Here is a 71,148-nt window from a genome sequence, read left to right on the forward strand (position 1 = left end):
GCAACCTCCGCTTCCCAGGTTCAAGTAATTCTCCTGCCTCAGCCTCCCAAGTAGCTGGGATTACAGGCATGCACCACCATGCCCGGCTAATTTTTGTATTTTTGGTAGAGATGGGGTTTCACTATGTTGATCAGGCTGGATGGTCTTGAACTCCTGAGCTCGAGTGATCTACCCGCCTTGGCTTCCCTAAGTACTGGGATTACAGACGTGAGCCACCACACCCAGCCGCTCCAACAATTTTAAATGGACACTGTTTTATAATAGAGATGTTTGATCATCTCTATTATAACCCTTTCTTCAAAGAGTGAAATATGCACCTGTGAGCCAGCAAGCCTCACCACGACCTCTCAGCTCCCCTGTCTGGGGTGTTTGCTTGAAATGGCATTGAGCCTAATGGTTCTGCCCTGCTCGGTGTCAGTCAGAGGCAAGAGAGGTTCACTGGAGGTTAAGGCCAGGGCCCTTGAGCCCAGGGCTTTTTGGTAACTGTGTTGCAACTATTGAGCCTTCCTTGGAACGATCAATCTACAGTGAAGCCACAGGAGAAGAATGTGAGAGACCGAGGTTCTTCTAGCTGCCAAGTGGGTGACACCCAACGTGACATAGCTGCTTCTGGCTACATTCTGAAACGGGGACAGCTGGCTGCTGGCTTCTTGGCGACTGGGTCTGGGTCAAGTCCCAAGTATTTGACAAGACTCACCTTAGACTCCAGTCATCCTGGCAGTGGCAGGCAGGTATGGTGGGGACAGGCGTCAAACCTTCATAAGCAAGCGTGCTCAGGACAGTGTCACAGAAGACACAGGAAAACAGAGCCTGTGGATACCAAACAACCGAGAGCTAATCCGCAGAGCCAGTGTGTTCTCTAAGAATCAACTTAGGGAGTGATCAAATGCCATCTTCCAAGCCAGACACTGTCACTAGCACCTGCCATGGCTGCCACATGCATCCAGGTGCTCTATAATGAGTGCTGTGGGCTGAACCCAAACTCTCATGCAGAAACGCCCACTCACTGGCAGTGCCACCACTAGAAGGAAAATACGGGGTTTGGAAACAATATATCTGGGTTCTAGTCCCAAACTTATTGACTACGAGACTTACATGCATTATTTGATCTCTCTGGACCTTGTTTCTCCATCTACAAGTTGGGTAGAACTCTGCCTACTTCAAAGGCTCATTTTAAGAATCAAATGAGCTCAGGTATATGATCACATTGAACACTGAATTCTGCCAGAAGAAGGTACATGTCATCATCCTGAATAACAACAGTGACTGTTGATCATCTACCATATGCTTGTCTCTATGCCAGATGATGAGGGCGTTTTAAAAATATGAGATATAGTGTTTGTTCCTTAAGCAGCTTATGCTACGGTGAGGGAAAATGGGGAAATGGAAAGTTGCATACTGATTGAGTTCCTAAAATGTGCCCAGCATTGTCTGAGATACTTTTCTTAAACCAAAACAAACACAACCTTTGGTGATAGGAATGATTATCCCAATCCCACAGCTGAGGAAAGTGAGGCTCAGAGGGTAAGAAAGTCTCCTTATCACAGAGCTGGTGGTGAGGGTGGAGATTTTACACTCCCTGCCTCCCACACCAGTTTCTCCAGACCAGAAAGACTTTCATCTCGCACTGGCACGACCATGAGACCCCGGGTTCTGGTGAACTGGGGGGACAGGTGCTTGGATGTCAGGATGAAGGCTCTGCCATCATCTTTCAGCCCCCTGAGATGTCCCTTCTCAATATGGGCTGTTTCATCAGGGCCGAAGTCCCTGAATGTGGGGAATCCCACAAATGGATTAGGTAACATGTCCAACCAACAAGGATGTGAAGGAATTGGACGGGGTTCCTGCCGCCTAGTCTTTAAAGAAGATGAACGCTATCTGCCAGTGTTTCTCTGCCAGGCATTGTGTGAGTCTTTAAGTACTGTATTCATAGTTAACTCCACATCTCTTGATGTATTTTCCATGTTTTACAGATAAGAAAAGCAAGGGCTGGCAGTGAAGTAGACTAAAGATAAAAATCAGAGGCAGCCCTGGCATGCGAATCTGTATCTGCCTCAGTTCCCTCCGAATCGTGCAGAACCGAGTCAAGTAAAGGCAGAGCCACTTGTGATAAGTGGCTTCATGAAGGACAGCGGGGAGGTGCTCGGGGAGTCCTCCTACCGGGATGGGAAGGGTTCCTAGAAGAGCTGGCATTTGAAGTTGGTCACTAAAGATGTAACTTGGGTAGCAAGGGAGAGAAGAAAAGCACAAGTAATGCCAGGGGCCTGAGATTCAGGACGTGCTCAGAGAACTCTGTGACAGGGGCACAGTGACTCTACTGAGATCACCCTGCTGGTCAATAGAAGAACCTGAACTAGAACCCAGGTCTTGTAACTCTAAATCTACTATCCACCTCCCGACACCACTCAATGCACCCATGAGCTTGTTAGTACTGTACCATATGGTCTCCAATGGGAGTGGGGGTCCCAAATTAGTTCTCTACTCTGAAACTCATGACTTGGGAAGGTACCTTCAAAGATCCTCTTTCTTTGAAAAAACACTAGCTTGGAGCTTAAAAAGTTTATTGCCAAACAAATAAAAAGATGGAAAAGCCTCACTCATAACTTTAAAAAAAGCAAATCAAAACAATGAGATGCCATTTTTCAACTAATAGGCTAGCCAAGCAAACTTCGATGGTTCCCATGGTTGTCTAGGGTGTGGCATGGTAGGCAGTCTGATACTCTGTGGTAGAAGTCTAAATGAGAGCAGCCTTTTGGAAAACAATCTGGCAAGAACCAGTAAAATGGCAGCTGTAGGCCAGGCGCGGTGGCAGTGGCTCATGCCTGTAATCCCAGCACTTTGGGAGGCTGAGATGGGTGGATCACCTGAGGTCAGGAGTGCAAGACCAGCCTGGCTAACATAGCAAAACCCCGTCTCTACTAATAATACAAAAATTAGCTGGGTGTGGTGGCAGGTGCCTGTAATCCCAGCTATTCTGGAGACTGAGGCCTGAGAATCACTTGAACCCAGGGCGTGGAGGTTGCAGTAAGCCAAGATCGCACCACTGCATTCTAGCCTGGGCAACAAGAGCCAAACTCCATCTCAAAAAACAAACAAACAAAAAACCAAATGGCAGCCGTGCATTCCCTTTTCTCAGTAACTCCGATTCTAGGAATTTATCCTATGGCAATACCTGATCAAGTGTGCAAAAATGTAGTTAGAGGAATGTGTTATTGTGAATGTTTGTAATTAACAAAAGCTAGGGGAAAAAATCCTAATTGTTCACCAATACATTCTAGTTATTATATGGCCATTCAAAGAAACACTAGACAGCCATTTTTTAAAAGTGTACTGGATTTCTATGTGCTGATGTGGAAAATGTTAAACCATAGAAAGGAAAAACAAGAAAGCTGTGGAAGATTGTGCAGTCCAAATCCCATTTGTCTAAGAAAATAAAGCATGTGAGTGCTTGTACAGACAGAAGATATCTGGAAAGATAAACACAAATTGTTCATAGTGGTTATCTCGAGGACGAGGAGCTAGGGATGGGGGAGGCCAGGGACTGTATTCTGTATCTTTCTGCAGAGCTTCAATTTCTTCCTTTCTCCCTTTCTTTGTCCCTTTCCTAATCCCTTTCTATCTTTTTTCTTTTTGAGATGGGGTCTTGTTCTGTCACCTAGGCTGGAGTGCAATGGCACGATCTTGGCTCACTGCAACCTCTGCCTCCTAGGTTCAAGTGATTCTCCTGCCTCAGCCTCCCGAGTAGCTGGGAATACAGGTCCCCACCACCATGCCCAGCTAAGTTTTGTATTTTTGTTAGAGATGGGGTTTCACCATGTTGGCCAGGCTGGTCTCAAACCCCTGACCTCAGGTGATCCACCTGCATCAGCCTCCCAAAGCTCTGGGATTACAGGCATGAGCCACCACACCCGGCCTTTTTTTTTTCCTTAAAAAACTATATGCACATATTGCTTTTATAATTTAAACAAATAGTAAAGAACTTAAAAATGAAGAGGATAGGCCAGGCGTGGTGGCTCACACCTATAATCCCAGCACTTTGGGAGGCTGAGGTGGGAGGATCATTTGAGCCCAGGGCAATATGGTGAGACCCTGTCTCTACAAAACACACACAAACACACACACACACACTAGCCGGGTATGGTGTGCACGTGTAGCCCCAGCTACTCAGGAGGCTGAGGTGGGAGAATCACTTGAGCCTGGGAATTCAAGGCTGCAGCGAGCTGTGATGGTGCCACTGTACTCCAGCCTAGGCAACAGAGCGAGACCCTGTCTCAGATAAAATAAAATGAAATAAACAGGGTTAATGGCAACAGGTCATAGATAGAGACTTGCATTTCTGTTTTAGAGAGCTATTAGAGACAGACTAAACAATCCCATATTCAAATTGACAAAATAGACCCAATGTTTTTAATTACTACAGCTATGGTTTAATAACCTCAGGCCTTTCCTGTTCTTGTTTTTGGCTTTATGATTTGAAATTTCTTCATTCATCCCCTATTTATTTTGTGCCTACCATGTATTAGGCTCAAGGGCTTTCATCTTCTGCAACGGGAGGGTCATTTAAAAGAGCCCCAGCTACACTACAGAAGGGAGGAGACTGAGGGCAGAATGCATGCCTGCAGAGGACTGGGTCCATTCAGTAGACGTTTGCTGGTTATTTTCTATGTATATACCAGGCATCAGGAACATAAAATGAAGGTGGTGCAATCCCTGCCCTCTCTGGAAAAGCTCACACTTGGTGGAGACAGACACAAACAGGAAAGACAAACATGGTGATGGGGAATGCAGAAGGCGCTGTGGATCCCACAGGACACCTTGCCCAGCCTAGAGAGTTGGGAAGGCCACCTGGAGGAAATGAGCCAGTCTGAAAGTTGAGTGGAGTGGGCTAAGCATGGAGGAGAGGAGCAGGGAATGGGGGGACAGTGCTTGGGAGTGAGCAGTAAGGGAAGTGTTGGACCACCAAGGGGAGGCTGAGCTCAGGAGTGTGGACTTTATGGTGAGTATAACTGAGTGACAAGAAATCTGTGTTTTATAAAGGTCACTCCAGCGGCAGTGTGGAGCCGGATCAGAGGAAAAAGAGGAAAGGCAGGTGGAAGGACACTGTTCCCAAGTCAGTTACTTTGGCACCACCCTGATGATTCGTACCCTATTTGGGACCACCTATGCTGTTATTGAGTAGTATTTTTCTTAAATTAGCTTGCTTAGAAAATATAATGATTTGGCGGGCGCGGTGGCTCATGCTTGTAATCCCAGCACTTTGAGAGGCCAAGGTGGGCAGATCGCCTGAGGTCAGGCGTTCAAGACCTGCCTGAGAGAGAGAGAGAGCGCGTGAGCAAGAAGAAGAAGAAGAAGAAGGAAGAAGGAAGAAGGAAGAAGAAGGAGAAGGAGAAGAAGAAGGAAGAAGGAAGAAGAAAAGGAAGGAAGAAGGAAGAAGGAAGAAGGAAGAAGGAAGAAGGAAGAAGGAAGAAGAAGAAGAAGGAAGAAGGAAGAAGGAAGAAGAAGGAGAAGGAGAAGAAGGAGAAGGAGAAGAAGAAAGGAGGAGGAGGAGGAGGAGGAGGAGGAGGAGGAGGAGGAGAAGATAATTGATTTAAACAGGAAACTAGTGATAAGAGCAAACAACAGGCTGCATGGATCCAGTGCTGGGACCAGGGTCAGAGGACAGAAACTGCGAAGGGTAGCCTCAAATGAGGCTGCCCATTCAGGTCCCTGAAGGCCTAGGACCAGGGCACAGAGGAGGGGGCTGCTGGCTGCAGGAGGGCCCTATGACCTCATGCTGCTCCTCACTTCACCTCCTTCCCTTGGCTTCCATGCTTCCATTGCTTCCGACCTCGGTGTCCCTGTCTTCTGTCTCCTCCACTGGCTCTTCTTCCCAGCCTTTCTGTGTCGGAGGCTCCTGGATCCAGCATGGGTCCCATCCTCTTTCCTCCCTGCCTTCTCATGGCTTTAAATGGCCTCTAGATGTGGGCGGCGCCCAGATGTGAGCTTCAGCCCAGACTTCTCCCCTGCACTCCAGCCTCGTACTCAGGAGCCCACCTGATACATGGATTTGGATCTCCCATACATCTTGAGCTTAGCACGTCCAAAATGGACTCTTGTTCTTCCCCAAATCTTCTATGCCCTAGGTCTTCCGTATCCCAGGGGATGGCAAATCATTCCTCCAGTTGCCCAGCTGGAAACCCTGTAATCATCCTCGATTCCCTCCTCCTCTCACACCCCATATCCAATTTTCAGACAATCCTGTTGGTCCCACCTTCAAAGCATATCCAGAGTTCGGCCACTTCCCACCACCTCACTCTATCATGGCAGTGGCCTCCTACCTGGTCCCCACCACGCAGCAGCAAAGAACTATGTTAAAATGTGAGATCCTGTCACTTCCCCGCTCCAAGCCCCTCCAATGCATCCCCACCTCGCCCAGAGAAAAGCCACAGTCCTTACGGAAGCCGGCAAGGCCCTGCTCAATCCGCTCCCCTGCGACCACTATCTCTCACCGCAGCTCCCGGCTCCCTGTGTCCCTCCAGCCACCTGGGTCCCTTCACGGGTCACTGAACACACCAGGGTCCCTGCCTCAGGCACAGTCCCACCTTCGTGGCCCCTCATCTCCTTCAAGCCTGGCTCCTCCCCGCCTCCCCAGGGCCTGCCTGCTTTACCTTTCAACCAGCCACACCATTTACTTATTTTTGCATTGCCCGTTACCCCAACTAGGAAGGCGAGGAGTTGTGTCTGTTCTATTGACTGCCCTGTCTCCGGCGTCTGGGGCCGCGCCTGCCCTAGTGTCAGGTCCGACGCTGGGCATGTGGGGACTCAGTGGGCAGACCCTGGGAAAGACGGCAGGTCGGGAAGGACAAGTGGGGGCTGTCGCAGTGGAGTGGTACCCGGGGCCGGCCCGGGGCGCGCGACTGTACGGGCAGCGTGGGGCGGCCGCGCGGGGAAGTGGCGCCCGGGGCAGAGACATCGCGGAGCCCCAGGGCCTGCCGCCGAGGGGACCGCGGGAGCCGCGAGGGCAAGAAATGCTAAAAGCGCGCGGCCGCGGTGGGCCGGGAGAAGGGACATTCCGGAGACGGCTCTCGGGGGAAGCCACGGGACCCGGGGGTGACAGCCTGCGAGAACCGAGAGGTGAGACGCGCGACCGGGGAGCGCGGGGACCGGCAGAGGCGCCTCGGCCGGGCGAGCGCAGTGGCAGCGCGGGGCGCTGGGGCCGGAACAGCGGGCAACGTGGGCACGGGGTGCGGAGGCCTGAGTGAGCGAAGAAGGAGGCGGCTCCACGGCCCAGGCTCGTAGCGGAGGGGATGGCCGGGGACGCCGGGGGCGGCGGCCCGGCGCGAGCGGGAGCGCTCTCGGTGCGCGCGGAGGTCGGCGGGTGCGCGCCACAGCCGCCGCGCTCCCTCTCCAGTCAGGGCAGGCGCGTAAGACCGCGAGCGGGGCGCGCAGTCCCGGGCGCAACCTCGCGGAACGCGCGGCCCTTGCCCCCAGCCCGCGCCGCCCGACCCCGTCAGCCCCGCCCCAGCGCCCCCTCTCTGACCAATCAGGAGGCGCGGCCGGCCTCCCAGCCCCGAGGCCCCACCCCCAGCCGGCGCATCGCCAGCCAATGAGCGGCCGAGCCCGGCGCCCAGTGCGCGCAGCCCGCGCGGAGCCGGCTCAGAGCGAGAAAAGCCAACCCAACCCGTCGGGGCCGCCGCTCCGGACCCGCAGCCACCGCCGCCTCCTCCCCCCGGATCGGGTGTACTGTCCCAACCCGAAAGTCCAGTTCTGCGGCCCGGCAGCGGCGAGCGGGCGCGATGACACAGGAGTACGACAAGTGAGTGAGGCGCGGGAGTCCGGCCGCCGCGGGGGGGCCGCGCTGAGGGGCCGCACCTGCAGCGAGCGAGCCGAGCGCAGACCTGAGGCCTCGCAGGCCGGCGGGCGCCAGGCACGGGCCGGGGGCCGGGGGCCGCTGTCCACTCCACGCCGCCACGGCCTCTGCCCCTTAGCCCTGCCCGGCTCTTTGTTCGGTCGGAGCCTCGGGAGGAGAGACCCCGTCCTCGGGGAAACTCGACACCGGAGGGGCCGCCCTCCTCGCCTCCTCCCCGGCCAGGTGGGGCCCACTCGGGCGCGCATCTTGGGCTTGGGGTCCCCGGCGCGGTCAGGTGCGGCGCGAGGTCGGGGCGCCGCCAACGCCCCCGGGCCTCCCCGCCCCAGTCTCCTGCCCGGTCGGCCTCGGGAGCCCGGTGGGGAGCTCGCCGCGTCGGGACAGGTGAACTTCTCCAGGTAATCTGTGGTCTCAGGCTCGTCACTCGGCGACCTGCTGGAACTTCCAAAACAGAAATGTAGGGGAAGGTTGAAGTGCCCCGATGTCCGGACGTTTACTTTTCACTGGCTGGCGGTATGAGTGGGAAAACGGCTGTAGGAGTTATTTTGCCACTTGCATCATTGATGGTAATTACAGATTACCGTGTTTTTAGTGCTCGAGAGAATCAGGAGGATGAAACTTTGAAATCCGGGTGTTAAACGAGAAAGTACTGTACAAGCTAATATGCCTTTTAGAGTTTGTGATTTAAAAGCATATTTCGACAAATATAAGGTGGTAATGTAATAAAGCATGGGGGATTAACTGGGCGAGGGATATTTCTGTATTTGCAGCTTTTCTGAAAATATAAAATTGTTCTAAAATTTTTAAAAAACTTACTAAAGGAAAAAAAAAAGGGAGATCGCACCAAGTCAGTCAGTATATTTCAGATCAGTAAGTTTAAGGCAGATAGGTTCCCCTGCCAGTTTGTTAGTTATTTGTGAAGGATCGGTTTTTGTCAGTGTGTTCTTTTTCTGGATGAGATAGATATTTTGTATGCAGTATCTTAAATGGATTACTCTTGTGTTGTAGAATATGCAGTTAAATTATTGCCTGAAACATATTTCAGAAGTCTGAGAGATCGCTGACGCAAGGTTTAAGGCTCACCTGAAAGTAATGATGAGCCTTCAGCGACTGAAGCCTCCTTCCTGACTGTCATGAGGAAGTAGACAAAGGCAACTGGTTTTGTGTTTATTTCTTGACGTATAGTTTAGATAAGGCAAAATTTCCAAAGCTAACATTTTGGCCTTAGGCAGGCTTTGGAAATATGAAACAGCTTCAGGGTGATTCCGAACATAAAGCCATTTCTCTATTTTCTATTGCTTGTACAAATTTGGGATGTGGGTGGGAGAAGGAGGAAGTTGAAAACTAGCATTAAGGGAATTGAACAGCCAAGTGCTGTCATAGTCTTCTGGAGGTAGCTATTACGCTATTAATTATAGCTTAGCAATACACCAGTAAATCAGTCCATGGCACCACCCGTTCAGTAGCTGTTGTACTCTGGTACTGATGGCTCAGGGAATGCCACTTTGTATATTTCTTTATTTTCTTAAAAGTTGAGATTTGCGTAAGCAATCTCCATTTTTAGACAAATGATCTGCTCGCTTTGAACAGCCTTTTATGTTTGTTTTGTGTTAAAATAGTATACCACCTCAAGACTTACTTACCAAATGTAAGATTTATGCCATGAGTGAGTAAAAACATTGGCTTTCAAATAACACTTCATTTTGACTGAGGACACATTGTTGGATTTTTCCCCCTTTTTTGAAGATGTTCTCCTTTTTCTAAATCTATCTGTTTTTAAAGGCCTTGGGTGATTCCCAAACCCTAACCTTTGTTGATTACTTGAAAAGATAATCAGTCTTTCTACATTCACTTTTAAAATAGGTAGGTCACCTTTAGGCCATTTACATATTTCATTTGTGTGTTGCAATGAGAGCCAGTCCTTCAATTTGCCTGTTAGAATAGTAATAATTCAGAGGAGTTCCAAACATTTAAAATTTATTTTTCTCCTTGGAAATAAACTGCTTTGTTTTGCTAGAGTCAGTGTTCCATTTTTTCTCTTTATTGACTTATTAAATAGTACCAACTGAACAGTTGTTGAGACTGTTTACATTTCAGGTTTTTGGAATTAGTAATGTTTGCTTTAATCTTTTAAATTAAATCTTCTATAAGGTTTCACTAAGATCGCCATTGATTTTTTTGGATTTTTCCCACCAAACTACAGTGTTAAAATGAAACAGTTCTTGTGCAGTGTGGAAAACTAGTAAAGACTTTTTAAAAGCCAGATTTTCCCACCTATTTTTTTTTAAATCTTTTTGTTCAGTGGCTTCATTTATTGTTGGAGATTCTTAAGTGTTTATCTCTAAGATAAACAGTTAACTCCCATGCCAGAAAATTATGCCTCTTTATTGATTTACAGTCCCCTTTGGCCACATTCCATGCTCAATCTGCTGGTAATCAGTAGAATATTCTGGCTTTCTCATATACCCCCGAGGATTGCGTGAAGTATCCCTTTTTCTTTCTGCTGCTTCTCCCCTCCCCACTGTGTTCAGGTAGGAATTTTTAAGGCATGGCAGCCACAGTAGAAAGAGGGAATAACGTAGCAGTGTGATGAACGGCACACACTCTTCTCAAGAGGGGACCATCCTGATTGTTGTTGGAAGAGAACAGATATTCTCTTTTCCTTACTGTGTCCTCCTGTTTGTTTATGGAAAGTATTTGAATAGCGTGGCATTTTCTCAGGGATGGTTTTGTTTTGCTTTTTTGCCAAATTGTGTATCCTGGGTTCCATGTGTAAGTGAACTGCCAGTTCTCTGGCTGCCTAGACACTTTATGTCTTACTGTGGGACCCACTGGTCTGCACTTAGGTGGTTTCTCTTCTGGTCTTGTCTTAATTTAACTTCCTAGGGTCGTTGATGAAACAATAGGCTGTTTTATAGCAATGTCAAGGAATTGGTAGCTTATGATGCCTTGCAGTAGAAAAGTATGTGTTTTTTTGTTTTTGTTTTTTTAATTTCTCTGAAGCAAACGGCCAGTGTTGGTTCTTCAGAATGAAGCACTTTATCCACAGCGGCGGTCCTACACTAGTGAGGATGAGGCCTGGAAATCCTTCCTGGAAAACCCTCTCACTGCAGCCACCAAAGCGATGATGAGCATCAATGGAGATGAAGACAGCGCTGCTGCACTGGGCCTGCTCTATGACTACTACAAGGTGGGTTTGCCTGCCTTTAAAACCCTTAACAGCAGTCTCCAATGCACTCGATTCAGCAGCATATAAAACAGTCATTTGCTGGTAGAATGCCATGCAAGTTGCTTCTGTAGTGACTATAAATAGTTTAATGAGTACTTTGACTTACTGTGGTTCAAAGCTAAAAATCTGTGATTGTAGAATCAAAGGGTTGTTTTTAAAACATGCAAAGCAGTCAGCTGCTGTGGCTGTATCCAGAAGGTGAAACCACCATAAAAGAGGATGTTAGATGTGCCTTGTTGGGTTTGAGCATCTCACTGAAGGTGGTTCTTAGTGCCATGGAAAGTGGGCAGGGCTCATTTACCTTTCACCTTTATTCCTGTGTAGTCAAGATGATTTCCTTTCCCGAAATGATACTACAGAGCCTTTGAAACCATATTCTCTAGTCTAGGACTGTCTAGTTCCAAGATCAGGATATGTTTTGTTGCCTGTTTCTAGAGATTTGGAGTAATCTTAATTAAATATAATCTATACGCTGCATGGAATTTTACATGGTTTTCATTATCTGGAAATGACACTACTGATCTGTGTCATCATCATCATTGTCCTGATAACACTAGCTGTCACTGTTACGCTAGACATGTTACCAGCCTGTGTGCGACTTCACACTCAGAGGTCATAGCTAGGATGTGTGCATCTGGGGCCCTAGTCTGGTTCATGGCCGAGGCCACTGTCTTTCTAATGCAGGGTGCATACTGCTTTTCTTCTGGATTCACCTCTCCATTCTTCCTTCTGACCAGGAACACACATTTGGGGGTGGCTACGTCTTTAGGGTGCTACTTAAAACAGCAGACTACGTTGAAGCACAGCTTTGCCATGGGGCCTTTGTCTCATTGTCACTCTGTGTGACTAACTTGTGTAATCATTATGTTGTCATCAGTACCTGTATGAAAACAGGATCTGTTTGGGATTACCAGAAGTTTCTGAATGACAAGCGTCTTCTCATGAATATAGTGTATATTTTTTACAGTTTATTTTTGCTATATTTTTGTTTTAAAAACTTTCAAACCTACATAAAACTTAAGAGGATAATTAATTCTCGAATACCTTTACCCAGACTCGCCAGTTGCTGGCCATTGGCTACATTCTGGCACTGTATTCTTTCCTTAATGTAAGAAATACAGAGGTGAAAGAAGCCTAGGAGATAGTTTTATTATTAAAATTAGGGTGATTAGCCTGAGCAACATGACGAGACCCTGTCTCTACCCAAAAATAAATAAATAAATAAATACAGAAATACAGAAATTCGCTGGTTAATACACGCATGCCTGTAGTCTCAGCTACTTAGGAGACTGAGGTGGGAGGATCACTTAAGCCTGGGAGTTGGAGGCTACAGTGAGCTGAGATCATGCCATATCCCTACACTCCAGCCTGGGTGACAGAGACAGACCCTATCTCAAAAAAAAAAAAAAAAAAAAAATTAGGGTGATTATTTCCTAGTATGGGGCCATGTGTCTAACTAAGTTGGAGCTAGGGATTGAGGTAAGCTCTTTTTTCTTTGAATATGAACAGAAACTTGTGTAATAACTAATGATGCTAGAAGAAACCCTTACCAGGGAAACATAGCCATGAAGAGTTCCTTTGAAGTGGAAATTATTATATATCTGTTCTTATAGCTTGTTTTATTGACTTACTATAAATTAAGTTTCTAAAACATTTATTATGAAGTTACACATTTTTAACTGAAACTTTTGAGAATGGGAGAAACTTGTTGGTACAAGTTTCGTGCCAGAAAGACCAGTGTAATAACACTAGGTATACTACTCCTGTGTCTCATAAGCAAATAAATCCTCACATCTGTCTGGGAAGGGTGACAGTTTTAGTGGTACTTATTTGTCAGACTTCTTGTGATAGGTGTAAATTTATTTTCTCTTCTTCTTCTTCTTTTTAATTTTTCATTTAGTAGTAGTAGTATTTTTAGCAGCAGAGTCTCACTCTTACTCAGGCTGGAGTGTAATGGTGCAGTCATAGCTCGCTGCAACCTCAACCTCCTGAGGTTGAGTGATTCTCCTGCCTCAGCTTCTTGAGTAACTAGGACTACAGGTCATGCCTGGCTAATTTTAAAACTTTTTGTAGAGATGGAGTCTCACTATGTTGCCCAGGCTGGTCTCAAATTCCTGGCCTCAGGTAATCTTCCTGCCTTAGCCTCCCAAAGTGTTAGGATTACAGACGTGAGCCACTGTGCCTGGCCTATTTTCTTTTTTAAATAAACTGAATTGTTTGTTTCAGGTTTTTGGTTGTAAGCATCAGTCATTATTACATAATAATTTTGATAAAGCTTGAAAAGCATATTGTTAATACATGAAGCAGTGGTTTTTTTGTTTGTTTTTTGTTTGGTTGGTTTTTTTTGTTTTTTGTTTTTTGTTTTATATGGACTCTCGCTCTGTCGCCCAGGCTGGAGTACAGTGGCATAATCTCAACTCACTGCAACCTCTGCCTCCTGGGTTCAAGTGATTCTCTTGCCTCAGCCTCCTGCCTACAGGAGGCTGTAGCTGGGACTACAGGCGTGCGCCACCACGCCCGGCTAATTTTTTGTATTTTTAGTAGAGACGGGGTTTCACCGTGTTGGCCAGGATGGTCTTTTTTTTTTTTTTTTGAGACGGAGTCTTGCTCTGTCACCCTGGCTGGAGTGCAGTGGCCGGATCTCAGCTCACTGCAAGCTCCTCCTCTCGGGTTCACGCCATTCTCCTGCCTCAGCCTCCCGAGTAGCTGGGACTACAGGCACCCGCCACTTCGCCCGGCTAGTTTTTTGTATTGTTTAGTAGAGACGGGGTTTCACCGTATTAGCCAGGATGGTCTCAATCTCCTGACCTCATGATCCGCCCGTCTCGGCCTCCCAAAGTGCTGGGATTACAGGCTTGAGCCACCGCGCCCGGCCGGCCAGGATGGTCTTGATCCCTTGACCTCGTGATCCGCCCGCCTCGGCCTCCCAAAGTGCTAGGATTACATGTGTGAGCCACCGCGCCCGGCCAGCAGTGTTTTGTCTTTAATGGTGAACACAAGGATACAGGAATAGAATTTTCATGCTGAAAGCCATTTTTAAGCACCTTAGCCATTTTGGAGCGTGCAATGGTGTAAAATCTCAGTTGAGTTATTTCTACAGGACACTAACGTTTGCCTACTTTTCACTTCCCTTGCAAAGAAAAGAACCAAAAAAGGAACAGAACACTGAGTTAGACTGGTCCTTTGGGTGATGGATGTATGAATCCCAGCATATCTAAAGACAGTGATCATATGAAGCCCTCATTTGGATCTTAGAAGAAATGAACGGTTAACATGGCTGTTCCTTCTGCTTTTGCATTTGATCTGAATGGAGAGTAGTAGGAAAGAGCACTGAGAAAGTTGGAAGAGCTCTGTTGTGTTTTCAGTAGCTTCTTCTCTAATGTTGTATAGATGAACCAGTAAAACCAGGGCAGAGGTATTTCTTTTTTTCTTTTCGTTTTTGAGTCAGGAAGGGTCTTGCTCTGTCGCCCAGGCCGGAGTGCAGTGGCGCAATCTCTGCTCTCTGTAACCTCTGCCTCCGGGCTGAAGCGATCTCCTCACCACAGTCTCTCTTGTGTAGCTGAGACTGTAGGCACATGCCACCACGCCCGGCTAATTTTTAATTTTTTTTTTTGTAGAAATGAGTTTCACTATATTACCCAGGCTGGTCTCAAACTCCCGGGCTCAAACAGTCCTCCCACCTTGGCCTCCCGAAGTGGCTGGGATTATAGACATGAGCCACCAGCTTCGGCCAGTGGAGGTATTTCTTTTAAGAGATGAGACCCAAACTCCATGACAGAATAAATGTATCATGCCCTGAGTTTATTTGGCAACTCAATAACAGTTACTTTTTACATATCAACCAGATGGGTGACTAGATTTTAAGCTCATTGAGGGCAGATACTGTCTTTTTCTTCGTGTGTCCCCATAGCCTGGTGTTTGTTAGGCAACCAGTAGATAAATGAATGATTGAATTTACTGAAAAATAAAAGGCTGTATCTTTGGGTAAACTGCACTTCACTGAATAAGAGCTAAATTATTTTCATGTGTGCTAATATCAGGTTCCAAGAGAGAGAAGGTCATCAACAGCAAAGCCAGAGGTGGAGCACCCCGAACCAGATCACAGCAAAAGGTAACATTCAGTGCCTAAACAGCATAAAGAGTGCAGGGGGAAATGCCATGTTTCTGTAACAGCAAAATGGGAGTTTGTTTAAATGAACAACAACTAGTGGAAGGGATAGGTAAGCTGGACTCTTACTATCTAAATTCAGATTTCATCACTGATTTGCCTCTGTTGCTCTGAAAAGTTCCTTTTTTCTTTGGGCACAGTAGTTGCCTTTTCTAGGATGAAAGCACTAACTTTCTCCTCCTCCAAAGGGATAGTTTTAGTAATAACTTAAGTATTTGTTTATTTGTTTTTGAGGTTTTCTTTAGGAGATGTGGCAGTGGTCCATTAAAAAAATTAAATACCAATTGACTCTTGAACAGCTGCCTAAGTAAAATTGAATAAAGCAAGTTAAATTGTATTCAAATTCCTGTTGAAATTATTTGTGAAATATTTTAGATTAAAACTTTCAGGAAATTTAATTAACGTTTGTCTTTGTAGCCATGAAAAACTTTAAAAAGACACCTTTTAAATTGCCCTGTGTTTTATTATCAATCAAGGAATAAAACCTATTTAAAGGAAGAATGATCATCACCCAGTATCCCATTATCCTGATGATTGCTTTATTCCTTGTTTTGGTGTGCATGCAAATTTTATGTACCTGTGGTTTTGTTCACAGATAGGATTTGGTGGTATACTTTCTTCTTCTTAGTTTGTTTCATAAACATTTTCTCTGTGTTTTAATCTTCATAATTATCCTTTGGAAGAGGACTTGTGGCTTTTTAACTTTTCATTATGGGCATTTTCGAACATAATAAAAATAGAGAAATAGTATAAGCCCACATGTATCCTTGACCAGCTTCAACAGTTATCAACAGAATTCCTCGTTTGATGTATTCTTCCCTCTTCTTCAACTTTGAGATTAATTCATGTTTTTATTTTATTTATTTTTGCTGGAACATTCTGAAGCAAACTCTAAATATCCTTATAATTGCCGCTAAACCTAGTTTTCACTATTTTGAAGCCTTAAGGAGCAAGTTTCTAGATTTTTTTCCGTTTTAGGATAAATTCCTGGGAGTGAATTTATGGTTCAGGGTTCAAACAGTTTTATTGATCTTGAAATGTACAGAATTCCCCATTTGCCTGTTTCTTAAAGCTTCAGCCTGTAAGATTTCTGGGGGCTTTGAAAATTCATTCATTTTACCCACTGGAAATCATCTTGTATTGCTCAAATTATTTATCAAACCAAAATTTAATTTTATAAAAAGCAGATGTGTCTACTGATATAATGTAACAATAGGTTTTCTTGGGTGAAAGAGAAAGCCAGGCCGGGTGCGGTGGCTCACGCCTATAATCCCAGCACTTTGGGAGGCTGAGGCAGGTGGATCACCTTAGGTCAGGAATTCGAGACCAGCCTGGCCAACATGGTGAAACCTAGTCTCTACTAAAAATAAAAAAATGAGCCGAATGTGGTGGCACGTGCCTGTAATCCCAGCTACTTGCGAGGCTGAGGCAGAAGAACTGCTTGAACCTGGGAGGTGGAGGTTGTAGTGAGCCAAAATCATGCCATTGCACACCAGCCTGGGCCACAAGGGCAAGACTCTGTCTCAAAAAGAAAGAAAAAAAAATAAGGAGAAAGCCAAATATCATAGGTGGTTGGAAAAGTGGTGACCACAAGTAATAATGGCTCATACTTCTTGAAGACTGTGTCAGGCCTTATTATACACATTTTAGTGTATCATCTCATCTCAACCTGATGAGAATGCACGCCATTATTGTCCCCATTTTACAGATGAGGATTCAGTTACTGAAAGATGAAGTAACTTGCTCAGGTGACACAGAACTTGAACCCAGGCAATTTGACCCTGGCGTCTATGCTGTAACCCCAGTTGATCAGATCACATAGCTTCAGATTTCTAGTAAAACGTAGTAATTTTTTTTTTAGGATTATGGAAAGTAAAGCTTATTAGAGGAGAGCTGTGAGTACGTAGTATTTCAAATGAAATTTTACTTAATATGTTGGATTTTATTTGACCGATAACCAGAAAGCCTTTTCCCCTTTATCTAGTAATGGGTAGTTTTGATGTTTTCTGTTTATTCCCTGTCAAGTGTATTGTTATTGCACAGGACCCAATAGCCCAGTGCCATTAGGAAAATAAAAATTGTCAAAGAACTACATCAACATCGAGTTTGAAAGCAGTTTTCTTTTCTTAAAGAAACAGCATACCAATTGTGACAGAGCAGCCCCTCATTTCTGCTGGAGAAAACAGAGTGCAAGTACTGAAAAATGTGCCGTTTAACATTGTCCTTCCCCATGGCAACCAGCTGGGCATTGATAAGAGAGGCCATCTGACAGCTCCAGATACGACAGTCACTGTCTCCATAGCAACGATGCCTACCCACTCCATCAAGACAGAAACCCAGCCGCATGGCTTTGCTGTGGGAATCCCCCCAGCAGTGTATCATCCTGAGCCCACTGAGCGGGTGGTGGTTTTCGATCGGAATCTCAGTACTGACCAGTTCAGCTCTGGTGCTCAAGCCCCAAATGCTCAAAGGCGAACTCCAGACTCGACCTTCTCAGAGACCTTCAAGGAAGGCGTTCAGGAGGTACAGGAAACAAACATCTTCCTAAGACGCCTGTGTGTTTGTATAAGTATTGGGTTCCACCTTTTCCTTGTTATGTAAGCGTGAAACTCGGCCTGAAATGAATGGATTAGGAATAAAAGATTTTTTTTTTTTTTTAAGAGAAAAGGCCGATGGGTATAATTTGGAAGCTAAACCTATAAAACCAGAAGTTGTTATCAAGGGTGCATGGCTAATCTTACCAGCAGCTGAGTTAACAATTATGATTTCAGCTAAGTGATTTGCTGGAGAAAGAGAAAGAGAACCCCATACATAATCTTCTGTTGACCACAGGTAGATTCTCATAGTCTGTTTTCAGCACTTCTCCCAGCGCCAAACAAGCTCCCTGGAACTGGTCTTAATATAAAATGAGTTATTATGTCTTTGCTTGATGTTTCTTGGTTGGTAATATAGTCAGGGAGAGCTCAAATGCATTGTGTGAAGTTTACAGATTAATTCCAAATAGTTCTGGGGGTTCTATGGTGATGAATACCTCACTCAGCTAAAAGTTAGGGACTGAAGGTGTTAGAAACCATACTTAATGACTCGATGAGGTAAAGAGCATCCATCTCTGCATGTGGAGTTGGGGCAGAATGTTAGCCTTTCCCAAGAAAATGCACCACGTCTCCAGCTGTGGTGTGAACTTGATGCTGCGTCTTAACTTGATATAATGATAGGGTGACTCTTTAAAGTCATGACATTTTGGTTGCAGATCCTAGTGTTTGAACAGAGTTGGGATGTGTGTGAAAGACAGAAAAGGGGGTCGTGAGTCAGAAGCACTTAGTGGGGATACCTACACAGCTTGTTGTCATTTACTTGAGTGGCATATAAAAGTGGGTATTTTCTCTGTTTTAATTTTTTTAATATTTGTAGCTTCAAAATTTTTATTCAAAAATAAATATGGAAAGGATAGTGGGTTGCTGTAAGCCACATACTTTTATGCAGTACCAGAGCTTGGTCTTTAGTAACCATGATAACCAGTTAAATAGTTGTGGCTTATCACATTGATATTTCAGGTTTTCTTCCCCTCGGATCTCAGTCTGCGGATGCCTGGCATGAATTCAGAGGACTATGTTTTTGACAGTGTTTCTGGGTAATAGATGTCTTTTAATTTGATTTTTAATTTGCAGCTTTTATAACTTACTCCTTTCACGTTAACTCAATAAATCAAAGGTGGCTTTAGCAGGCTTTCCCCTTATCTTACTACTTTTACTGTGGTATAGTCTTGGGTAGAGGACATCTGCTTCAGTGCTTTTAATTTTGAACTCTTTAAACTATATTTCAAGTTTCCTTAATTCTTGGTGTTGGTGCTTTTTCTTTCTTTTGGTTTCTTTATGTGATGGTAGTAGAATGGAATCTAATAGGAGAGATGACGGGATTAAATTAGGTCTCTGAGGTCCTTTCTGTTGCCAAAAATATATAATTAGGTGAGAATTTAGGAAGAATATCAAGTGATAAAAAAGTGATAAAAGCTTGTTTTTTTTTATCAGCCTCACTAACGATAAAATAAATGAAGTCAACTTTTTTCTGAGTTGACAACTTTCTTTTGACCTCACAAAATCGTATCTCTGGCAATATTAATATTTTCCAAGTTAATTAGGAACTCATATTTTGTTTTATGTGTTTTTTACATGTGTTATATTTTATGGTTTTAAAAGTGTCTAAGATTTTATGGGAATTGAGACTTCCCTTAGAGATCTGCCTCAAGATGCAGGAGTCCCAAACGGAAATGCCTTTAGGGTTTGGGATAGGGGTCAGCTAACTTTTTCTGTAAAGAGTCAGAGAGTAAATATTTCAGGCTTTGTGGGCCATACAACCTCTGTATGTTTTCGCAACTACCCTGGTCTGCTGCTGTGCAAAAGCAGCCATAGGTAATATGTAAACAAATGATGTGGCTATGTGCTAATAAAACTTTAGTTACAAAAGTAGGTGTAATCTGCTGAGCCGTGGCCTGGTAAGGTTCTTAAATAACTTTAGGGGCACATATGAGTGGTAGTGTTAGGTAATAGGTAATGTCGAGAATTGAGGAGTGCCTGCTATTAAAGACATTTAAATTACAAGTAGAAACAACAAAAAAGTGCTATATAGGCCAAAAGGAATTTAGTCAAAGGAACACCAGCCACCTGTCTGAAACCTCTGCTGGAGAAATACCAGATTGGCAGCATGTCTTGTGAGAAGTTCCTTCCAAAGTCCTTTCCACCTATTAGTATCTTTAATATCTCGAGCCCTCAAACTCAGGATGTCCGATTGCTAACATCCATCACATCATAGAATTTTTAATCGGCAACAATTTGTACTTCCACATCTGAGAGACTTGAGAATTTTCAGCTGCTGAGTACTTTTGTTTCAGATTTTCTTTATCATGAAAAAGATAGCAAACGTTATTTGTAATATGATGTATAGCAAACTTCCACGAGAGTAGATTTAGAGACTTGTGACTTTTTTTGTCCTTTAGGAACAACTTTGAATATACCCTAGAAGCTTCAAAATCACTTCGACAGAAGCCGGGAGATAGTACCATGACATACCTGAACAAAGGCCAGTTCTATCCTATCACCTTAAAGGAGGTGAGCAGCAATGAAGGAATCCATCATCCCATCAGCAAAGTTCGAGTAAGTTCTGATCTTAGTCCTCTTCTCTAGGAAAGCTAGTCAGAGTCTAACATTTCCAGGTCTGAAGCAGCTCTGAATGACCGCCTGAAATTGCAGCTTTAAGCCTTCACTGTAAAATATAATATTAAATACGTTTTCCAAGACATACTCACCCTTCAGTGTCTTTATGTTGTAATGCATTCTCTTTCACAGAGTGTGATCATGGTGGTTTTTGCTGAAGACAAAAGCAGAGAAGATCAGTTAAGGCATTGGAAGTACTGGCACTCCCGGCAGCACACTGCTAAACAAAGATGCATTGACATAGGTAAGCAGCTCAAGAGCCCGCTCTTATTCCCAGAGGTACAGCCATCCAGTTTCTAAATCCAGTTATTTTTGGCAGTGATCAGCTTCCTGCCGAAAGCATTTGAATTTTTATGCCAGCTACTGATCTGTTCCAAACACTGTCCTCAGCCTCCTGGAACCAGTGCACTCACCATTCCTCCCATGCAGTAATGGGACATGTGCCCACGTGGTGGCTTTCCACAGGACACTAGGGCCAGAAGCCATGTAGCTGGCTAACCTGAGAATGTCCCCACTTTTCAGTCTGCAATTGCTTTAAGGGGTAATATCTTCTTTAATAGATTCTGATTATTATTTAGACATGATGGAGATAGAGAAAAAAAGCAAGTAAAAGAAAATAAATAAAAGAAGATACTGCTGCTGTGCGGTTGCCTAACAGTCTTCCCTAGATATGCTAAACTGTGTAACTAACCTATCTGTGAGCTGTAGTGGCAAACCTGTGCAAGTTTGTATTTACTGAAGTAGCGTTACACAGACCTCTATCCTTGCCATGTATGTTATTTTCATGTAAAACCATTGTCTGTATCACAGATGGCTGTTAATATTAGTGTTACTTTTCTCCTTTACCTTTTGTAATGCTCTTGTTGCCTTTTCAGGAGAATGAGAACTCAGTTCTAATCTTGTTTCTACAGAGTAGTTTTGTGACCTTGGGACTGTTATTTAAACTTTTTAGACCTAAATTTCCTAATTGTGACATAATGAGATTGAATTAAATATGTCTAAGCTTGCCTCTATTACAAAAACTCTGTGATGCTTTTTCTTCATATTTTGAACTTCTTCTAACCAAACAAAATGTTAAGTTGTCCATAGGTGATAATGTTAAAAAATAGATCTTATTTTGAACTGCTGGGATCCCATGTTGAAACTGAAACTCATGAGTTTTCATTTTCTCTTCCCCTGCTTCCTATAGCTGACTATAAAGAAAGCTTCAACACTATCAGTAACATCGAGGAGATTGCATATAACGCCATTTCCTTCACGTGGGACATCAACGATGAAGCAAAGGTGGGTGGTGAGGTCTGGGCGCCTTATGTCCAGCCATTTGAGAATGGGAGGAGTTTAATGATTTGACAACTGATTTTTTTTTTTCCACAGTTTTATGTGTTTTCATTCTCAGGTGTTATGAAACTATCCTCTCCCCTTTCTATTCTCCCCTCCTCCAAAACAGATCATTTTTGTTGCCATCCTTTGCTTGGAGTCCACTGTGTGAAACATTGCGATTAAGTTGCAGTCTGCCACTCCTGCCTGTTCAGCCTTGAGTCTGACTCCCCATTCACTTTGCCTCATTTCCTCATTTGCACAGTGGAGGTGCTTTCTGTCTCCTCCCTCTATTCAAGGAAGTGTAAGAAGTAATGAAACAATGCCCATCAAACTGTTGGAGTGTCTTTGAGAAAGGCTCTTAAATATAAGTGATTATTAGTAGTACTCTGTTTCATATCATCACCTTATAAATATGATTCCGTGTTAAGATTCTTCTGTCTTGTGCTTTTCCCGTTGAAGAATTGCCTCCAATTCAGATGGAGTAACTCTAATTGGCTAGAATTACTCCATCTGGGTGACTCTAATGAGACTTTTTGTGCCCTTTAAGAAAAATTCATCATATTCTTAAGTCCCTTCTGCCTTTCCTCTGCCTTCTTCCCTGTGAGTGTGATCCTTCTCTTCACTCAATTATTAGAGTTCCTGTATTTCTTTCTTTGGATTACTTTAAAAACTGGGAACTCAAGAAACTGAATAGAGGCCAGAAGTGGTGGTTCACACCTGTAATCCCAGCACTTTGGGAGGCTGCGGCGGGTGGATCACTTGAGGCCAAGAATTTGGTGAAACTGGCCAACATGGTGAAACATTGTCTCTACTAAAACTACAAAAAGTTGCCAGGCATGGTGGCATACGCCTCTAATCCCAGCTACTCTGGAGATTGAGGCAGGAGAATCTTGAACCTGGGAGGCAGGGGTTACAGTGAGCTGAGATCACGCCACTGCTCTCCAGCCTAGGCAACAGAGTGAGACCCTGTCCCAAAAAAAAAGAAAAAGAGAAAAAAACCCACAAAACTCAATAGAAACATAGGTCATTTTTCAGACAGTTGTTAACAGAAGGCTGATCTTTAGTTTTCGTTGCAATATTAGGTATAGCATTCTCTCAGAGACCGGGTAGAAAGAAGTTATGTTCATCTTCTTGTCCTTTTTAACTCTCTGTTTTTTACTTTTTCTTTTATGTATTCAATGAGAATTTTAGTAACTTTAAGAATAAGATACTGTATTAGGCGCTGACTATTAGGGTTTCATTTTATCCTCCCCAAGAATGCTTTCGAAAATCACGTGACTGGGTCTTGAGAGTCACATTAAGCTTGTATTATAATTGCTTTTCTTTCTTATCATTGTCATCATGTCCAAGACAAACATGTGCCTTTCAGACTGCAGACTCTAGACAGTTGGGCCCACCAGGCAGTAAGGAAGCTTAGGTAATTGTAGCTTTAGGTGGGTTTTCCTGCCAACCACCTCAGTCACATACAATTGTCAGGTGGCTGCATAGTCCAGAGTTTGTTGCTTGGCTAAGCAATAAATAGATAAACTTTCCATTTTATATAATTGTTTACGGTTGTTTTGAAATTAAATATCATAATAGGACTCAGTCCACTGGCTACTAAGAACAGCCTATAAAAAGTGTTGGCCTTGTGCCCCAGGATGCTTTTATTCTTAAAGCAAACTGGAGTGTTACTTGCTATTTGCCATTGGGGCCTCACTGAGAAATTGTGGGGGAGGTGATAAAGAGCCCGTAAGTCCTGAGTTCCCTTTTCCAACTTATCCATGACCTTGGGTTAGTCCCTCAGTTCACTACCTCAGTCCTTTCCCCTTGATCCCCCAGGAGAGTCACAGGGTTAGAGTGGCCAGCTCTTCTTTATTGGGTGTTGTCAGGATTAATAAGCGCTTGTCAGAGGCGTGGAGATCTTGGCCGAAAAGCCCAGTGCATGGGCAGGGTGCTTTGTTTGTTTGATGTGTCACTCTTTGGGGTGGGAGTAATGAAAGCCAAGATGACGGGTAGGGATAATGGCTTGTTTTATTCTGAAGGCCTGCAGCGTATTTGTATTAGAAATATTGTTGGAGGAGTGGCTTAAGTAGCCTTAATAGCATTGCTAATTGATGTAGGTAAACTCAGTTTCATTTCCCCTTTCAGACCCCCAGCACTGATGTGATTTGAAGCCTTTGCCTGCCGCCAGAAGGGTGTTGTGCCATTTCTTAATGAGGCTACGGGCTTTTGAAGCTAATATCAGGCAGCAACTTCAAGCGCGTGTTCTAATTAAGTATCGAGGGTTTTTGCTTTCCCTGGCCAACTTGGTGTTTTCTGTTTTTGTTCTTAAAGTAATTAATGCCTCAGGGCAGCAAGAGTGAACAAGTATACATGCAGAATCCTGTATAGTTGTATTATTTTTGTTGTTGTTTTTACTATTTTCTGAAAATATCTACTTTCTTGTTCTCATTTAGGATACATTTGTCGATTTTTTTAATTTTAAGATTTATACTTGGCACATAATAATTGTACGTATTTATGTGGTATTTGTTAATGTGACTTCCAGTTCTTTCTTCCTCACAAACATAAGGGTTTATTGGAGCTATGTGGCATTTCCTCCCCTCCCCTTTTAGTGATCTCTAATGTACTCTTTTGGCCATGCCAGGATGAGTAAAACTGAAAATCTGGCCCAGTGTCAACATCTGAATCTTACCTGTAGCTTCTGCTTCTCCATTTGGAAATGATGATAGTTTGAGGATGTTTTGGGTTGAATCGTGAATGCTTTGGTTTACATTCCACTTTGGGAAAAACACTGACGAAGCTAGGACCCATCTACACTGGCCCTGTGTGCACTCTGTTCATCACCATAAACACATGTCTACCATTGTCATGGAAACTTTTGGAAGTTTTGGAACTTGTGAAAATTTGTTCCTTTTCCAAGTGGTGGAAGAGAAGGAAGTTGCTTTTTGAGAAGCAGAAATGTCTCAGAAACAGGCCCTTAGTGGGATCTGTCTGTCGCGTAGGTGTATCTCATTCCTTCCATGGTCCTCCCTCAAAATTAGATTTGTTTGGGCAGTTAAGAGTCAGAGGTCTCTGGACAGGTTAAAGGCCATGAGGCATTCACATTTCATTGTGAAATAATCAGTTTTCTTCCTGATGCACAGCTGAGATTAGCTGCTCGAGGTAATTTTTGCAGGGAGAAAAAGCAATTGCCTTTGAAGCATTAAAAGATGGAGCTCTGGTAAGATGCTGAAGTTTGGGATTTGTAGGACAAGGTGAGGGCACTGGTCTCCTGCAGAAGAGAGGCCTATGAGCTGAGGGCAGGGGTGCATACAGCGAGGTGGGAGAAAGATATACACAAACTCATCTGGATCAACATTTTCTCTGGAGCCAGCGGTGCACCTTTGCAGGAATTCAGAACTGAGCCCAGCACATCCCAGAGCCTGCCGTGGACAAGGCGTGGGCTGGATCTAGGCTCCTGCCACTAGTTAAGCCAGCTAGGTAGATAGTGGCATAAGTTTGTGGGGACAGCTCGAGATCTTATATATGACATCATGTTTTCTTAGGAAAAATGTTTATGCCACTTTAAAAATGAACTTTGGGAATGCAGTTTATAAATTGGGGCTGTTTGTTCTGCAACAATTTCAGTATTTTCTAAACCAAGTGAGTTTAGAATAGGCTGAACTGAATGGGCTGTGCATCTTGGCCTAGAGTGTAATTTCTTGCCTAAGTTGTAAATCTTAAGAGTCTACAACAGCATTGAGATTTGCTGAATGATAAGAAGCAAGGGCCTCTCGAAGCCTGAAGATCTAAAATAAACAGAGGAAAAAGAAGTTAAGGAAAGAGCATTAACTTCTTTGAGTGCCTATTATATGCTAGGTGCTGTGCTAAGGTGCCTCACCTGTGTTCATAGTTAGTGGGGCATGGCTGCCTGCCCAGCACCCATAAAAAGCACTCAGTACTCCATGCAATTATGTGCTTGGTGCTTGGTCATCCAAATGAGGTCTTCTGAGGAAGCTAAACTCTAGACCTTGAAATGAATAGAAAACGTTATTGACAGGGAAGATTACTTAAAAATGTAGGTATTATTATTAATAGAGCAACTTTATGGACTCACTAATATAAATGAGAGCACCTTTGCTCGTAAGAAATAATTTATGTTGTATTATATTATAACGTTTAAGTTGGATGAGTAACATTTAAGCACGGAAGATAAATTATAAACTAAAAAGCTGCTGTATTGGAATCCAGTGAAAACTGGGCCAGCCAGCTCTGAGGGAGACCTGTGAGCCAGCAGGCACTAAAGAAGGGGATGTCTGGGGGTGGTGTAGGGACACCTTTGGTAGAGTCAGCTACCCAGTATGGCAGATGGGAAAACAGCTGCGGTCAAAGGAAATTGCAGAATTTCTTTGATCATCTGTGCATAGGTATGATCTTCATGAATAGTAAGCACACTTTTTAAGGATGTAATGAATCCTGGGAATACAAAATAAGAGGTTTTTCCAGTGGTAACACCTAAATCCTTACACTGTAAAGTGAATTATGTTGTAGTTTTCATTCACACATTTAATTTTAAAAATAGTAACAGCAAGAACTTTTTGCCAGACGTGCGCCAAGCTCCCGCTGGAGTAAGTAGCGTCAGAGAAGTAGATAGATGTAGAGTCTGACTTGGTTTTACTGTGTTGTGCGTTCCATGGTAAAACACCCTGAAGATTTGGGCATTTCTCCTGAAGTGCTGTGTTTGGAACCTGGTTGCTTTGGAAAGTCTTTATCAAACCTTTGGAAAGAAGCTCTTTGTCCCAGTTTGTGAGCAGGTTGCTCGCCGACAGATGGAACTGCGTCTTTTTCTTGATGGCGTGATCTTATCTCTGGGTGTGCCAGAGCCAATTTCAACATACTTTTGTCTCTTCCCAGTTCAGTCCCTGTCCATTTTTTCCCTTCAGTGTGGTGTCTCAGCCTGTGGAGAAGAAGAAGGGGCAGTGAGAGACAGGACAAAATCAGAGAGCCTTGTTTCCTGGGGGAAGAAAACCCTGTCAAATCAGAGGACGCTGTGCTTTTGCTTTTAATTATGATCTATCAGCTCTAAGAAGGAACTCTGAGGCCTTTGGAAGGGTCGTCCTTGAGAGTCCAATGGTTTATGTCATGGAAAGACTCATGTTACAAAGGAAAGAGGATTAAAGTAGAATTTGGAGCCCAGCTAAGTACCAAGAAGCTTTTCTGTGAGGGAGTCTGTGTTTGGATGGGAAATCAGTATCTGTCTGTTTTGTCTCCTTGTCTCGGCAAAAGCCGATAGAGTTCTTGGTGAGGGATTATTGAGGCTTGTAGAGTCCATTCTGTAAAAGAGGGGTGTAACCATCCTGGTAACCTGAACGAAAGTCTTTCTGCTTCTGGGATGCAGGTTTATGAATTTAATAAGTTTGTTGTTTTGTCTAAGCATAATATTTGTAATTCATTGTGAGAGTAATTTTTAGTTTGTTTGGACTGAACATATTGCTTGCATTTAGAAGGATTCCATTCTAGTGAAGCACCCATCAAGTGTGCCATTAAAATAAGGTGTTGCCACGTTTGGTTCCATTAGGCAGGGACAGGTTTGGTTTGTTTCACAACTTTAAATTTCCAGTGTGATGGGAGGAAGGAGGGGGGAGAGAAGTGAGTCAAACATCCTACTTGCAATTGCAATTAAATGAAGACAGGAGATTTAAAACTAAAGGTATACTCCCTGGCCTAAATAGAAAAAGATGTCAGGAAGCACTGTTACTTTTAAAATGCAGGAGAAGAGGCTTTTAGTGTCTAGGCAGATCACGAAGCTGACTAGACTGAGCTGGATTATTCATGCATTTCTATCCTTAAACCTCAAGGAAAACCCAGGGTATAGCCGTGGAGGCTTCTGAATTGAGATTTGTTTGATCCCAGGGGTTTTCTCTTACGCAGTTTAACAGTACATATCTGTTAAAAGAAAAAACGAAATGTTTTGTACCAGAGTCGAGATAGTCACATTCCTTTATACGGAATGAGTAGTTTTTAGAGTTGTAGCTTGATCAGTATTGGAAATAACAAGAAAACTTCCTCGATTGGAAGTTCGTAGAGAATGCCTTTAATTAGCTGATATAGAATAAAGTCTTTATTTAGCAATTGGACATTTTTCTTTGACGAAGCTGCTGTTTTCGGGGTGATTGTGAGGATGATTTCTCCTAGAAACTTCTCATTTTTTTTAAAGCTAAGTCTGTTGGACTTTGGCTTGAAGACATGTTCCATGCAGATGTAAAATAAAGTCCATCGAACCGCGGTAGAACTTGGAATCCACAGGTAACGAAACGTACATTTGTCATCGCACAGGCCGGGGGGTAAGGGCCAAGCGGAAGCTGTCTCTGGACCAGGGAGGGACTTGGCAGCTGAAGAAAGCTGTAGTTTGGTAGTGAAACTTGCATCTTGTGAAACGGATTTCAAGCACCCATGTCTGTGTAGCCTGCATCTGGACTGCTACTTGAATTCCTTTTTCTTTTTTTTTTGGTTGAATTTTCCCCCTTCCTCCACCCTGCCACTGTCAAGAAACAATTGACTCCTCTATAAAACTTTCTTTTTTGATAGCTTGTCACCTTAACCCTCCTTCTCCTAGGTCCTTCCTGGAAATTCTATCTGTGGTAGCTTTCTCAAGCTGTCTTTTCAACCAGTTTTGCTACTTGGAAACTAAAGCAGAGAGCTTGACTGTGACCTGACATCATTAGTAGTAACTGAACTTACCCAGCACAGCAGTTTCAAGGCAGCATGGGGCCTTGGAGTTCAGATTTCTTTTATGTGGAGCTCTTCTGCACGCAAGACCCTCAATCCTTTAGTAAATACAGGGCACTCCCTACATTAACTTAGGGATTTTGTTTTTAGCTTTTCCTTGTAAATGAAAGAGAACTTCTGATTGGAAGGCAGCCTGCCCGCCAGCTCTTCCTTTCTGGCCCATGGGCTTGCCTGCCCTGTTCCGTGCCTGGTGAGGATGGAATGTGGCCTGTGTGCCTTGTGTCACACCTGCATCCAGTTCTGCATATTTCAGAACAAACATTGTACTTACTTGGGGCAACAGGTGCCAAATCACTGTATATGCCAAGTGTCCTTAGGTTCACCAGGGCCTGCTTACAGGACCGTGACACAGGGGAGAAGAGTGTGCAGGTACCTCCACAGTGGTGTTTTTTTTTTTTTCTCTGTCTCTCTTTTTATCTCTGTGACTTTTTCCCTGGCTCCCTACACTCCACAGAAACCAAGCCCATATGTGGGCGGTGTGGGAAGGTGGTGCTGAGGCAACAGCCAGGCTGCTGACTCCTTCTTGTTTTTCTTCAGGGAAACGCCCCACATAGATGTGGGAAGATTTCAAGTTAGTGCCTCTTTATTCCCACATCCCTGTCCTCCCTGCCCACCTCCTGCCAATTCTTTTTCTTTTTCCTTGATGGTGATTGGATAGTCTGAGAAATAACACAAATGCTGGCTGCCACTGGAAGTCTTTTATTTCTTGGGGGTAGCATTCTGCCCTGGGATAGGCTGGTCTCCTCCCACCATCAGAGCAGGCATGCTGGGGTTCTCTGAGTGGGACTGGGTTCTGCTTCTGAGTTTGTGACTCAGTCCCCAATATCTTCTTGGGCCTCATGAATTAATGGAGCCCACACAGATGGAGGACTAGCAGGGGACCACAAGGCCCAGACAGAAGGAAGGTCATCAGTGTTTGTTTGTTTATTTCGGGTTGGGGAAGGAATGCTATGATGATTATGTGTCTGCCATATCATACTTAGTAAAATGTTCCTGAACAATCTGACTTTGATTTGTTAAACTATTTCCCACTCTCCTGGCTTCAGCTGAATTTTATAACTGTATATAAATGTCTTAGAAAATGGTGATTTCATTCTCTTTTAGTGCTGTTGGATTTGGGGTTAGAATAAACTACATTATGGACCTCACATTTTAATTTTGGTTGTTAGGTTTCTATGAACTATCTTAGAGCAATCTTTTTCACTGATTTAAAGAATTAAAGTAGAAATTTCCCTAGGGTTTCTACGTTCAATTTAGTAGATAGATTACTTTCTGAAATGATATTATGTCGACATTTGACTAAATTGAATTTAAATACTAGGATGGGTTAAAATGATAAAGACTCCCAGAGGCAACTGGGCCTGTGTCCATGACCGCTGCTGCTGTCTCATGGAGCCACGTCACCAGCTAGACTCATGACTTATGTGAAGTCAAATAGGAAGTTTGGAACAGCCTAGCTCTGTGGTTCGAAATGCAGAGACCTTTAATTTCATGCCTTGTGACCAAAAAGCAACCTGCTCAGAACCATTCGGGGTTCGCCCTTTTCTCTACGTTCGTCTACTTCACCAAACAATTTTTCCACAAGGTACTTCTCTGGCTTTCTATTTGTCACTGTCGCAGTGTGGGTTTGAGAAAAGAGCCTTGAGGTTGGAATCAGGAGACTTGGGTCCTGGCCTTGGCTTTGTCACCTGTTTAACTGTGTGTTTTTTGCCATCTATATCTTCAAAGCCTGAGGCTCAATCACAGCTTGACACTGTCTCTTTTGAGTTTAAAGATACCAATAGCCAGAGACTGTGCGCTGTGTGATATTCTTGTGAAAGATGAATGTTTTTAGGGTAGGCAGTGAGGATAAGTGCATTTTGGGAATGTAAAACTTTTTTCGGTGACCAACTTTCTGAAGCATCTTCTCCAGTTAAATCAACCTACATTACTTTTTTCTTTTCTGCCTTCTAACAGATATTTTCTTGATATATTTACCAGGTAGTTAGAACTCACTTGAAACTTTTAGTTGGGCATGATGATACACACGTGACAGCACGCCATACTGACGTGGGCCAGCAGGCACTCTCAGCTCTGCGGGCTGGTGCTTCCAGAAGCCTGCTGGGGATCATCCTCTGATTCACAAAAGCAAAACGCTTCCTCAAAGTTTTTTTTTTTTCTCTCTCTCGTTATTGACCAATTAGACTGTTTTCTAACATCCAGGAAATTCTATGCAAGGTGATCAGTCTGTTGCACCTGTGGAAGAACTGACTTAGGAAATCATTTTGCAGGGAGTCAGCTTCCCGAACTGTACATTCATTCATTGAGCGAATTGTTTGTTGCACTTCTCTATGTAAGCACTGCGAAAGAGTAAGAAAATGACTGAAGCATAAAGCCTGTCCTCAGAGGAGATTATACTCTGTATTCTGGTCTATGTTGTAAGTGAGGGTAAAAACATGCTCTTAAGATTTCCAGGGAAATGGACTTTTAGCTGAGGGAATCCCCAGAGTCTTTGCTGGGGCTGCAGAATATTTTTGCAAAAGATGTTTGATTGGATCTTACTTATTTTTCCTTATCTTTCCCCTCATAGAGTTGCTGTTGTGAATGTAAGTGGAAAAGGGGCAGCTGGAACAGCTTAGTCTGAAGAGGTGCTTTCACCTTTTAAGGCCTGTGTAGTGCAGAGGCGACAGCTGCAGACTTGTCTTCTACAGCTCTAGTCACAGAGGAGTCTGAAGTCACAGACATTACCACATCTGTAAATGCAACATGAAGGGATAAACCTGTATTTATCAAATAAAAATTGTTAGGTACCTGCAGCTTTTGTAACAGAAAGATAGTCACTGGAGATAGGAATTGAAAACTAAAAGTGAATACACACAGTAGAAAACCAGGTCATAACCTGTGAGGTGGGTTTATCTCTACCCTGGCACTTACCTTGTATGTCTCAGTGTGTCTCAGGCAGTCTCTAAATACTATAATCTTTTCCAAAATAATTCAGGGGATATAAATAGTCAGTTAGTATTCAGCAAATATTTACTGTTCAGTATGTGTAAAAAACTGCTTGGCATTTTGGATTCTACCCTGATGACCTAGGAGTTCAAGTCAGCTTAAAAGAAAGATATAAACACAGGCCGGGCGTGGTGGCTCATGCCTGTAATCCCAGCACTTTGGGAGGCTGAGACGGGTGGATCACCTGAGGGTCAGGAGTTTGAGACTAGCACACCAATGTAGTGAAACCCCGTCTCTAGTAAATACAAAAAAAAAAATTAGCCAGGTGTGGTGGTGCGTGCCTGTAATCTCAGCTACTTGGGAGGCTGAGGCAGGAAAATCGCTTGAACCCGGGGTTGGAGGTTGAGCCAAGATTGCATTATTGCATTCCAGCCTGGGCAACAAGAATGAAAACTCTGTCTCAAAAAAAACAAAACAAAACAAAAAAATATATATATATAAACACAAATAACTTGTGGATTTGGACAACAAGTTACCTAACCTCTAAGCCTTCGTTTCCTCATCTGTAAAATGGGGCCAAAATAGTATCAGCTTCATAGGTGTTTTTCAGGGTCAAAGAATGGTATAAATGTAGCCCAAATACCATAGCAGCATGTAGTTTTATTTGGCTGGAGTTTAGGAAAGTGGGTCGTTCATTCAGGAAACGTATATTTCTTATTGGCCAGGCACTGCCAAGATGCTCTTGGAATGGAAAGGTGAGTAGTCCGTGACCCAAAACTCAGAACTCAGTAGGAGGATTCCACTCTAGTAAGTGTAGGGATGCTGGTGACACAAAGGAAGGGAACCTTACTTAGAAGTTTCGTCACGCTTCTCAGGTGACCCCAGTGGGGTGGGGGGTTCCCAAAGGATAGTGGGAACCAGGCTGGCATGCAGAGCCCAGAATGAGCTGTGACCTTTGATGTCTTCTGAGTCAGGAGCGAGGGGGACTGCATAGGAAGGTCGTGGGGTGCTCTCACAAGGAGCTTGTCTCCAATCCGTGGGGTCTGTGGGCCAAGGGTCTTGGGGCTGGAGGTTCTTTGAGGCTGTGTAATGTTGTGTTTTCAAGTCAATGATGAGACTTTTTAGTCAGAAGCATATCCTGCATGCCACCAGAGCCAAATGCTGCCAGGAGACATCAGTGCCGGGGTGTGTGCTTAGGTTTGGGGTTGAAGCCAGATAAAGGCCACATGAGGTCTTGGGGTGCTGGGTGATCAGACATTTTGCAGTCATTTAAATAGAGTAGCATTTCTCAGACTCAGATCTGGGTGTATTTTTAAGGGTGAAACTTTCACCTTTTAAAGAGGATATGTATAGTATTCACATTTGGGAAATACTGTTACAGGTGGTACAAAGTATGGCTGGAAAGGTGGATCGGAGTCACATAAAAAGCTTGAATGCTAAGGAATGTAGTCTTTCACATAGACTGTGGTAGGCTACTGAAAATGTTTAGGAATACATGATTAAGATTCTGAAGTGACACTAATATTTGGCAATTGCCTAATATTAAGCAATCTGTCTCTTTCATTTAATTGCCTGATTTGTAGCCATTTTATTGTTCAGAGGGTCCTCTACTAGAGGTTGGAAGAAAATGTTTAATTTCTGTAACTTTATATTATCTCTTTTTATTGTTTATGTTTATTTGGTGGGGGCACTGTTGTGTATTTACAGTTTTATGAGGATTTGAAACTTGTTGAAATAAGATTTGGAGAGTATGTAGATTTTTGTATGCTCATCGTTTTTCTGTCTCTCATTACTAGTATTTAATACAGTACCACTTAATAATGGATAATAATTGGAAGAAATACAAAATATGTGCTAAATACTGGAAGAATTTTTTTTTTTTTTTTTTTTTTTGTGAGACAGAGTCTCGCTCTGTCACTCAGGCTGGAGTGCAGTGGCATGATCTCGACTCACTGCAACCTCCACCTCCCGGGTTCAAGCAATTCTCATGCCTCAGCCTCCCGAGTAGCTGAGATTACAGGCTTGCGCCACCTCACTCAGCTAATTTTTTTATATTTTTGGTAGAACAAGGTTTCACCATGTTAGCCAGGCTGGTCTCAAATTCCTGGCCTCAAGTGATCCGCCCCCCTTGGCCTCCCAAAGTGCTGGGATTAACAGGCATGAGCCACCGCGCCCAGCTGGAAGAAATTTTTAAAATGAACAACATCCCTGCCTTCAAGGGACCTTGGGAGCTTACTAACTGCAGTGTTACAGGGACAGGAGTTAAACAGAGGTGAATGTTAAGATTCTCGCTCCGTCCTCCCTGTCCTTGATCCAGGTGATGACCTTGACCGAGGTGATGAGAGTATACAGAAGCGGCCGTTTCCCTGAAGAATCTCAGTCTGGTATATTAGTCCATTTTCATGCTGCTGATAAAGACATACCCAAGACTGGGTAATTTATAAAGAAAAAGAGGTTTAATGGACTCACAGTTCCATGTGGCTGGGGAGGCCTCACAGTCATGGTGGAAGGTGAAAGCCATGTCTTACATGGTGGCAGGCAAGAGAGAATGAGAGCCAAGTAAAAGGGGAAACCCCTTATCAAACCGTCAGCTCTCATGGGACTTATTCACTACCACGAGAACAATATGCGGGAAATCGCCCCCATGATTCAGTTATCTCCCACAGGGTCCCTCCCACAACATGTGGGAATTATGGGAGCTACAATTCAAGAGGAGATTTGGGTGGGGACACAGCCAAACCATATAATCTGGCCTCACAGGAAGTTTGAGGGAAGGAAAAAGCTACTTAGTCCAACTTGGTAAGTGGTAAAATGGAGCTGTACACAGAGTGCGATGGACACAGCTGAGAACATGAGGGATTCCCCTTTGGGCAGATAAGGGGATGGTGATGAGAAAGGGTATATCCGTTGGTGCTGAGTCTTTATCCATAAGGGAAATGTATGTCAGTAGACAATGGAGGAAACGATATTTTAAAATTCAGGGGCAGAGAAAATGAAGATCCCCAAAGTTTGGAAGTACCTGTAAAGGAGGTGTGAACGAGAATGGGCATTTGGATCTGGATTTTGGAAGGCCTTGAGAATTTGGATTTCTGCCACCAAACTGCAGAGAACCATTGAAGATTATTAGTGGTTTTTCCTAGCTAGGCTCTTTCACTTTCCCAAGCACTGAGATGATGCTGCCTGGATGAGCACCTGTGACATCTCACTTGGTCTTATGAACAGAGCACTTACTCTATTTTAGTTTGAAAATCAGGTCTTTAAAAAGGAAACCGACTGGGCATGGTGGCTTGTGCCTGTAGTCCCAGCACTTTGGGAGGCTAAGGCAGGTGGATCACCTGAGGTCAGGAGTTCGAGACCAGCCTGGCCAACATGGTGAAACCCCATCTCTACTAAAAATACAAAGATTGGCCAGGCATGGTGGCAAGCACCTGTAATCCCAGCTACTTGGAGGGTGAGGCAGGAGATTCACTTGAACCTGGGAGGTGGAGGTTGCAGTGAGCCGAGATTGTGCCGTTGCACTCCAGCCTAGGCAACAAGAGCGAAACTCCCTCTCAAGAAAAAAAAAAAAAGCCAGTTGTGGTGGTGCGTGCCTATAATCCCAGCTACTTGGGAGGCTGAGGCATGAGAATCACTTGAATCTGGGAGGCAGAGGTTGCAATGAGCCGAGATGGCGCCACTGCATTCCAGCCTGGGTGACAGGGCAAGACTCTCTCTCAAAAAAAAAAAAAAAAAAAAGAGAAAAAAAGAAAATCTTATCCAAACTGTCATAAAGTTGCTTCATATTAGTCTCAATGGATCTAAATGTTCACTTTTTTTTTTTTCACTCTAACGACAGGGTCTCACTCTGTTGCCCAGGCTGGAGTACAGTGGCATGACACAGCTCGCTGTAGCCTCTCCCTCCTAGGCTCAAGCCATACGCCCGCCTCAGCCTCCCATGTAGCTGGGACTGCAGGGGCACACCACCACACCCAGTTATTTTATTTTATTTTATTTTTTTAGAGACAGGTTCTCGCCATGTTGCCCAGGCCGGTCTCAAACTCCTGGACTCAAGCAATCCTCCCACCTACGGGCGTGAGCCACCGCCTGGCCAGTGCTCAAATTTTGAAATTGTTTTATTCTACTCATTTGAGCAAACTGTATTATGAAAGTCTTATGGAAATTATTTTCAGCATTATAGCAGCAATGTTACAAAACCATGTAAAATTTTACCTAAATTTCTCAGTAGAAAAAAATTAAGACTAATATTTGGATGTTGGATTATTTTCTTATAGGTGAATGATAATATAGAATGAGTATTACTGTCATTGTGGTAATTTTTAAAGAGGAGCAGCCTTTTTGCTAGTTCATGAAAAAAGCCCTGATATGTATTAAACATTTTCATCTCTTAGCTCCTAACTTTACCACTTAATGTTTTTGTAACTTTTAACTAATGAACTCCAAGTGCTTTGTTCATGCCTTCTTTTCCATGATTTAGGAGAGTTAAAAATATTTCTGTAATTTCTCTCCACAAATTAAATTTACTTGTTAAAGTTCACATTCCTGACCACTCTCTTTAGACTACACAGTTAGCAAGCTTTATTGGAATTGTGTCTTGGTTTGTGGTGTTGATGATAAAGCTCAAAAGGAGTGGGTGAGTTGGGGATTTTATAAAACTGATTCTCAGTTACTTTCCCTATACCTGCTATGAAATGAACCTCTGATGGTGATCTCTGTTTTGAGCACAGTGGGTTTTTTTGTTTGTTTGTTTTGTTTTGTTTTGTCTTTTTCCTCCTTGTTTTCTCTTTGAGGACTAACTTGGCGGAAGCAGCCAAGTGTGAACAGCGCTGATGTGGCTGCCGCAGTGCTTCCTGGAGGAATCATTATAAATTCAAGATCTGATTTCTTGTTGGTTTCTGTGCTTGAGAGCATTTAGAATAAAAGTCTGTATCAGTTAATCCTTTGATCATTTAAATCATTTTATTTTGTTTTCCTCTCATTTTCAAACTGAGGTTTGAAAACAAAATTAAATACTTTGAAACATTCTAAGTGCATAAATTATTGGTCAGGAATGAGGAACTGTCCTTAGAAAAATGGGCTAGACGTTTTAAAAGGAATCTTGTAGAGCACCTTGGATTGTTCAGCAGTTTATGTTTGTGGTTAGTTTTTTTCTCTTCCAATAATTTGGGTGGGAATAATATTAGTTGCTCATCTTTTGACATTAATGTTCTAATTATTTGAATACAAATGTTTTCTCTCAAAATAAGTGGGAAGCATGAAAACAGAAAAGGTCATCTTTTGAGTTCTTAAAGTTTTATGTCAGAGATCTTCACATCTTTCTAGAGAAGGAAGGTTGTAAATCTTCAGCCTACTCCGATTCTGAAATGGGGCTTTTTAAGCGTGTGTGTGTGTATACATGCACTCCCATATGTTTTATAAAGGAGGATTTGGATGTGTCCTCATTCATCGTACTTTTTACCTCTTTCCCATCCTCTGTAAAGATAGTGGAGTGTTTTCTGTAATCACATTGATACTATTTGTCTGCAGGATAGGAACGGTCCGAGCCTGGTTTTACCTGGATTTGGGTGAATAGCCCTGTGGTCTTGCTCACTCGGGGCTCCCCATTAGGTAGAATCCATGCAAAGTGTTAAAACTGAGGAACAAAGTGTGCCCATCTTGTTGCTCCCACTGGACCCAAGGGAGAGCTCTGGCTTGTGTTTCTACACTCGCCTTATATGTATGCCAGCAGGTTTTTAACATTAAACAAAACTGTTTAGTTGCAGACTAAAGAAGGCCGCCTCCTGACCATGAAGCTCCCCAGACGCTGCACTTCTCCCTCAGAACTTGCCTGGTCCCTCCATAAGCGTGGGCTATGCTGATAGGGACAGTGTGTTTCCACAGGGGAGCGATGCATGGGCACAGCACACACTGGATGTCTTGCCAGGAAGTCACTTATGCGGAAAGTGGAAATACTCAATTACAAACAGAGAAATACACCTCCTTCCTGTTTACTCCATCATGATGATGTAAGGATAAATTAATGTCCAAGCAACTTAGAGGATGGTTTAGTGGTCAGCAGATGACACCTCTGAGGCTGGGCCAGCTAGCTGCCTGTTTATATAAATCAAGTGTTATCAAAACACCACCACACTCATATCCGTGGCTACTTTTATACTATTACTGCAGAGTTGAGTAGTTGCATGTGGCCCACGGATGTGAAAATACTATCGGGCCCTTTACAGAAAAATAGTTGCTTCTGGTTTAGATAAGGGGATGAAAAAATATTTTATATATCTACTTTGTACTTATTCTTAGGCATACTTATTCAATACCTAGTATGTATTTTCCTCCTTTTATTAAAAGCATATGTTAAGCATGTGTTATGATCCAGGCATGAGACATAGAGATGATTATTAAGACAGGGTCATCTCAAGGAGGTTGCCGTTTAGTGAGGAAGGCAACACATCATGCTTTGTCCTGTGGTTCAGAGTTACAACCTCAGCCTTCAGCTGAACACACAAGTTCACCACAAATGCCAATCCCTATGAAATCAAACATAACATGAGTAATAAAAATAAGCGGGAGAGTTTAATATGTGTGTAATTGGTTTTTTTTTTCCTGGTTAATATCTTAAGAACTTTTGAGTATATGAGGATTTGCATGATCTTATTGAATAGCAGGGTTGAACAAAGTGGCTTTAATCTAGATCTTTCTGTATGTGTGTGCCACTTTTGCCTATATATCTAGATCTAGGTATTCTTTAAGTTAAATTACATGAATATTCTTATTTGATAGGGCTATGCCTCTGTAAAAATTTTGTTTAATGTTAAAAACCTGCTGGCATACATATAAATACATAAAAAAAATCTTCACTCTTTAAGGAAAGGAAGCCATGTATTGGAACTTGCTTTAATAATCTCAGAGTTTTAGAGCCAAGGGAGACCTTTTGTGGATCCTAGTGTGTAAGCAGCTAGAAGACTAATCACTTTACTGCAGTGGTTTCTATCTTGGCCAATCACTCAAATTACTCGAATTTGGTGCAGAGCACCAAAAAAAAAAAACAAAACAAAACAGTCCCAGCATCTCGAACCCACCCCAGGACAATGAAATCAGAATCTCTGGGGTGTGGCCAGGACATCCGACATCCGTATGTTTTTAAGTCCTGCCAGGCACAACTAATTCAGTCAGGGTTGTGAGGCACTGTTGTACAGACAGGATTCTGAAACTTTAGTGTGAATTAAATTTGGAATTAGCTGGAGAGCTTGTTAACCTCCCCTTCCACTCTCCCTGAGTTTTTGGATTCAGTGAGTCTGGGGTGGGCACCAGGATCTTCATTTCCAACAAGTTCCCTCATGCTGATGCTCCTGGCATCACACTTTGAGAGCCATTGCTGTATGAGATTCTTAAGTTTTACATAAGTAGTTATTGTGATGACTTTAACTGGCAACTTATGTGGTATTTTTAAACTAATATGACTTATAAAAAGTTGATAGATAAATGTATTACACGAAACTATTGTCACCAGTAAAAACAGTATAGATATAGGATTCATCCTTTGTCAATGTAAGTATATAATCATGGAAGTCCAGAGGTAGTCATCTAGAGATCCACGAATTCACCCTGCCCTTTGACAGGTAAGGACCCTGGGTTGCAGCGCTAGTTAGGGGCCAGCTCAGATGCTTTGATGTTTAGACCTAAGCTGCTTCTGTTGGGAATGTGGCTCCGCTTGTAGACTTTGGTTAAGGATTAAACCCAGCACACATGTCCCCTCTGCACCAGCATGTCCCCTTGATCGTCTGTGTTCTTACCTTGGATCCTTTCTTAAGAGCAGGGGCATCGCGACCACCGGCCCCATCTTCTGTCTGGCATCTTCAGCCCACTGTTCCTGTCTCTCATGTTCGTGGCCTGCAGTGCTTACGTTTCACAGCTTTGTCACCTTCTCCTGGGATGTTTGTGTATTTATCTAGGCAAGGTAGCATTTTTTTTTAATGCTGAATTAGGACCATTGTAAACTTTCTTTAATACATTTAGAAAACTGCCAAGTTTGGAAATAACTGATTTTTTAAAATAAGAGAGAAATGTGTATCAGTAAGAGACCACAGATCATCACAAATGCACACCAGCATGGGCAAAGTGGTGCCGAAGCTCTGTGTTTGCCCTGATCCTGGGATTTGGCCCCTGCTCATTTCTTTTTTGAATAGTAACTTGAAACCGAGAAGCAAGGGGAGGTTAGGTTTCGGGTTGGATTACTGTGAAATCCTCTTGTAAAGGTAGTATCACTTTGGGTCGAAGACTTCCTGGAATCGTGAGGGTAAAGTTGAACTTTCCCAGGCAGCTAGCTGTTTTTGAACTAGGAATTGAGCCACATGGCCTAGAATGACAGAAAAAATTCGGATTTTCCATTTGGTTGTAAATTGAAAAATATATGGTGGTTTGGTTACTTTGCTTAGTTGTTTGCATGGACTTTTTTAAAAACCTGAATGCATTCCGCAGACTCTCCATACCTCTGATTTGTGGATTTAGGGATTGTACTTGAAGTGTTTTTTTAAAAAACGTGGCTGACAGCAGTTACTCACACCTGTAATCTCAGCACTTTGGGAGGCCGAGGCGGGCGGATCATGAGGTCAGGAGTTCGAGACCAGCCTGGCCAATATAGTGAAACGCCATCTCTACCAAAAATACAAAATTAGCCAGGTGTGGTGGTGCAAGCCTGTAATCCCAGCTACTCGGGAGGCTGAGGCAGGAGAATCGCTTGAACCCGGGAGGCAGAGGTTGCGGTGAGCCGAGATAGCTCCACTGCACTCCAACCTGGGCGAAAAGAGCGAAACTGAATCTCAAAAATAAATAAATAAATAAATAAAAGGTATAAAGTCAAAGCACATATTTTCTGTAATGTATGTGCCACTTTTGCCTATATATCTAGATCTAGGTATTCTTTAAGTTAAAGCAATTTGCTTATTTACTGGAAATAAGTTTAAGTGGAAAGAAAAATTATAGCAGGCAGGATAAGGTACTGTGCTCGGTGTTAGAAGGGACAAAGCGTAGAATTACGGTCCCGGCCTGCTAAATATTTACAGTCTAGTCAGGGAGATAAACCATGCACATATCAAAAGGCAAACCATCCCAGGTAGGAGATCAGAGCCAGCTATTTGTGGAAGATGTTGGTTTGGGAGTCGTAGTGGGGTGTGAAGGGGAAAGCCCTCCAATGAACCCCAGTGCATCGCTTTCTACCTTGGGACAACTTTAAACACCGTTGTGGGCTTCATCTGTGCAAGAAGGATGATAGTCCCTTTCCCTGTGGGTGATTCGGTGAGACCGTGCTTGACATGCCCAGCACAGGTCCTGACGCCAGGTGCACAGTGTGTGGTCCCTCTGCTGTGTGGCCAGCCCGTGCTGCCATCTGCGTGCTTGTGACCGTGTGTGGGGTGGGACTTGGGCCGGCCTTACAGATGGAGACAGACGAGGGGAGCTGTGGAGGCAGGCCTGCCTGGGAAGTCATGAGCAGGAAGCCTGGAGCAGGAAGCGGACGAGGACTGAGGTGAGGCGGGAATGGATGTGCAGATTGTGTTCGGGGATGGTGAGGAGACCAGCTGGGGTGGAGGGCTTGTGAAGGGACAAGATCAGAAATGACTTTTAAATCTGTTAACTTGGACAAGTCTTTCCTCTTTTTAGGATGTGTTGGTCTTTTCCTGCTGAGAAACAGTGTGTAGCCTAGAGTGAGGGTAAAATCCCGACCTCAGCTTTTGCATTTTGCATGCCTTCTAGAGAGCCATCTTTGTCACCATGATCCTGACTTTCCTCTTCTCCTTCCCTTCCTTCTCTTTCATCTTAAAGTTCTTATAGCTGGGCCGGGCGTGGTGACTCACGCCTGTAATCGCAGCACTTTGGGAGGCCAAGGCGGGCCGATCACTTGAAGTCAGGAGTTTGAGACCAGCCTGGCCAAAATGGTGAAACCCCCCCCTCTACTAAAAATACAAAAATTAGCCAGGCGTAGTGGTGAGTGCCTGTAATCCCAGCTACTCAGAGGCTGAGGCAGGAGAAGGACTTGAACCCAGGAGGCGGAGGTTCCAGGATTGTGGTGAGCCGAGATTGCACCATTGCACTCCAGCCTGGGCAACAAGAGCAAAACTCCATCTCAAAAAAAAAAATTATTATGGCTGTCCCCCACCCCCATTATAACTTAAATTTCTCCCCATCTGCCCTGGTTCAGCCAGTGACACCCAGTGCTGCTCCTGGTGGACCCATTCTTGGTTGTTGACCCAGGGGCTAGAAGGAATCTTCCCCTGTCAGCTCTTGGGTCTGAAATGGGCCAGTCTTAGTTTTAAAAACTGTAATTCCAATAATGTCCACTATGTGGTACACATGCATCAGAAATAAATTCTAAAACTAGTTGAAAGGGAGCTCAAAAACATTTTAAAAATCCAGAATGATAAAAATAGCTGGGAAATGGCACATGTTTATTTGCTGTGCACTGGGTTCCTCTTAAGTAGCAGCTTCCAGTGTCATATTCATAATGTGACTCAGTTTATTTTAACTTTTGAGAAAGTGTGCTGGGAGATAACTGATTTGGAGCCCAGGAGAGGAGAGAAGGGTATGACATCTTCTGTCTTCCATTTCGATGGTGGGGGATCCCCCTGGATGGCTTCTCGCCGGCTTAGTGCATAGCTCAGGCACACGCTAACAGCTGGAGTGTACCTGGTACTAACCTACTGCACTTGGAAGTCATCTTTAAATATTGTTCTTGTGGGCTGGGTGTAGTAGCTCCTGCCTGTAATCCCAGCACTTTGGGAGGCCAAGATGGTAGGATCACTTGAGCTCAGGAGTTCAAGACCAGCCTGGGCAACATAATGGAACCCTGTCTCTACAAAAAAAATACAAAAATTAGCTGGGCATGGTGGCACACACCTGTGATCCCAGCTACTTGGGAGGCCGAGGTGGGAGCATGGCTTGAGCCCAGAAGGCAGAGATTGCAGTGAGCTGAGATCACACCACCATACTCCAGCCCGAGCGACAGAGCCATACTGTCTTAAAAAAAAAAAAAAAAATTGCTCCCATGGGAAGTGGTGGCTTGGGCACTGATAGGAAAGCAGACTTTTGAAACTGTGGGTTGAGAAGCTCAAAGTCTGGTTTAGACAGTTTCTCTGAAGTAATTTCATGATTGAATAGTAGAACTGTGGCTTAAGGAATTGGATTCTTCTTTTCTCTCATGGAAATAGACCCGCCAGCGTAACATCTTCCCAGGTTATTCTAGGAAGTTTTGACCGCATCTGTGTGGAATGTCTTGAACGAGGAACACATTCCTGAGTGTTTAGTGATCGTTAAGTTCTCAGTCTATTAACAAACTTCACCACTTTGGTTTTAGGTTTAATCTGAACATGTAAAGAATCCAGTTATGTTTAAATAAAAGACCGTTGCACTGATATTTCCGTACCTAGAAAGGAGTGTGGAAATAATTGTAAATTATAAATTATTCCTTGAAGACTGGGCCCAATGTGATTTGTTAACCAAAAGATTAATAAGAACAAACTGGAAAGAAATGAGGACTGTTTAGTCTGGATGGGCAGAGATTGAGAGAGAACTTCATTAGAATCTTATAAAAATTGTGGATTAGAGGAACACCGATTTCATAAGTTCTAAAATATGAGGACATAGAGTACTACAGGTTATCCTAAGAGGTGGTGTCAACGTAAACATAGGTGGATTCCCAGGAAGTTTTTACTAAGTTACAGAACAACTGCAGAGGGAGCTATGCTATTGGTAACTTTGGAAAATGGCATCGGGAAAGCTAATCAGCCTCTTCCCCTGTCCTAGCTGATATTAGGGATTCCGGAAGGAAACATGAGCAGAGGTTCAGAGCTGCCGACTCTTCCTCCTCTTTAAGGTCTGCTATTTCTATGACCAAAAGCAGTTTTAAAATAAACCCCTGATCACCTCTTTTTAAAAACCCTTTTTTAAAAAATGAGAAACTGAACTTCTCATTTAAAATAGACTTGAGTAATTTCAGTGATGTTAATATTTTCATGAGCTGTGCTAGGTTTGACTTGCTGCCTGTTGCTTATGGAACCTTCTCTTCCCTTTGCAGGTTTTCATCTCTGTGAACTGCTTAAGCACAGACTTCTCTTCCCAGAAGGGAGTGAAGGGGTTGCCTCTTAACATTCAAATTGATACCTATAGTTACAACAACCGCAGCAACAAGCCTGTGCACCGGGCCTACTGCCAGATCAAGGTCTTCTGTGACAAGGTAAGGTCAGCAGGGATGCTTGGAACAAGTGTTTGAGACACACTCACGGAAAAGGACCAGGGTCTCTTTAATATTTAATGTCAAAATGAGAATATAGCTGCTAATATAGAATAACTTTTAAAATTATTTTATTTATTTATTTATTTATTTATTTATTTTATTTTATTTTATTTTATTTTATTTTATTTTTGAGACAGTCTCGCTCTGTCGCCCAGGCTGGAGTGCAGTGGTGCAATCTCAGCTCACTGCAACCTCTGCCTCCTGGGTTCAAGCAATTCTCCTGCCTCAGCCTCCCCAGTAGTTGGGATTACAGGTGCACACCACCATGCCCGGCTAGTTTTTTGTATTTTTAGTAGAGATGGGGTTCCGCCATATTGCCCAGGCTGGTCTCCAACTCCTGAGCTCAAGTAATCTGCCCACCTCGGCCTCCCAGAGTGCTAGGATTACAGGTGTGAGCCACCGCACCCAGCCTTTATCAGAGATGAGGTCTCACTCTGTCATCTAGGCTGGAATTCAGTGGTGCAATTACTGCTTACTGTAGCCTCAACCTCCTGGGCTCAAGCGATCCCCCGAACTCAGTCTCCTAAGTGGTTGGGACTACGGCACATCCCATCACACCCAGCTAATTTTTTAATTTTTTTTGTGGAGAAGGGTTCCCGCCATGTTGCCCAGGCTAGTCTTGAACTCCTGGCCTCAAGTGATCCTCCCACCTTGGCTTCCGAAAGTGTAAAACAGCTTTTTTTTTTTTTTTTTTTTTTTGAGACAGAGTCTGGCTCTGTTGCCCATGCTGGAGTGCAGTGGCGCAATCTTGGCTCACTGCAGCCTCTGCCTCCCGGGTTCAAACGATTCTTGTGCCTCAGTCTCTCCAGTAGCTGAGATTACAGATGTGCACCCACCACACCTAGCTAATTTTTATATTTTTAATAGAGACAGGGTTTTGCCAGGTTGGCCAGGCTGGTCTTGAACTCCTGGCCTCATGTGATCCGCCCACCTTGGCTTCCCAGAGTGCTGGGATTACAGGTGTGAGCCACTGTGCCTGGCCTAAAATAGCTTAATTATTGTTTTGGCCTTGCAGAGACACATTATAGAGAGATTTTTAAAATCACTTTTTAACTGAAAGATTAGAAGGATTGATGAGTACATTCTGTTGGGCATGTCTGATAAGTAAAGGAAGTGCACACAGGCCCCTCTGAGCCCAGCTGCTGAAGGTGTAGGCAGTCAACCCTGCACGGAAGCTCTTCTTCAGCTGTGTCTGATTGGATGAATCACAAAGGGCTGTGCCTTCACAGTGCAAGGCCCAGAGGGATCTCTGCATGACCTGTTTTCCCTGGTGTGGCTCCTTTTTATCTGGAGAAGAGAGGCTTACTTTTGCCCAGTGCAGAGCCAGGGGCTGAGCTGAATTTGATGCAGGGAGAGTCTGGAAGGTGCGTCGAGTCTTGAGGGGAAAGTTTGTGCTGGCTCGGAACTGTGGAGCAACTGCAGATGAGTGGACGGTCCATTGAACTAAGACAGCAAGATCTTGACTTTTTCCAACTCAAAAATGTTGGACCTATTTTCGGCGGGGGAGGGGGGCAGTTCTTTTCATCCTGTTAAGGGAGCTTGTCTTTTATTGAGATTTTTAGAAGGGGCTAGGTAACTGGAAGTATGTTTGCTGTCAGAGTCCTGGTCTTTCACCCTGGCTTTTGCATCAGGTATACAAAGCACAGTAGCTGAGCACAGTGAATGAGTCTGAGGCCTTTTTCGGGTTTTTTGGATCGTGTTTACTCTTTGTGTGGCATTCGGTGATTTTCACCTTCCTGGGTGCTCGACATTTTTATATTATTGTGAATCTCCTTGAATTTTGTCCTGAAATCTGGTTAAGTTGCTTGGAAACCATTTGATCTTTCAGATCTTATGTCTATGATTTGATAGGCGGATCTGGAGCTGTGCTCAATATAAGGCTAATCATTCTGTGCTCCTGAGCAGGATTTTCCTGAATATTCTACCAAGTGTCCTGCTCATTACAAGTTTTTCCAGTTATATTGTTTCCTTGTAATAATCCTCATTACAAGGATTTCCAGTCCACCCCATATGGTGGGAACAGGTACTGTTTCTGGCTCTGTGTGAGTTTCGGGAACTGTTTCTCTAATCTTTTCAGATGTCAGTTCCCAACCCTGACCCCCAGCCTTGGGCAACTTCCTGGTACCTCTGTACCTGTTGGTGCCTGGCCACCCTAAAGATCTCGGAGCTTTTTCTTCTTTGGTACTTTGTCCTGCTGCCTTGATCTCTGTGGACTTCCAGCTCTGTCTCCTCAACCCTGGGCACCTGGACTGAGAATACATGGGCTCCCCCTCCCATGCCACAGCCTGGGAACTCTGAAGGCAGCAGCCAGCATGGTTTTAGGACTTGCCACGCGTTCTTGTTCTCCCTGTTGTTTAGTTGCCTGCTGGTCAGGGCCTCGCATTCTTGTTTTATGCATTTTGTCTGGTTTTTGTTGTTGTTTCAGGGTGGAGGGTAAATGTGATCTGTGTTACTCCATGTTATGTAGAAGCAGAAATGCCTTATTCTTTATAGATATACAGGTAAATAAGGAGGGACAGTCCTGTTTTGTAATACGGGACTGCACCCTCCACCTTTTGGAGGAGGGTGGTGTTTATCATCAGAATGAAGTTATGGTTAGACTGTTAGAACGGACAGGGAGACCCAGACCAACTTCATACAATAATGGCAAGGAGATTGGGGTATTTACCTGTTTTTCTGTGTCAAGGAGGGACTGTTATGTCAATGTTACATAGCAATTTTTATAAGCAGGTTGTATATTTACTATGTTAATATGCTACCACCTTCTAGAAAAGGCAGAAGGTGGTTTTCTGTTTTTAAAGTGTTTTATTGTATAATAATGCTACGATCAGTGGGATTTTTATTGCCTCTCTTTGCTATCCGCAAATTTATTTAACAGAAAAATAAGCTACCAGTTCATCCTTAACTGGATAACTGTGTAAAGAAATCTGTACCATCCAGAAATTCCAGTAAGTCAAGCAAAATGATTAAATGTAATGTTTTTAAATATGCTTAATCGCTTGCCTTTAGGTCGTGTTTATTACTAATATGATTCTTTTGAAAATTGTTGTGGGTTCAGTTGCGTGGTACTATCAGTCTTTGCGCGGTTAGTATACAGAGTACATGAGTGTCCTTTTTCTGGGACTCTGAGTACACTTTTTCTCTTTTTTCTTTGAGGGAGTCTCACTCTGTCACCCAGACTGGAGTACAGTGGTGCGATCCCAGCTCACTGCAATCTCTGCGTCCCGGGTTCAAGTGATTCTCGTGCCTCAGCCTCCTGAGTAGCTGGGATTACAGGCATGCACCACCATGCCCAGCTGATTTTTTTGTATTTTTAGTGGAGACAGGGTTTCACCATGTTGGCCAGGCTGGTCTTGAACTCCTGGCCTCAAGTGATCTACCCACCGCGGCCTCCCAAAGTGCTGGGATTACAAGCGTGAGCCCCCGTGCCCGGCCCACTTTTTCTCTTTTAAGTGATTATGCAGATTTCTAGTTCCATCTTCACTTTGTGAATTCAGCTTGGTCAGATCTGCTACATGGTTGATGCCAGGCCCTTGGACTGAATTACAGCTTTCAGTGATAACCTTGGCCATATAGGAGAGTATACTCAACAGTAGGGCCAACCTAGTTTTTTTCTTTCATTTCCTTTTCCTCCTGGACAAAGGGAAGATACCCTTGTGTCTTTGCAGGCGTGTGGTATACTCAGATTTTCTCAGCTTTCATTTAACATGACCACATCCGTTATAAGGAGGAATTTTGCTTTTTTTTTTTTTTTTTTTTGAAACTAGTTTCTCTTTGTCACCCAGGCTGGAGTGTAGTGGTGTGATCTCAGCTCACTGCAACCTCCACCTCTCAGGGGTTCAAGCGATTCTCCTGCCTCAGCCTCCCAAGTAGCTGGGACTACAGGTGCCCGCTACCACGCTTGGCTAATTTTTGTATTTTTAGTAGAGGTGGAGTTTCACCATGTTGGCCAGGCTGGCCTCAAACTCCAGACCTCAAATGATCCACCCACCTCAGCCTCCCAAAGTGCTCGGATTACAGGCGTGAGCAACTGCTCCCGGCCGGAATTTTGCTTTATTTGTTTTTCAAATAAATGCTGTTCCCTGTGATTTCATGGAATTAAATATAATTTTAAGACTAATCTTTTTAGAAGAAACTACTATGGTAAGCCTCATGAATATAGTAAGTAATGGAGTTCCTGTCCAGAGAAGGGAGAAGGGCTTTTTCTAAACTCCATTGGTCAGGATAAGAGTTAAATATTTTAAAGATCAGAAAACAGAATCATATCTTGTCTTCTCTTGACCTACAGGGAGCTGAGCGGAAAATCAGGGATGAAGAACGAAAGCAAAGCAAAAGAAAAGGCAAGTGTCCTGACCCCAGCTCCCAGTTGAATGCCTGTAAGTAGAAATGTTCCCGGCAAGCTTCAGACCTTTTCCGTTGAATGGTGGCTGGAGTTTGCACACAGAAGACAGTGGGTGTTCTTCCTGTCTGCAGTGTGGCGCTGCCTCTTCCTCAGATGAGCAGCAGATGCCGCTTAGCAGGGGGTTTTCCTGGGGACCACAGGGTAGATTCCCGGGTTTTCCCGACCTCAGCGTTTTTGGCTGTCAGTTCTCGTTCAGACTCCTGCTTCCAGTCTTGAAAAATGACAACACGTTCTGCATGAATCACTGTTAAAATTGGGACTTGTCTAGATTTTTTAAAGTTATAATAACGGTCTTGAGAATTCAAGATGCCTTGACTCCAAGTAGGATCATATTTTGTATCTTAAGTATAGTATTTTAATATTTGCAGAATCTATAGGGCTGCTGTTTGGACATTTCACCAGGAAAGCTTTGTTTTCTTGTTTTCTTTTTTTTTTAACTGTGACCAGTATTCATATTCACAAAACCTTGTCTCTACAATGAAGAAGGGGCTGCTTGTGCCTGTAGGGTTCCATCCGTAGTACGTGGGCTTCTGGCACGCTCTTTTGAATGGTCTGTCTGGCTCAGCAGACATTTGCCCTGCAATACCTCAGTCAGGATTCTCCCACTGGTATCAAAGTGCAAACTCCCAGTGACACTTCAGAGAGCAGCTGACGAACTAGGAGACCTCATTACTGAGTACTTCAGGGCCAGATTATTGGGGAAGATGAAGTCTATAACTTACTAAATTAAAAACTGGATGGACATGCTTACACTTCACCTTATTGTCAAGTTTCTTGGTATGTTCTGAAGTCAGTGGGTCCGTGAGTGTTGGAATGTAAATTATTTAATGAGGACAGCTGAGGTGAAATTTCTCCCAAATTATGTTTATATAATTATAAATTTTAGCCTTTCCAATGAAAACTAAATACGCTCCGCCTCTGTCACAAATCTTCTGTGGATATGTGTCTATGTGTGTTTGAAGATACCTTTTCCCTTTTGATTTGATAAAACATTCAGTTGATTGGCTGGGCGCAGTGGCTCAAGCCTGTAATCCCAGCACTTTGGGAGGCTGAGACGGGCGGATCACGAGGTCAGGAGATCGAGACCATCCTGGCTAACACGGTGAAACCCTGTCTCTACTAAAAAATACAAAAACCTAGCTGGGCGAGGTGGCGGGTGCCTGTAGTCCCAGCTACACAGGAGGCTGAGGCAGGAGAATGGTGTAAACCTGAGAGGCGGAGCTTGCAGTGAGCTGAGATCCGGCCACTGCACTCCAGCCCGGGCGACAGAGCAAGACTCCGTCTCAAAAAAAAAAAAAAAAAAAAAAAATCCAGTTGATTTTAGTGGAAATACATACAGCAAATTCCTTTACATAAACTGGGATTCTTAGGCAGCGTGCCCTGTTGTATCTTACAGAGTGCTACACTTGGGGTGTCTTACACAGAGGCGAGAGCTCTGTGGCCTGCATCCAGTCTGTATGTAATCCTTTGACCTTGGCTTCCTCTTTGTTAATTTTTTTTTTTTCAGTTTCTGATGTTAAAGTACCACTGCTTCCCTCTCACAAGCGACTGGATATCACGGTTTTCAAACCCTTCATTGATCTCGATACTCAGCCTGTCCTCTTCATTCCTGACGTGCACTTTGCCAACTTGCAGCGGGGCACTCATGTAGGTAACCAGGATCCCAGGGGAGGCTACCAGGAAGGAAGGCATGGCAAAAGGAAATTCTTTGGCATTATTCATGGGAAATAGAAGCCAAAATTGAGTGAGGTTTGACCAGTTAGTCAGCTCTTTGGCATATTCTGCTGGGGTGACATGATGCCCGTGCAATAAAAATGGTAAGCATCATTGATTGGAAGGTGCAGTGCAGCCTGTCAACTTTATTCTGTTTGTATTCATTCATTCGTTCATTCTTCATACCTACATATCCTAACTCATTTAAAAGATTCTAGAATAGTCACATAATTTGGAGTTTGAGCCTGTGATCTTTTTGGATTTAACTTGGGGGAATACCTAGGTTAAGGAGCTCTCATAACATAAGAACATCCGAAGGCTTTTCTTACGGTTCCAGTTACTGAGCCGTCCTTGCCACATGTAGTTACCAATGGCCATGTCTTGGCATGTCTTAGCTTTAAAATTTAAAGTTAAATTTTAAAAAATAGTCACTCCCTGTTTTGTGGCAAAGGCTTACAAGAGATAGGAGCTTCAGTAGAATGAAGCATGGTTTTATGCTGAGTGCAAATAAATATCAAAAAGACAGTCTTTCATGCACTTTGTGGACAGATTCGTAAGGACTAAAGATTTGTCAGAGTTCTTGGAGCTGTGGCCAGTACGTTTAGTTTCTAATGGGAAGCTGGAGGTGAGCAGGGGTTCGCAGACTGTTTTTGTGAAGGGCTAGGCAGTAAAGGTTTTCGGCTTTTGGGACCCCACGGTCTCCACTGTGCTGCTCAGCTCTGCCGCGCTAGTGTACACGTGGCCATAAGCAGCATGTGAATAAATGAGCATGGCTTTGTTTCAGTAAAGACTCTATTTACATAAACTGGCTTTAGACCAGATTTGGCGCAACCACTGAGTTAGGGGAGTTCAAGACGTCTGTAAGAATCTGGTTATTGAAAAATAAGGTTTAAGGATTTTATATTAGATTGATCAAATTCAAAATTATTTCCATTTTAGGCATAATTCATTTATGATCAAACATTTTGAGCATACATTTGAAAAGCAATCTATTTCTTTGGTCTTAGGTCCTTCCCATTGCCTCCGAAGAATTGGAGAGTGAAGGGTAAGATTTATGTTTTGTTTTGTTTTAATAATGGAAAAAATATCAAACTTGTAGAAAAACTGCAAGTAGAGTACAAAGAACTCATTTTTCCCTGAGCCATTGAGGGTAAGTTGCCAACCTGATGGCCCATCACTCCTGAATATCGTGGGGTATGTATCCTAATATCCTAGCAACAAGGACATCCTGCTGTGTCACAGTCAAGACCAGAGTATTCACATTGCTACATTTGCACCAATAATGTCCTTTATAACAAAAAAGGATCCAGTTCAGGATCACATGTTGTAGTTAGTTGTCATGTTTGTTAATCTTCTACAGTCTAGAACTAAACACTCCTTAACTTTTCTGACCAAATATTTTTGAAGATTACAACCAGCTGTTTTGTAGACTCTTCTCAGTTTGCCTGTGTCTGTTGTTTTCTCATAGTTAGATTCCAGGCCTGGCAGGGATGTCACAGAGGCGAGACTTGGTTCTCCGTGCGTCCTAGCAGATGGCGCTTGATGTCGGTTTATCTGTTACTAATGGTGTTCTTTGGTCACTTCATTAAGGTGGTATCTGCCAGCTTCTCCACTGCAGAGTGGCTCCTTTGATAATAAGTGTTGCCTGGGGAGGTGCATTGTAGCTTTGTAAATATCTCATTCCCCATCCAACTTTCAGTTTACTCATTCATTTATGGTTATCAGTATGAACTCATAGTTTCCTGTTTTATTCAATAAGTTGTGATTCATTAGTCATTTACTTTGATGCGCAGGTTGTCCCAGAATTGGGCTCTGCCTTCCTGTGCCGGGCAGCCCCCTACTCAGACACTCTGCCTAGTGAAGGGGGCTGACACTATCCCTCTTTGGGCCATCAGAACCTTCTTGATGGCTCTGGGACTTTTTCAACAAGGCAAAGATTCTTTTTGTTTTTATTTCATTTTACTTTTAGAGACAGGGTCTTGCTCTGAGGCCTATGTAGGATTGCAGGGGTGCAATCACAGCTCACTGCAGCCTTGAGCTCCTGGGCTCAAGTGATCCTCCTGCCTCAGCCTCCCGAGTAGGCGGGACTACATGCACATGCCACCACACCCATCTAATTATTGTTGTTGTTGTTGTTGTTATTATTATTATTATTATTATTATTATTATTGTAGAAATCCTGGTCTCAGGCAATCCTCCGGCCTCAGCCTCCCTCTTTCTGTTATCTACCCTCAGAAAGGTGCATCCTGATGGAAAGAGCCAAGGTTTCCATGGGAAGTTCATTCCTCAGCATCCTTCTTCCCTCATGTTCCATTCATTCCCAGGGGTTAAACCGTCATACTGGGGACATTCATGCCCCACACGTTACCCACCATGCCTCTCTCTGAAGGCGAGTCCTGCACTGCCCCTTTGATTCTTAGTGTTTCAGGCTTGAGTCCTGCAGGCACCTTCACTAGATGGCTGCTGTGTGCTAGGAACGGAGATGGCAGAGTCTCGGAGGCTTAGCCCCAGCTCCCGAAGTGGCCATTCTGCTCCAAATCCAGCACTCCCTCCCTTCACTTTCAGTTATTTACCTCTTCTCTTGCTCGCCATGACAGCGCCTGCTGGACCCTCCATGCCAGGTGCCCCTGGTAGTCAGGCGCTCGATCTGAGCTTTTCTCTCCTCAGACTCTCCTTGGTCTGTTCTCCCCTTCTGGCTTCCATGATACCACCGTATTTTAAACCCGTGGAACCCTGTGCCCGGATCGCACCAGCCTCTCCTTCCCCTGGTTTCATGACACCACCGTATTTTAAATGTGTGGAGTCCTGTGCTCGGATCGCACCAGCCTCTCCTTCCCCTGCTTTTTCTGCTTGAAGGTCCTGGGGTCCCCTCCAGTCTTGACCACGCTTTGGGGACCACACTCTGTCTCACAGAACTTTCAAATATTCCCTCTTCCCTGCCATGTAAAATTTAATTCCTTAGAACTGAAGGATCAGGACATTCACGGTAGAGTCGGCTTCCCAAAATTTCTAGATATGGCTTCTTGTGGGCCATTCTGTTTGAGCCAGGCTGGCCCTACGTTTTCCTGCTCACACTTCCTAAGTGTTTTGAAACATCATCTCCTTTGTCACTGCCTATACAAGGTTATCTCAGATCCTACCTCCGCCATAGTGTTTCCTGAAAAGAAGCACCCAATAGCCAGGCACGGTGGCTCACGCCTATAATTCCAGCACTTTGGGAGGCCAAGGTAGGAAGATCGCTTGAGCCCAGGAATTTGAGAACATCCTGGGCAACATAGGGAGAACCCATCTCTACAAAATTAAAACAATTAGTTGGGCGTGGTGGTGTGCGCCACCTGGGAGGCTGAGGTGGAAGGATTGCTTGGGCCTGGGCGGTTGAGGCTGCAGTGAGCCATGATCCATGATTGCACCACTGCACTCCAGCCTGAGCAACAGAATGAGGTCCTGTCTCAAAAAAAAGAAAAAAACCAAAGCGCCTCATCTTCGAGAAGGCAACTTTATCTAATGAGAGTGCAGATAGCTGCAGGGAGCCTGAGTGTGGTCCCATGTCTGCCTGTGAATATCCATGAGCCCCGGAGTCAGGATTTTCCTTCAGCCCGATTTTTCATCCACAAATAAGGAAGCTGGACTAGATAAAGAATGAAAGTCACTTTAAATCTAGTTCCATGATAGGCTCTAAAACACCTTTTGTTGATGCAGCTGGTTAAGTTGAATCGCTAACGGCATATTTTGGATCACTGCAGCTCTGTCTTGAAAAGGGGGCCGTACGGCACAGAAGATGACTTTGCTGTCCCTCCTTCTACCAAGCTGGCCCGGATAGAAGAACCAAAGAGAGGTGTGTTGGTTTCCGTGTCTTAGTGGGAATTTTAAATCAGAAATGGGTTTGGAATCTATCAAAAGCATCAATGGTTCAAGCACGTTTTTTCCAGTTTCACTTGCTTGGGAATTCTTCCATCAGACTGACATCTAGCTTGAGCTAGGACTTACAGCAAAGTTCAGAGAAGCTGAAACCCATGTTCTTAAAACAGAATTGAGACTGGCTAATGCTCGCCATCCTTGATGTGAATGTGGTTTTTATTTTGGCTGGTACCGTGGTCTGTTTTCCTCTTTTGCTCATGTGAACTGTATCCTTTTTTCTCTCTCTTCCCTTCGTCATTCCTGGTTGGGGATTGATTAGTGCTGCTCTACGTTCGAAAGGAGTCAGAAGAAGTCTTTGATGCCCTGATGCTCAAAACCCCATCTTTGAAGGGCTTGATGGAAGCTGTAAGTAGGATCAACTCTGTAATCCCCTGTACAAAATGAAAGGACACATACATAGGATTTCACTGAAACACTTTATCAGATGATCCAAATCCTTTGTCAGACCTTCTGGAATCCTTGACACCTTTCTTGAGTCATTGTGCGTCCCACATTTTATCCTCACCCAGGGATCTTAACTCACATAGTCACTCAGTCATACCTGTTCCACTGAAGTGAATGCATTTGTGATGGCCTATGAAATCGTTTAATTTTTATATACGTGGTTAAAGGGAGATTGCCATTTAGCAAGCCACTTAGAAGCTAACAAAAATGATTTTTAATCAGGTACAATCTTAAAAACTTCATACATAATAAAAACAGTGGCTCCTCAGTCTACCTTTGAAACTCCCAATCCTAGGAAATTACTGAACTTGTATCAATACCTCACCACAGCCTATTGCAGAGAAAGTAGACGTGTAACCAGTGATGGCCATATGTCCATCTTACAAGGATCTCAGCATGAGGCTGGAATAAACTGACCCCATGCTCCCTGTGGGGATATCAGTAAGAGAGGAAACGTGGAAAGCTGCTATGTTAATTTCCTGTTCCGGCTGTGCCCTGGAAAAACGCATGTTAGCAGCACTGAGTGCAGATATTAACCAACCTGTCTCCTATAGACTGTAGAGATCTTTAAGCTCAAAGTGTGTCCATAATTGGGCTAAAAGCATCTCCCCTAGCTCCCTCTGATGACTGTAGTATGTTGAATTCATTTAACACATCTTGATAAAGGGCTCGCTTCATGCCAGGCACTGTGGCGGGCACTGGAGTTACGAGCGTCAGTGACAGTGCTGAATGGAGTTTATGTTCTAGTTAGGAAGACAGAGACACCAAAATGAGCAAAGAAGTTGAGGTCATTTTTCAGGTACTGATAAGTGCAATGAAGATGATAAAGCGGGGAGATGGGGCGTAGGTTTGGGGAGCTGCTGTGCGGTCTCTCAGCCAGGCGGCCCAAGTCCACGGGTGTCATTCAGTGCATCCCTGCCTGCCCACAGCATAGGCAGTGCTGTTCCCACTGTCACTTCCTGCCTCCTGGGATGTCCCCTGAGTTTCTCTTTTCTTGCCTTTTGATGACCCTTCATCATGTCTTAAGAATCATGCAAATTGGCCAGGTGGGTGGCTGTAATCCCAGCTACTCGGGAGGCTGAGGCAGGAGAATCGCTTGAACCAGGGAGGTGGAGGTTGCAGTGAGCTGAGATCCTGCCACTGCGCTCCAGCCTGGCGTAGCAAGACTCCGACTCAAAAAAAAAAAAAAAAAAAAAAAGAATTGTGCCTACTCTGATTACAGGGAGAGAGAAGAGTGAAGAGGATGCAGAGTTACTGGGCAAGCATAACTGTTCATGGCTCACAGGGAACTCATGACAGGTCTTACGTATCAGAACACAAAGTATTATCCACTGGTACAGAAAAGAAAAAGGGTTTGTGTGGTGAGAACTCGGAGCTAGGGTCTGGTCTGAAACACATGTGTTTGGAAGGTTGGCGGGATCTACAAGTTCGTCACCTGAGGCTCCGTTTCTCAGCACCACCTTGAGCTTTGCTCTGTGGCTTGAGGTTAAGCTGGTGATGCCAACCTGAGGATGGTCTGGATGACAAGTGCAATGTTTGATCTAGAGTGAATCAGCTGTTTGCCCATTCTCTTTTAAAATATTAAAAATCGCCTCTATGCCCTGAAAGGAAGACAGCCGGAATTTACACAGAGAAGCTCATTACAGCGAGGGCAGCCGGGCTGAGGAGAGGGGGAGGCCCCCAGCACGCGAGCTGGGGCTTTTCCATGTCTTTGTGTCTGCGTTTTGGAAAAACAAAGTCGAGTGACTATGCACATGTGTATGTATTTGTTGTTTGGTTTCTAAAGCCTTGATACAGGGTTTTGTAATTATTTTTCTTTCCTCTTTTAGATCTCAGACAAATACGATGTTCCCCATGACAAGATTGGGAAAATATTCAAGAAGTGTAAAAAGGGGTAAGCAGCCACTGTGTCCTGTCTGAAGGGCTGAGCAAGGAAAGTGCCAGTGCCCCCCGCAGTGCCAGTGAGACGCACCCCCCAGTGCTGTTGACACCCCCAGCACCAGTGTAGCACACTGCGCACGCTAGCGACACACCCCCTGTGCCAGTGCGCCTTGTGTCCAGTCCAGAAGCAGCCGAAGAAACCTGGGTGCTAGAATGTGGCTTTTCTAAATTATATACGAAATTACTTAGATAAAATTGATCTGCCTTGAGGAGATCTTTGTGTATTGTTTCTCCAAGTCACCTTCTTTGCCCTCCACATGCCTGGCAGCAGTGCCATGGCTCCACACTCCAGGGTGTGTGGCCAGCGCCACTGAGGATGGCCAGGGCAGCACCTCCGTGCGTCAAGCCCGTTGGAGCCATGCACTGGGTTGGGCACGTCCCACGGTGCTGTGCTGGGTCTTCACGTCTTCTTTCTCAGCTGGTCTTAGGGCTTGTTCATAGTTTATAGACAGTCAGCTGAGGCTCAGAGCTCGAGAGGCTTGTAGGAGCCACGGTTGGTATCTGCTCCCTCTGCAGCCCATGCCCTGCTCTACCCTCCTGCCCAGAATCCTATTTCCAAGTTATATCATATTGCTGCTTTGTCCAGGAATTAGTATTTTTAGTTCTTTTTTGTCTGTCTATGATGTTTGGCATGGATAAGCAGTGGCTAGCATAAGAATTTTTTGGCTTAGTTTTAAAACAAATTCTAATGGGAAATTTCTAGATGGTTCTAGTGGAAAGAGTTGGACTTAATAGTAGTTAATTTATTTTTGTTTGTTTTCTTGTTTTTTTGTTCTTTATTTTTTGTTTGATAATAGTAGTTCATTTAAACTTGGAGGCTAACTTGCTGGAGTGTGCAATATGTCAGGGGGCTGTGGCTTCACATCGTGTAAGTTAGTGTTATTGATGTGCTTTTGCTTTATTCGTTTAGAGATGGTTTCACTCTGTCGCCCAGGCTGGAGTCCAGTGGTGCAATCGTAGCTCACTGTATCCTTGAACTCCTGGGCTCAGGCAGTCCTTTCACCTCATCTTCCCAAGTAGCAGGGACTACAGGCATATACCACCATGCAGCTAGTTTTTAAAATTTTTCTGTAGAAATGGGATCTTGCTGTATTATCCAGGCTGGTCTCAAACTCTTGGACTCAAGTGATTCTCCTGCCTCAGTGTCCCAAAGTGCTGGGATCACAGGTATGAGCCAAGTATCATTTAGCAAGTGACTACTATTAAATACATGCTGGAGATAGTAATCATAAATAAGCTAGTATATTTCATTTTCCAAATGCTGTGATAGAAATGTATCACCTGATTTCCTCCTAACTCAGTTCTCTCAACAATCCTGTAAGATGGGTACTACTATTATCCCCATTTTATAGATGAGGAAGTTGAGGCTTAAAGAGATTTAAATAATTTGCCTCACATACCGCAACTAGTAAGTGGGAGAGCTAACAGTTAAATCTAGGTCTGACTTCAGAACTGAGTGGGAGTGAAGTTGGCTTGTCTTGTCCCTCCCCATCCAGGATCCTGGTGAACATGGACGACAACATTGTGAAGCATTACTCCAATGAGGACACCTTCCAGCTGCAGATTGAAGAAGCTGGGGGGTCGTACAAGCTCACCCTGACTGAGATCTAAAGGCCCGCAGGCCACAGCTCCCCAGGAGTTCAGTGCAGGTGTTTCTAGATCTTATGGTTTGGCAAGTGCAGGTAACCCCAGTCAGCCATGTCGCCAGCACAGCTCTATGTCAAGGGAAGGGGTTCCTTGCAGGTTGGAGGCGGGGCTGCATCTGGCTTGGTGGTAGCATTTAATCTATTGCATTGGCGTTTTTCAGATGAAAGAGAAATCCATATACCATTATGTTTGAATGTCCTGATATATACAGGATTTAAAGTGAAAACTTTATTCCAAGAGTTAACAGAGTCTCTGGGAAGCTTTAGGACATCTGCTACGTTATTTATCAAAATATTGGGATATCTGCCTTGTGCCTACAATGTCGTGGGCCTGCTCGCTAGTGGAAGTCAGAAAAGGCGATAGGCTTGGCTTTAAGATTTCGTGCCCTTGCCTGAATTCAGTACAACTCCACTGCCTCAGGTTAGTGGGAGCGCACCTGAAGAGTACAGGGGTGAGCCCTCTCTCCCTTAACCTCTCATTCTCCACCAGATGTTTACTAAACAGGGCATGTTACTGAAATCTTCCTTTGCGACTTTCTTGGACATATCAACTGCCTTTCTCATGAAGAATGTTAATGGGTTACAGTATGGATTCAGTTCAGATAAAGCTGCATTGTATATAAGTGCAATATATTTTTGAAGGTCTGTAAATGTGTACATACATGTCTTATATAAATATATAATATATAAATATGGTGTCTGTGTACATATAGTGAAGATATGCAGTAAGAGCTACCTTAAAGACTTGCCCTAGACAAAGGTTAAGTTATTTTTGATGATGTATACCAAGCAGATAGAATACTGTGCTTAGTGAAACCCACTAAAAACCTTTTTCTCTGTTTTTCTAAACACAGTCATTCTGTAGCATAGCAAAACCTTCTCAAATGACAGAGATTCTGTTTGCTATTGAGAATGTTGTTAATTGGATTTCTGCACTGTTTAACAAATGAAGTAAAAGAAAAACACTACTGCAATCACGTCTTTTGTTATGCTAGTATCAGTCAGATGCACTTAGAGTGAAGAAACACTGTAATTACAGCACACAGATTGCAAGTATTGTGTACCAAGTGATACAACTCGAAATGGGGTTCTCATCTTCCTGTTTTGAGAAATGATTGTTTTTTCACACATCAGAGCCTTCGTGCTTTGATTATCTTGTATGTTAACAATTCTAGAAAACATTCATGAATTTATAAAAATACGTTACTGTGGCAGGGGAACATTTTGTACACATTTAAATATATAAAAATACTAAAATATGGAATTTTATAACAAAGTCACGGGTATCTTTAGGTTCAGGGAACTAGGCTAGGTCATTTGTGTAAATGGACTGGTAGTAACAGTCTTAGGTTAAAGTATTCTAATGACGTATGGGAACTCAATTGCTGGTTTTCTAAGATAAGGTATGGGATATGGGTCATATAACTATTTTATATTTTTTATGAAATTGATTTTGTCTTGTGTGTTATTTTTAATTGTATCATTGAAAATGTATTTTAAACCAAAGGGATTAAATTTTATATGTCTATTTCGTAATATGTCATTTCCTGTTTTTCAGTTGGACTTTGCATTGCTCAGTAAAACATAAGAGCGGAAAAGCATCTCATTGCTAGCACTTTCTCCTTATTTCTTAATATGTGTGCTTAGGTCCTTTCCTTCGTGTTAACTTTTCCTTACTGATGCCTGAAATGATCCACATAATTGTTAAGTCAGGATCCCTGAATGATTTTCCAATTCTTACCAAAATTTAACCACCAAGGCTGAATGCTTTCATACCTAAAATCTTAGTATTCTTAGTTTTTAAAAGCCTAACAGAAAATATTTAGTTAAAAAATTTACCAATATTTAAATCATCAGAATCTCTAAAACAGAACGTATTCCAGGGTAATCCAGGGCCTAAATATGGTAGACACTAGAATGTATTTTAAATGGATACATGGTCAGATTAATGAAGTAAGCTCCCTGGTAGAGCTCCTGGGACATCAGCACTTTTCACAGTAACCCTCAGGCCAAAGTGAAGACTCTCCTGCAGCCTGGGTTCCCGCTCACTCAGCGGTTCTGGAGTTCAGCTCCACACAGGGGAGACCGGCCGGCGCATCCTCTCCATGGGAGCCCTGCCTCGCTCCATGGGTTTCCTTCACCCCCTGCCTTCCCAGGACTTACCTTTGCCTCAAAACTCCCCTTTTCCCGGGCCTCCCCAGGGACATTACCCCTGGTTCCTCAGCCAGCACCCTCTCCCTGCTCTCACGGCTCCCAGTACTGACAGACACCTGCTGGCTGTCTCCACGGCCTCTGGTTTCCTGGAGAGCAGGTTCTGGTGTCTGTCAGCTTTGGATCTCTGGCACCCAACCCAATGCTGGTTACGTAGTCGATGCTCAGTGAATGATTCTGTAATGATAAAGTGACTAGTTTATCAGCAAAGCATCAGCAGGGAGCGTTTTTAGACATTACAAGCCCAGAAGTCAGTCAGGGCTGGACTTGGACCAGTAGGCCACAGAGTAGGACCAGTAGGTGGAATTGTCTGGGGCTCAGGCGTGTGCCACTGTGCCTGGATTTCTGGCCTGGATCTTTGCAGTAACCCAGCTGCACTCATTGTTTCCACCCCGGGCCCCTTTGTTTTATTCCTAGTCTGGGAGCCATGATGATTCTTCTAAAATAGAAATTAGGACTCTGCTCAGAACCCTGCAGTAGCTCTCTGCCTCACTCATAATGTAGACGGGATCTGTCCTCCAGCCACTGACCTCACATTCCACCATAGCTGAAGGTCCTGCAGAGTTAGGTCTGCTGAGGTTATGCCATGTTGAGAGCAAATGTGGGCATTCAGGTAATAAATGCCTTTGACTCTTAGTTTCTGTTGCTCAAAGCCACGTTGGAGACGTTTGCCCAATCTTGGTCATGTGTCCAGGAAGAAAGACTCGTTTTATGAGCCTCATGGGATATTGGTGGTATTAGTAACAAGATGAGTTGAAGTCTGAGTGTTAAGATTGCCATTTTTAGCAAATACTTCTTTCTCCCTATTAAAATTCATCAGAAGCAGTTCACTTGCGGCTGGCAGGGCCAACGATACACCTTCAGTGTCCCCCTCGGCTCTCCTGGATTCCTTAGCCCAGCATTCACTGTGTGAGGGGGTCTGGTCTGCAGCGACTGTGGTCACCTTTCCAGCCCACAGGGCGTCAGTCAGCCCATCCCATTGCTGAGAGTGCAGGAAAGACCTGGAGAGCAGGGGTAGCATCTTCCCCAGGCAGCGTTAGGAGGGTACGGGAATGTCAAAGGGCAGAAAACAATCCCTGCAAAAATGCAGGGGCTGCCTCAGTAGCATTCCAGGGGCCCAGCAATCTGGGGCATGTAACAGACCCCCCCAGGGTGAAGGACAAATGCTCAGCGACAGTCTAGTCACAGCCCCACAATCAGTTTCCGGACTTGAGCTAGTTTACAGAGCCAGGACCTCTTGAATAAGGGGAGCCCAAGACCCCTCAAGGAAGGACCTTAGTGCATTACCAAGAATTGATACTGTCAATCTCTCTCCCAGCCTTCCCCGAAGGGAACCACCCTGGCCAGAGAAACTGTGTACTGGGGGAAAGGAAACAGACCTTTTGTTGACTATTGGACACTGGCTTTATCTAAACTGATACTGGTTCCAGGAGACTCAAAGCGGCACTGGCCTTCTAGTCAGAGTGAGGGCTTATGGAGGTCAGGTGATCAATGGAGTATTCGCTCAGGTCCATCTCAAAGTGAGGCTGGCGGGGCCCTGACCCCCGGTTCCAGATGTGTAATTGGAGCAGACATACTCAGCAGCTGGCAGGACCCCCACACTGGTTCCAGGACCTGTGGAATAAGGACTGTTATGGCTGGAAAGACCAAATGGAAGCCACTAGAACCGCCTCTACCCAGGAAAATAGAAAATCAAAAACAATATTGCATCCCTGGAGGGACTGCAGAGATCAGTGCCACCATCGAGGACTTGAAAGATGCAGAGATGTTTAATGGGTGTGGCACACCAACATGGCACATGTATACATATGTAACAAACCTGCATGTTGGGCACATGCACCCTAGAACTTAAAGTATAATAAAAAAAATTTTTTTTAATGTAGAAAACAACAATAATAATAATAATAATAAAAGAAAGATGCGGAGATGGTGATTCCCAACACATCCTCACTCGGTTCTATTTGGCCTGTGCAGAAGACAAATCGATCTTGAAGAATGACAGTGGATTATCATAAGCTTAACTCAGTGGTGGCTGCAGCTGCAGCAGCTGTACCAGGTGTGGTTTTATTGCTTAAGTAAATTACCACATTTCCCAGTACCTGGTACTGTACGCAGCTATTGATCTGGCAAATGCCTTTTTCTTCGTACTTGTCCCCCAGGCCCACGAGAAGCAGTTTGCTTTCGGCTGACAAGGCCAGCAGCCCCCCTTCTCTGCTAGGGGCACATCCGCTCTCCAGCCCCACATCGCACTTTAGCGCACAGGGATCTTGATCTCTCCCTCCTACAAGATGTCACATGGGTCTAATACATTGATGACATCATGCTGACTGGACCTGGTAAGCATGAAGTAGCAACCCCTCTTGACTTACTGGAAACATATTTGCGTATCAGAGGGTGGGAAATAAATCCAACTAAAATTCAGGGGCCGTTTCCTCAGTGAAACGTCTAGGAGCTCGGTGGTGTGGGGTATGTCAAGGTAACGCTTCTCAAGGAGAAGTTGCATCTGGCCCTTCCTACAACCAAGAAAGAGGCACGATATCTAGTGGGCATCTTTGGATTTTGGAGGCAATACATTCTTCATTGGGGTGTGTTACTCCAGCCTGTTTACCAAGTGACCCCAAAAGCTGCTAGTTTGGAGTGGAGCCCATAGCTAAGGCAGGCTCTGCAGCAGGGCCAGGCTGCTGTGCAAGCTGCTCTGCCACTTGGACTATATGATCCAGCAGATCAATGGGGCTCCAAGTGTCAGCGGCAGATAGGGACGCTATCTGGTGGCCACCATTGGTGAACCCCAGTGCAAGCCTTTAGGATTTTGGAGCAAGGCCCTGCTGTCATCTGCAGATGGTTACTCTCCTTTCAAGAGACAGCTTTTGGCCTGCTACTGGGCCTTAGTAAAAACTAAACGCTTGACCAGGGGCCACAAAGCTACTATGCGACCCAAGCTGCCCATCATGACCCGGGTGTGATCTGAACCTCCAGGCCATAAAGTTGGGTGTGCACAGTAACACTGTCATGAAATGGAAGTGGTGACTACAGGACCGGGCCCCAGCAGGCCCTGAAGGCACAAGCAAGTTACGTGAAGAAGTGGCCCAGATGCTCCTGGTCCTCACCCCTGCTGCCCTGCCTTCTGTCTCCCAGCCTGCACCTATGGCCTCATGGGGAGTGCCCTGCATTCAGTTGACAGAGGAAGAGAAGACTCTGGCTGCTTTGCAGATGGTTCTGCATCATATACGGACACCACCTGAGGGTGGACAGTGGCAGCACCCCAGCCCCTCTCTGGGACATCCTCCCAGTGGGCAGAACTCCAAGCAGTGCAACTGCCCATTCACTTTGTGTGGAAGGAGAAATGGCCAGATGTGGGTTATATTCATGGCAATGGTTTGGCTACATAGGAACTTGGAAGGAGCTTGATTAGAAAATTGATGACAAAGAAATATGGGGAAGAGGTAAAACCTCTCCAAATTAGCAAAAATATGAAGATACTTTTCTCCCATGTAAATGCTCAACAAAGAGTGACCTCAGAAGAGGAGGACTTTAATCAGCAGGTGGAGAAGATGACCTGTTCTGTGGATGGGCTCATGAACAAAGCAGCCGTGGCGGCAGGGATGGAGGCTGTGCATGGGCTCAGCAACATGGACCTCCACTCACCAAGCCCGATCTGGCTACAGCCACCGCTGAGTGCCCCATCTTCCAGCAACAGAGGCCAACAAGGAGCCCTGATAGGGCATCGTTCCCCAGGGTGATCAGCCAGCTACCTTGGGGCAGGTTGATTACATTGGACCATTTCCATCATGGAAGGGGCTGCGTTTTGTCCTTCCTGGAGACACTTACTCTGAATATGGATTTGCCTTCCCTGAGCGCAGTGCCTCTGCCCAAACTGCCATCTGTGCACTTACAGAATGCCTCATTCTCACCTTCATGCTACTCCACAAAGCATTGCTTCTGACTGAGGAACTCACTTCATAGCCAGAGAGGTTTGGCAGTGGGCCCATGCTCATGGGACTTGCTGGCCTTACCATGTTCCCCATCATCCTGAAGCAGCTGGCTTGATAGGACAGTGGAATGGCCTTCTGAAGCCACAGTTACAGCACCAGCTAGGTGGCAATACCTGCAGGGCTGGGGCAAGGTTCTCTGGAAGGCTGTGCCTGCTCCAAATCCACATCCAATGGATGATGCTGTTTGTCCCATAGCCAGGATTCATGCATCCAGGAATCAAGGGTTGGGAATGGGAGTGGCATCACTCACCATTACCCCTAGTTACCTGCTAGCAAAATATTTGCTTCTCGTTCCCACAAGTTCATGCTCTGCTGGCCTAGTGGTCTTAATTCTTGAGGGAGAAATGCTTTTACCAGGACACACAACAACGATTTCATGAAACTGTAAGTTAAGACTGCCACTGGGTACTTTGGGGTCCTCATTCCTCTGAGTCAACAGGCAAAGGAAGAGAGCTATGGGTGATAGAGCCAGACTACAAGGGGAAATTGGACATTCCTGCACAAAGGAGGTGAGAAAGAGGATGTCTGGAATGCTAGCAATCTCTGAGGGCGCCTCTTAATATTCCCGTGCTCTGTGATTACTGTCGATGGGAAATTGCAACAACTGATTCCAGGCAGGATTACCAAAGGCCCAGACCCTTCACAGGAATAAAGGTGGGGTCATCCCACCAGGTATAGAGAGTTGCAGCCAGCTGAGGGGCTTCCTGAAGGCGAAGGCAGTGCAGGATGGAGAGTGGCAGAAAGCAGGAATAAAGCCCAGCTCCGACCCCACACAGAAATAGGACCGCCATTGTCATGAGTGTTTCCTCCTTAGTTTTGAATACATTTGTGGTATACATACAGTACTCAAATAGCTTTGTTTCCATTCTTCTCTGATCCCCTTAGCATGTAACATACACATGTTGGCTTTCTGTCAGTGGTTAAGTATGGTTAATTTCACATCATAATATTTAGAGTATGGGATACCAGGAGAAGACTGAACATCCAAGGGCTCTATGATGACCTCGTTATTGCCTTCATTTGGAGATTAAGTGAGGTTTAAGGACATGCAAATGGGTGCTAAGTTGACAAGGGGTGAGCGAGGGGCTGAGGGATGCCCAGGTCGCTAGTGAAACCTCATTTCTGAGCATCTGTGAGGATGTTTCCAGAAGAAACCGGCATCTGAATGAGTAGACTGAGGAGGAGTCACCTCCACCCATGTGGGCGGATGGCCCTCAATCCTTTGAGGACCTGAATAGCACAAAGAGACCGAGGAAGGGTGAATTCACTTTCTTCTTGAGCCAGAAAACTCTTCTTCTCCTGCCTTAGACACCGGTGCTGTTGGTTCTCAGGCCTTCTGAATGGGACCAGGATTTGCCCCACCCTCCCCTCCCTGCCCACCTCCATCCCCAAGTTCTCAGTCTCAGACTCAGAGTGAATGAGCTCCCCTGGTTCTACAGTTTGCAGATGGGAGGTCATGGTAAACCAACTTCTATCATCTCTCTCTCTCTTTCAGATAGATGGGTGATAGATAGATAGATGAGATAGATAGATAGATAGATAGATGAGGGATAGATGAGATAGATGATAGATTGATAGATGAGGGATAGATGAGATAGATGATAGATAGATGATAGATAAGGGATAGATGAGATAGATGATAGATTGATAGATAGATGATAGATGATAGAGAGATAGAGGATTAATGAGGCGAGTTGGGCCCCACATTTATGGAGGCTGAGAAGTCCCACGACAGGCCGACTGCAGGCTGGAGCCCTGGGATGCTGACAGCTTGGCCCTGTCCAAGTGTGAAAGTCAAAGAACCAGGGAAGCCGATGGTGTAACTTTCAGTCCAAGGCCAAAGGCGTGAGAGCCCGGGCACCACAGGCATAGGTCCAAAGGAGAAGGATCCTGGAGTTCTCCAAGGACAGGAAGGGTGCGCCTCAGCTCCTGCAGAGTGGCCCCCCGCAGAGTGGATGCTGCCCGCCCACGCTGAGGGCAGGTCTTCCCCACCCAGCCCACTCAGACTCACATGCCAGTCTCTGGAAACACCCTCACAGATACACCCGAAAACAAGGCTTTACCGAGTTTCCAGGTATTCCGTAATACAGCAAGTTGACACCTAAAATTAATATCACTGCAGCCAAGGTCAAAGAATGCTCATTTCGGGGGTGGACAGACTGCCTTCCCCACTCTGTATCCCTGGGTAGTGTCTAGGGGTGGTCCTGCTCCCAGGGTGGGCGCTAGGAGTGGTCTGTTTGCCCAGAGCTTGGTCTCAGTCATGGGGTAAGGAGGGTACCTGGGCAGAGGCCCTGCCTCCCACAGCCTCCCAGGGCCTGTGGCAGCCTCTCTGCAGCTGCTCCCCACCCCTAGCTGGCTAGGTTTCCCCCTGGCCTCCCCCTCCCTTGTCTTTGTCCCATCGGGCCTGTGTGGATCGGTGGACTCCCTCCCCTGTCACTGCAGACAGAGCACAGGGAGAGCATGGCAGCCAGCAGGGTGGCCCAGTTGCCAGGCGCCCACACGAAGCACTTGGCTCTGTTCACAGGGCTGGTCTTGATAAGAGTAAGCAAACATCCTGCAGGCCGTGCAGGCTGGGGGTGAGGCTGCCAGGGTGCCCCTGAGACCAATAGCCCCTCTGGAAGCAGCCCCTGAGAGAGACCAAAGGAGAGGAGAACCCTGCCCTCAGGCCGCTCTGGCACCTTGAGGCAGACAGGGCAGAGCTGACCAGGCAGAATCGTCATCCCCAGGGTTGTGGGCAGTGACTCGTCACAGCAGCAGACAGAGCGGCAATCTCTTGACTGTCCCCAGAGCCCTGCATGGTGTACAAAGGCTGTGCCCTTTGCAGTTTCTGTCCCACACCCAATACCCAGCTCCTTTTTTTTTTTCCTTGACAAGGTCTCGCTCTGTCACCCAGGCTGGAATACAGTGGCGTGGTCATAGCTCACTGCGGCCTCGAACTCCTGGGCTCAGGAGATCTCCCTCCTCGGCCTCCCAAGTAGCTAGGACTACAGGGGCAAGCCTAGCTTATTATTATTATTATTATTATTATTAATATTATTATTTTGGAGAGACAGGGTCTCACTATGTTGCTCAGGCTGATCTCGAACTCCTAGCCTCAAGCAATCCTCCTGCCTCGGCCTTCTGAGCGGCTGGGATTACAAATGTGAGCCACTGTGCCGGGCTCTTTGTCATTTTCGTTCTTTTGGATCCAGCCTCAAAGCAGGGTGTGCCCAGCTCAACAGTGCCCGAGGACTGCCCCCTCCGCCTGCGGCCACCACCTCCTCGGAGGCCAGGCTGGCTGCGGCTTTCATTCCAGCTCCCTTAGACTTGAGGGGGCTCCTAGTGCCTCCCCAGCCTGATTTCTAATCTGGTAGCTGTTTGCAGGCAACTTTTGGAGGGCGGGGTGGCTCTGGCCTGCAGACGGCACCTCAGAGGTGCTATGCAGTGAGATCATCGTCCTCGTATTTTCTTTTCATTCTTTAGACATGCTTTCCTTTATTTTCTTTAGCATATTTTAAACAACAGATTTAATGTCTCTGTCTAATAAATCCAGTCTCTGGGATATTTCAGGAAGTTTCTGTTGATTTCTCCCCTGTACATGGGCCGTACTTTTTTGTTTATTTGCATGTCTGGTAAGTTTTTGTTAATAACTGGACATTTTAGGTAACATAATGTGGCTACCGTGGAAATCAGATTCTCCCTTTCCCCAGGTTTTGTGGCTGCAGTTTTGTTTGATTAGTGACTTCTCTGGACTAATTCCGGAGTCTACTTTCTGTGTTGTGTGGACCCTGCAACCTCCACTCAGCAGTGCGGTGGGTGGCTAATGATTGGACAGAGATGGCCTTCGACACCAAAGCTTCCCAGTCCTTGCCAAGAGCTCTGTGGGGTGCTGGGGTACCTTCAACACTGAGCCAGGCCAGCGGCATCTCTGCCTTAGCCTGCACTTCCTGCTGCTCAGAGCCTCAAGATCACCCAGAGATGAGATCTCAGCCGCTCCAGGTCCTTCCTGAGCATGTCCACAGCCCAGGAATGTGCACGGCCTCCCGGGTGCCTGGGAGTGTGCACGGCCTCCTAGGAGCCGGGAACATGTTGGAGCCTGTGAACGCACCTCTGCACCTTTCACTGCCCGGTTTTTCCTCCTAAGCCTTGTGGTGAGCCCAGTGTCTACTCCAGCTGCCATGTGCCTCCTCAGCCATGAAATTAGGTAATTTCTTCCAAATCGTTTTTGACAAATCCCCTTGGGAAAAAGGCTTTTCTTACTGGGGGAGCTCCCGGGCAGGTCAAATGAGGGCAGCCTTGCAAGCAGGGTTTTCCAGGGAACCACCAGACGGCAAAATAACGACAGTTCTCCGGATTAAGCCTTCGAAGGAGCTCCCACCCCGATGTGCCACTTCTGGGGCTTCCAGGCTGCTGGTTGTTGCTGTGATTGTGGCTTTTGGTTTTCAAGGCTCCCGCAGGAGCTGAAGAATACAATGGATGCCACTCAGTGAGAGGAACAAACCACTGACCACACAGAAACATGAATCTCAAAATAACTGCGGAACTCAAGAAGCCAGACAAAAAGAACACGTTCCACGTGGCCCAATCATCTACAACTTTAGAAAACGCAAACTGATCTATGGCGACAGAAAGAAGGGAGGCTGCCTGGGCTGGGGGCGGGGCGGGAGAGTGGGAGTAAAATGGGGCTCGAAGAACCCTGTGAGGGTGATGGAGATGCTCGGTATCTGATGTGAGGACAGTTTCAGGAGTGCAGACGTGAAAACTTACCAAATGGTACACTTTGAGTAGGTGCAGTTCATTGTATATGAATTATATCTCAACGAAGCTGGGTTTTTTTTGTGAAAAGATGACCTGGATCTCTGTCTACCTGAAAACAGCTGTCTCCCTCTCCCGGCTTCCCCCAACTCCAGTCTGCCTGCATCCAGAGTTGGCAGGACCACGTCTCTGTGTGAGACGGCAACTCCCTCCCCGTGGGTCCCTGTGGACACGGCTCTGCCTTTGCCCACCTCTGCCTGCACAGCTCCCTGGTGAGAGTGCCCCCTCACCCTTGCCCTGGTGAATACCTACGGACTGCCAGCCAAGCCCATGCCCGCAGCCCCTCCTGCTCTCCCTGTCCAGGGCTTGCCTCTGGTTGTTCTGGAATCCTCTGTGTATGCAACTGCTTCTGTCCACAGCAGGCGGTTTTGGAAGGGCACTAGGACGTGGTGGCAGGAGCCGGGCTTCCGCATCTGCTGTTGAAACAAACTCAGCAGCAATCTGGAAACAACCTAGCAGCTCAGCACCCTGGGCCTGGCAGAGCGCCTGGCACCTGCGCTGGGTGGGGGCTGTGCAGTCCTGGCCATGGCCTGGAGGGGACAGGCCTAGCTGAGGGACGAGCACGGTCCGCTGCTCTCCTTCCTCCCCCTGCCTCTCTCCTCCAAGAGTCCCTGCCCATGGATGAGGAGGGCTGGATGGTTAGCAGGGGCCCCATGGGGGGGCCCCACAGCCACCAAACCCCTGTCCAGCCAACTCCTCCCCTCCAGCCATCACACCCTGGCATGGCCCCAGAATGCCCTCCTGTTGGGACAGCAAGGGCTGGGGCCTGGAGGAGCCTTTCCAAGCAGGAAGAGGGAGGTGCTGTCATGGGGCCTCCTCTTTCCACGGCCCACAGCCCTCCCTCCCCACGCTGGCCTGCACCTGCCCTGGAGACCAGAAGCCAGCCAGGCCTGTCCGCAGGTCTGTGTAGCCGGCCCTGGTGGCTGGCGGCCAGGCCGGGACTGGCCTGTGTGTGTCTGGCCCAGCTGGCCACCGGCCACCTTTCTCCCACTGGCCTTGGCCACAGCCCCACAGCTGGCATGATGCTGCGACCTTTCCCCCACTTCCAGCTCTGGCTTCCAGATGATTCCAGGCCTCTGAAGTTTCCACGAGACACATGTCGCTGGCAGGCTCCCACCCCGTTCCCTCTCCTTGCTCTGGGTTTAAAGGGCCGCTCTGGAGAGCAGGCACGGGGCCTTGTGCCCCTGAGCAGGGCCAGGTGTGGGACCAGAGTCTCTGTTGCGCCCAAGGCCCGCAGGCCTCAGAAGCCCCCGCCCCACACCGCGCCGGTGCTCCCAGCTTTCCCTGAATGTCATTTGTCATGAGGGCTGAGGTTCAGTGACCCACTTACTCTGGCGGCTGATAGGATGGTGTCCGTGGGCCACACCCCTCCCAAAAGAGACTCTGACCTCTGCCCCTGATTAGTGCCCACAACCACCACCCCAGCCACTTCTCTGCTCCCTGCAGCGTGGCACAGGCTCCCAGGCACCCCCTCCTGCACACCTGTCCCCAACACAAGAGTGACAGGTGAGCCCCTCATCTGCCCTGAGGAAGCCTGAGGCCCAAGCGATCTTCCCAGAGACCCGCAGCAGGGGCACAGGGCTGTCCGCCTTCAGAGCAGGGGCCGGTCCCACCGCACCACATGGGCCAGATGGAGAAACTGAGGCCCAGAGAGGGAAGGCTTCCTGAAAGCAGGACCAGATACATGAGGCCCTGGTGACCCGCAGCCCCTCGCTCTGCCTTGATCAATACTTGAGGACCCAGAGGCACAGAGCCGAGGGTGGGAGGTGTAGGGGGAGCTGATGACTTGCACACCTCTCACACCTGCCTGAGGGTGTGGGGCAGGAATGTGGGGAGGTCATCTTGGCCCTCCCCCGGCCTTAGGGGAGGGAAGCAGGGTCCTGGGCAGAAACTACTGCCTGCCATGCAAGCCTCCAGACACCACCCGCCTCTGCCTGGCTTCTGCGTTCTGAGACCTTCCCTGTCTCCAGCCTGATGCTTTGTAGCCCTTGGGCAGGGGGTTCCCCGATTGCATGTTGATTGCAGGGTAAACGGCACCAAAGTCGGTTCTCGGCTTCTACCGACTCTCCCCTCCCTTCTGGCAATTCTTGTTCTTCAGGTCTGGGACAGGACTCAGTAAGCAAACTTAGGAAGTGGCATCCACCAGGCCACCCCAAAGAGCCTCCCGTCTGTACCAGGTCCCTTGGGTCTGTGCCCTTCCCAGGCTGAGGCTCCTCGGCCTCCCAGCAGGCAGTGGTCCACCTGCCCCTGCCCAGCTCCTGGAATGGGCTGGCACTACTTTCCCGTCCCCCAGGGAGATCCCCCATGGGCACACAGGTTGCAAGAGGTCACTGCAGTCCCTAAGAGGAACCTTCTT

General features: G+C 45.3%; 1 protein-coding gene across 4 annotated transcripts; it reads left to right on the top strand.

Moving 5' to 3' along the window:
* Positions 1 to 6,550: 6,550 nt before the first annotated feature.
* On the top strand, positions 6,551 to 59,396 carry GRHL1 (grainyhead like transcription factor 1). 4 transcript variants are annotated; one of them, XM_017947279.3, is made up of 16 exons: positions 6,551 to 7,113; positions 10,850 to 11,036; positions 15,116 to 15,186; positions 17,376 to 17,766; positions 18,798 to 18,874; positions 20,237 to 20,393; positions 20,586 to 20,697; positions 21,643 to 21,737; positions 43,513 to 43,671; positions 48,020 to 48,107; positions 49,641 to 49,780; positions 50,854 to 50,891; positions 53,590 to 53,681; positions 54,024 to 54,109; positions 56,038 to 56,102; positions 57,646 to 58,111. In XM_017947279.3, the coding sequence occupies exons 2-16, from the start codon at positions 10,971 to 10,973 to the stop codon at positions 57,758 to 57,760; spliced, it is 1,752 nt and encodes a 583-aa protein (XP_017802768.1). In that variant the 5' UTR covers positions 6,551 to 7,113; positions 10,850 to 10,970; the 3' UTR covers positions 57,761 to 58,111. The 4 variants fall into 4 exon arrangements, with proteins under 4 accessions (XP_017802768.1, XP_021780258.1, XP_009181930.1 ...); XM_009183666.3 differs by lacking the exon at positions 6,551 to 7,113 and adding an exon at positions 7,605 to 7,795 and having other exon boundaries at positions 57,646 to 59,396; XM_003908261.4 differs by lacking the exon at positions 6,551 to 7,113 and adding an exon at positions 7,644 to 7,795 and having other exon boundaries at positions 48,020 to 48,071; positions 57,646 to 59,323.
* Positions 59,397 to 71,148: the final 11,752 nt, after the last annotated feature.

Source organism: Papio anubis, chromosome 14 (assembly GCF_008728515.1).
Source record: "Papio anubis isolate 15944 chromosome 14, Panubis1.0, whole genome shotgun sequence".
NCBI lineage: Eukaryota > Metazoa > Chordata > Mammalia > Primates > Cercopithecidae > Papio > Papio anubis.

Coding starts and splice junctions, on each gene's coding strand:
- GRHL1 (XM_009183666.3), top strand. CDS start 7,776: ATGACACAGGAGTACGACAA. Junction 17,767..18,797: donor TCAAGGAAGGCGTTCAGGAG/GTACAGGAAACA, acceptor TTGATATTTCAG/GTTTTCTTCCCCTCGGATCT. Junction 54,110..56,037: donor TGAAGGGCTTGATGGAAGCT/GTAAGTAGGATC, acceptor TTCCTCTTTTAG/ATCTCAGACAAATACGATGT.